At 36.3% G+C, this 72089-nt stretch overlaps 1 protein-coding gene across 1 annotated transcript; it reads left to right on the top strand.

Annotated features, from left to right (window-relative positions):
* The first annotated feature begins 20661 nt into the window (after positions 1-20661).
* Positions 20662-59309, top strand: LOC125830041 (uncharacterized). Its single transcript, XM_049509257.1, has 12 exons — positions 20662-20798; positions 21238-21411; positions 29659-29757; positions 37604-37707; positions 51388-52199; positions 52298-52420; positions 52513-52601; positions 52708-52908; positions 53591-53992; positions 55006-55089; positions 55270-55489; positions 59073-59309. The coding sequence occupies exons 2-11, from the start codon at positions 21289-21291 to the stop codon at positions 55309-55311; spliced, it is 2079 nt and encodes a 692-aa protein (XP_049365214.1). The 5' UTR covers positions 20662-20798; positions 21238-21288; the 3' UTR covers positions 55312-55489; positions 59073-59309.
* Positions 59310-72089: the final 12780 nt, after the last annotated feature.

Genomic DNA, 72089 nt, shown 5'->3' with positions numbered 1-72089 from the left:
AGAACTCAAAATCAACTTATCTCAAGAATACTCAAATCTAGGGAAGTATCCTAGATTACCCTTTTTCTGATCTGAAAGTAGATATAGGGCGTGAGGACGAACTAGTCCAACACTATGGTAGCCTTACATACCTAGAAGAACAAGATTCTTGAAGAATCTTTAAGAATCTTGAAGAAGAACTTGATTAGAAGCCTTGAAACCCTAGCTTGAAGGTAAACAATCAAGAAAACCTTTTTTTTGAGATTCTTTTCTTGAAATCTCTATGGCCAAGAATTATGATTTTCATTAGTGAAGATGAAAATCTAATTGTTTTTAGCCTTTTATTAGTCAAGAAATTCGTTTATGGTTTTCTTGGAGGTAAAAGGCAAAAACGACTCTTTTTAATATTTTCCCGTCGGCTAATTCGTAACAGCACTGTATAGGTTACTAAAATAGTCACAACTTTTTACTCAGAAATCGGATTGACTTGAAATTGGTGGGGTTGGAAAGTAGATTCAATTACCTTTAATTGGATAGGTTATGGCTGACGTAAATCTTAATATTGTAAGAGATATGATCGTTTAAAGTTGACCCAAGTAGAATCTTACATTAAAACTTAATGAAACTTCAAGAACACTTATTAAGAACTCATCAAAAACTCTAATCTTTAAATTTCAAGAACGAAATTACGCTGAATAAATCATGATTGGCATGTGGGTGAAAGAACCCAACACTAAGGAAGCTTACATACCTCTTAGGGATCAAACCCATGGCGAAAATCCGCTACAACACGCAAGAATCTCGACGAACGCTTGATCCTCTCCTCTTTTCTCCTCTTCTCTTTTCTTTTCTCTTCTTGAACTCTCAACTAAAACCCTAGGCTAATTTTAGGATTATAAAAATGTACCCAATAGGATTAGACCCTTAAAATATTACTAAAATCGAATTAAATCTGATTGGGTAAGGAAAAGACCTAAATACCCCTCTCTATTTTCGGCTAACCTTCCTTAACTGGGCAGCCTATCTTCAAAAGGTCATATCTCACTCATCCGACCTCCAAACATAGCAAACTCCACGGCGTTGGAAAGATAATTCAAAGATCTTCGCTACGGTATCTAGTAGCACACCTAATTCATCTTTAGCTAGGAGTTATGGTTATTTGAAGTCGACCCAAAACTCATACTTAAGCATAACTTGCAAAATTTCAGATTTTGCTATTTCTAATTTAATTCTTTTTGAAACTCAAGGTGCTACATCTAGTTACCTTAACACTTAAGAAATTTTAAACTCCTTGGTAAAATCTCACTCACTACGAAGAACGGTTCGAGTCTTAGTTCAAAAAATTTCTGGGGTGTTACAATAAACTTGTTCAAATTCTTCCCCCTATCGGCATGACCATGTCCTCTTCAAGTAGCTAGCATTTATTCCCCCTATCGGCATGACCATGTCTTCTTCAAGTAGCTAACATCATTGATCTCATACCTTAATAAGTTTTCCCCTTTTGACATCATAAAAAAGGGCTAAAGCAGTAAACCAAGTTGACAGAATGCAGTTCAGGCAAATTCATGGCCACTTGGGCGACTGTCACGACCCAGGGGTACCCCCTAGACGTAACATGGCATAATTGACCTTGAAGGGGTCTCATACAAGCCCTTAGCATATCAAAACATAAGATAATAGAAAAGTACGGAAAATTTAAAACTTCTTTTGAACCATACAATCAAAAACATTTTCATAAAGCAAGCGAAAGTCTTTACTACACTTTTGTCTCAAACCATTTATTAAACTCTTGAATAAAACTCTTGGGACACAACCCATATAAAAGTCTAAAACATAAAGAAAATAATGGGTTTGTCCTCGAAGCTATGAGGACTCACCAAATTTTCAACTCTTCTTGCTCCTTAGAAACCTAGCCTCCAAAGGAACTCAATCTCTGAAACTCTACATTTGATTAGAATATAGGTAAGTATGTGTTAGTACAAAATGTACCAAGTATGATAGCTAGCACACCATCATAAGGGCATCTCAAAATGGTTAGTCAACATAAGACATAAACATAAGAGATAATAACATAGTCATAGCATAATCTCCAACATAAGCATCATATAGTCATAAGTCAACATAAGACATATTTAATGAGCATAGGATATAAATCATGTTCATGGCATAGTCTTTACTTAGACCTCCATACTAACATTCTTCAACCCTTAGTCTTTCATATTATAAGAGAACTACTTCACAAGCTAGCTCAAAACATACTTGTGCAATGCATGAACGGCATCCCATAATACCATTCGAACTAAGCATATACTTGAAGTCACCATATTAATACTTACCATCTATAAGTGTCACTCTTGACCTACTTCATATAGACAAGGAACTATCAACTTGAGTCAATCATATCATGGAAGGCAACTATAGCAACAATCCAAGCAAAGCATACATCACATAAGAGAACACTTCATAAGTAGCTTCAAGTCATACTTGTACCATGTATGAATGGCATCCCACACTACCATTCACACTAAGTACTTCTTTAGGCTATCTTACTCAATGCTTACTATTTATCATTCGAGAATATCAAAGAATAACACCTACTAGGCTAGACCTAACTACCATGGTAAAACACATTATCATGCAAACCAAACTATACAAGGAAGAGTACAAGTACCCCAACCTAGCTACCATGCAATCATTCAATATAATGCATGCTACCCTTAGGGAAGTATGAATCCTCAACCCTAAGCTATCCTTAGGAGAGTATGGTGTCTCAATCTTAATCTATCCTTAGGAAAGTATAAATCATCTATCCTAAGCTACCATGACATGGTCTTGGCCTAACCAAGTCATGCTACCATGGAGGCATTCTAATAATACTAGTCCAAGCTACCCTTAGGAGAGTATAGATCCTCAATCCTAGGATACCATGCCTCTACTAATTCAAGCTACCATGAATAACACCCGACAAATGCTAATTCAAGCTAATCCTTAGGAGAGTATAATTCCTCAATCCCAAGCTATCATAAGAATTCATAACTCATGCTACTTAAGTCAAACTATTCATGAAGGGATCATATGTCTCAACTTCAAGCAATTCTATTCTAATAAGCATAATTCATTTTAGGTGATTAACCTTTCAATCTAGAACCATTCTATGTGAGAAGACCTTTCACATTCTACATACATGCATTCATATAGTTCTAGGTAGGTCATGTGGGTAAAAGCCTTCCACCACAACACTATCTATTTTGTATACCAATTTCATGCAAGCTATCTTATCATATTATACTTGCTTTATAAGCCTTAGAGATCATCATCTTTGGTTTCAAGCCCTACTCTCAAGCTTTACTCTGCAACCATCATAATTGATTAGATCATAAGACATAATAATCACAATTCACAAGCCTTATTCATAGGCAATTCTAGTCATAGTTCATCATAAAGTCCTAAATTCAATCATTACAAAACATGATCTATTATACATTCATAAATCTAGTTCAATTCATGATTTCATATTCCTATTCTTGAACAAGTTCTATACATGATAACAATTCTAGAAGATCTATCAAGAATCATCAATTTCTCTTCACAAGGCATAAACCCACATACTTTGATTTCAAGGGTTAACCATTGAATTCACATAAATTAATCATAATATAATGAATCAACACTAAATTAAGCATAAATAAGTATTATCCAACCAATTGGAATCATACCCAACTAAAACCCACACATTGGAAGAAACCCTAGCTTAGATTGGGGTTCTTCTTCACAAATTAGGGGAAACCTAGGGGACTCTATGGGTGGAAGAACCCATAGATGAATATGCTAAACATACCTTGATTCAAATCTCTACTAAGCTTGCTATTATGGAGGAATTTCGACCTAGCTTCCTCTTTTTCTTCACCTTCTTCTTCTTCTTGGGTTTCCTAGAGAGAGAAATATTTGAGAGGAAGAACTTTGGGATCTTTTGGGGTTTTGGAATTAATGAGTTTGTTAGGGTGGTTAATGACTTAAAATAGTCTATCTAGGTGTATAAAGTCCAAGCCAAACGACCCCCACATAATATCAACTAAAAAGGAATTTACTATTTTAACCCTCATTTGGCAGCCATGGTGTCAAGCACCACGACTAGACTCACGAGCCGTGGTCCTGTCCGTGGTCCCTTAAGCAGTGGCTTGCCAATGAGTCTTGGCCTCAAAAACACTAAGGCATGACCACGAGACCTCTCATAATATGTGGTCAAGACCACGATCCGTGGTGATGGTCGTGGTGTCTTAGGCAGTAGTTAGGCCTCAAGGCTTGACCTCCCACAAAACTAAGGGGTCTTCACGAGCCCCTTCACGGACCGTGGTCAACACCACTGGTCGTGAAGGTGGTCGTGGACCTTGGGCAGTACCTTGCCAAGGTGGGGGCAGCCTTAGCCTTTGGCTTAGGCTTTGCCCCTTTGCCTTGTCACTTGTCATTGCATCCTTCAACCAAAGCTTAGATGGTTTTCCAAATTACGGGGTGTAACACGTGCCTTGATGTTCAACCACTAAATCCCCCATTCTATGCACGGGAAGTCTCATCTATGACTCTAACCCTCATCATCAAACTCTAGAACCCTAGCTTGAGGCTCTAGTTTGGTCTACTAGTTTCCGGGGTATTACAGCAACACTAAGCATGAGTAAAAATGCATAAAGTAATGAGACAAGTCAATAGAAACAAGGAATTTTTTCATTCATAAATAAAAGACCAGCAATCAAAGCATTGTACATATTATTACGAATGAGAACCAAGAAATAGCCCACTGAGTTTCGATAGAAACCGAGGAGGACTGAGACGGGAGTTTAGGAAGAGATGGGATGGCTTAGGAGCAAGGGAGTGAAGGAATAGAATTAGTAGAGCATATCCCTTAGTCTCTCGTGAAGTTCATATTCTTTGCTGCCCAGGCTTCATGTTGAACCTTCTAGGCTTTTTTTTCTACCTGGCCCCTCTAATTGTGTTGTTTCAGAAGTTAAGCCTTCAGGTAAACCATTTCAATATCCCTATTAGCAAGAGTAACTGTCATAGCTTCCAACACTAGCCTGAATTTCTCATGACAAAAAGATTAGTAGAATCAAACTTACTCAAGGCCTCCGAGATGAATAGATCAAAAACTGAGGAACTATTTCATTTTTTTTCATTCTTTTTATTTCAAGGTCAGACACCCTTCTATTCAGAAAACTTTGAGTTCTCAGAATATCAACATCTTCCTTTTTTAACATCATTTTTTCCACCTTATTCTTTTTTCTTGTTGGACCTGGTCCCTCTTCATACTTAAAAACATCTTCATCAGAAAATTCTTCAGTAAGAACAAAGGGTTTAGCCATTTGAAGTGTTATCTGAGATAGGAGAAAAGAGGGTTTTAAAATTTTCTAATTTTGGATGGGGATTTGAAAAGAAATATGGAGTATAAAGGAAGTGAAAGTGTGTATTAAGTGAAAGACAGTGTCGTTTTGGTATTCAAAAGATGGGACAACATTCAAATACCTGAATGACAGACATGTGACAATTATAACGGTTCTCATGCATAATTCAAACTGCAATGTTAAGAGTGCTAACCTTCGAGAATGGACTGGTCCCTCTCTGTAGTTTGAATGTGATTGCATAGATCTGTCCTGACCTTTCTTTTCCTTCAGACCTTTTGCCATGTGTGTATACCTACAAAAGGTATGAGGCTGAATTTTCCAACATATACATAACTGAAAAATAAGGATACCTGCTCCCTTTGCATAGTCATGAGAGGGTTGATTGCATCAGGCAGAATTCATTCAATTAGGTTTCAGCATTCCCAACTTCAATTTGATTATCTCAGCCAGGTCTTCTAAGAGCTTCAAGCTGCTGCTTGATCCATAAGTGTTAAGCACATCAAGCTGCATTTGCTACATTCTCTGCCTTAGTTGTTGAAAGAGCAATTGAATCTTTCCTTTTAGTTCCCCACGAGTGAGAGATCAGCCTAAAACATAAGCCATTCATGAGGTACTCTTTTTATCAACTGGATATCCAGCATGATAATCATCACTTTGTTCCTCCAAGTCAAAAGTCGCTTGATGGATAGAATAGAACCAAGTCCCTTGTCTTCTTCAAACATCTTAGGATTCTTTTAGCAGCCTTCAAATGTGATTCTGTTGGACAATCTTGGAATCTTGCATAAATCCTAACACTTGTATCATTTACATTTGGACCAAATCCATCAACATTCATCTTCGAATTGGTCCTCATAGAAGTATCAATTGTCTTGGCATCCATAATATGAAACTTCTTCAGTAGTTTTTCTGAGCTGGAACAAGGTCCTTATTCTTGACAAACTGGTCATTGCTTAGAGCTTTGGTGAAGATGGCAGCCACTTGATCTTCCATTTTGTAAATCTTCATGATGACATTACCCCTTTTTAACATTGTCTTGACTTCAAGTATGTTAAGCCTCTTTTTGGTGAACTTTTCTTGATAAATAAGGGTACCTTTAGAGGTTTGCTAGAGCTGTAGCTCTATGAAGAATTCTCCCATCATGCTCATTTAGAAAACCCACTACCCATGAGTGCAGCAAACTCTTCACAAAACACCTCAAAGGTTGCTCCAAAGATGATACCATCAATATATACTTGAATAATCAACAAATTCTTTCCTTCTGATTTCAAAAAGAGGATTTTGTCAATTTTACCTCTTTTAAAAACCATTGTTGAAGTGAAACTTGGACAACCCACCAGCTGGTCGGGGAACTGAGTGTCATGTTTTGCTTCTTTCAAACTGAGCTTGATCAACTTCTTAATTCTCACCTTCCAAATTCACATTATCAGTTTGAACTGCATCATCTTTGTTCAGCATTGTCTACCGGACCGGGTCCCTCATTAGGTTCATTTTCTGCATCAGCTTCTTTGGGATAGCTGGATTTATGAAAAGGATGTTCTTCAGCAAGCTCACTATTTAGAACATCTCTCTGAATCTGAAGCAGCTCTTCCATCTCAGAATCTTCTTTCGATTGCAATTTCTCAATATTATTATTTTGGTCACAAAACATGTAGTATTCACCACTTCAGCCCGAAAGTTCTTTGGAAGATTAAAAGCCTGCTTATTCCATTGAAGGATGGTCTGACCTGCTTCTTTTTAACACAAGCATCACAAACTTTGTCATCTACAAATTGTATTTTGGGCAGACCGTGAACCAGGTCCCTTGACACAAGTTTGTTCAGCAGAGGAGCCCTCACATGGCTGAGTCTCCTGAGTCATTGATCAGTATTCTCACCTTGACCACTAAAGCAAGTGAGACTGTTACTACGAGCAATGTTCAGATCAGCAACATACATGCTCTTGCATCTCTTTTTCTGTCAAGATCATCACCCGAGAGAGCAAGTTTGTGACAACACATTTATCTGATAAGAACCTAGCTTCATTTTGTTCATCACAAATCTATGGAACACTTGAAGGATTGTACTTCAACCATTGACATAGTACACATCCTTAATGGTGTGTTCTACAGACTTCTCAACTGTGCCTACACTAAGAATATACCTTTTTTCGCCAAATGAGACAACTCCACCTTGAAGTGCCTTGAGAGAGAAGAAGTTTTCATTTTCCCAATCACGTGCTTTGAGCATCCGCTATTCATGTACCAACACTGACTGTTACTACTTCCTCTCACTTGCATACCATATCACTTGTTAGCCTTGGGAACCCATTTGAGATGGAGTTCCCAAAAACTATCAAGAGGTTTAATGAGAAACCTTTCAGTCTATGGTGGCAATGTATTATTACTGAACTAGTATCTAAGACCAGGTACCTTCTTTCTGTCATCTTTACAAGACATTACTTGATTTTTTTTAGTCTTTTTCAAGAATTCATAACTTCTCTTCAGGTGGCCATTTCTTACACAGTGGGTGCATAACAAGTTATCGGACACAGACACGTACTTGTTATGAGGATTATAGGGAGGTTCTATCTTTCGACACCTCAACCTTTCCCACTGTTAAATTTCTGATTTGCCAAGGTGGAAAGAATCTTAGAAGAATCAGTCAATTTCAAGGAGTGACTTAACTCTTCTTTGACTTGGCTTAGGTCCTTTACTAGTTGTGAGTTTCTCTCAAGAGTAACGACTAGTTTGGACTCAAAAAATTTTAGGCTTTCCTCTATATCAAGTTCAAAACTACTGAGTTTTCTCTTTCCATTCTCAGAGATACCAGGTCCCTCCTCAAGTTGATGATTCTCAGTTTCGAGAATACTCAGCCTAACGTTCATTTCAGAAAGCAGTGAAATAAGGGTGTTTTTTTCATCTTCACAGAGGTTCAAATTTTCACTCAAAAGCAAATTTTCAGTTGTTAACTCATCAACAGAGTCAATCAAGACAACAACAAGTTTTCTCAATCTTCTAATTGACAAGGTATCTAAATCACTTTGAAGATCGAAGAGAGTTACCTTATCATTGTCATCTTCATCATTAGATTTATCCATCAATGAGAATGTTGAGTTGAAGTCATTTTCCTCATCCTTGACAACCATCATAGACACATCTTCATGATGTTCGGACTCCTCAGAGTCTGCTGGAAGGATTTCCCCATACAGCAACGGCCTTCTTCACCACCTGATCAGCATTGGCCTTTCGCCCAGCATAGTCAGGGACCTGGTCCCTGCACTTATCTTTGTCTCCTCTGGCATAGTCTTGAAACTCGTGTTTGGGGCTTGGACAGTCTCTCATGAAATGTCCTGGCTTTCCACACTTGTGGCAAATATCATTTGCATTTGTTGTTCTGCTGGAGTTGCCCTTTCTCTGAAATCCTCTATGTTTTTTGACTAATTTTTGAAACCTTATAGTCAAATAAGCCATCTCTTCCTCATTTTCAGAAGCATCATTTTGAGATGCCTTCAGTGCAACGGATTTGTCTTTCTTCCCTTCCTTCTTGGATGAATCTTATAGTTTGTTCAACTCATAGGTTTGCAAGTTGCCTATCAGCTCACCCATTATAAGGGTCTTCAGATCTCTTGCTTGAGTGATGGCATTCACTTTGCTTTCCCATGATTTGGGAAGAACTCGAAGGATTTTTCAAACTTGCTTGCTTGAATGAATGGGTTCACCAAGACAACGAAGTTCATTTGTGTTAGACGTAAATCTGGAGTGTATCTCATGAATGTTTTCACATTCCTTCATGATAAAGTTCTCATACTGAGTTGTTAACATGTCAACCTTGGACTCTTTAACTTGAGTAGTCTCTTCATGGGTTGTCTTCAAGCAGTCCTATATTTCCTTGGCCGTTTCACAGGCTGAAATTCTATTGTATTCGTCTGCTCGTATTCCACATACCAGCAACTTCTTGGCTTTAAATTTTTTTCTCGATCTTCTTTATGTCTATTTCATCATATTCTCTTCTAGAATTAGGAACCACCCGAGTTAGATCTCCCTCATTTACGTCCTTGGTAGGAACATAAGAACCATCAAGCACCACATCCCACAGCTCACTGTCTTCCACCATGATATAATCGTGCATTCTAGTCTTCCACTAACCATAGTACTGGCCGTTGAAACGAGGAGGACGTGTAATAGATTGACCTTCTTCCAGACGTGGTGGAGCCATCATTCCTTCAGGATTCGTTCTCTAGGTGTTAACCAGAATCCATCGCTCTAATACAATTGTATGAATATATGCATCCACCAGGCAACATTGATCACAGGACCAGGTCCCCGATAAAATAAACGTGTAGAAAATAAATAGCACAACATAAAAACAGTCACAAGAGTTTTACGTGGAGACCTCCTTGCTCAAGGGAGTAAAACCACGACCTGTCACACATGATTTTCAAATTGTTTTCACTAATCTTCTCAAGCAAAAGTGAAACACAGATTACAACCACAACAATGAGATTAACACCCTAATCTTACATTGAATAATACTATTATTACTTACTGAGCCTAAGCAATGCATCCATTCCCCACTATACTAACCCTCACTGATTAATATAGACTTTTGATTGTAAGACACAAAGTTACCCTTAACGATGTTCTTACAATAACTCGCACAAAGTTTTGAAATGTTTCTAACAAGAGTGAAACGAATCCTACAAGTTAAGCACAAAAGACACAAAGCTCGAAATACAACAAAGACTCTTTAGCACTCTATCATGTCCATTTATTGAGTTGAGCAGTGTTCTTCCTTGAAGATGGCCTTCTCTTTGTAAGCTTAAGAATTCTTGACCTCATTGGCTGAGAGTCTGCTTCCCTAAAAGGACGTGCACCTACCACATCAGAAGTGGCATCTTTCTGACAGTTGTCTTGCCTTCATTTTCACATTCGCAGTCTTGTAGGGACCAGTTCCCCTGCAATGTTCTTTGTGAGTTCTTGAGAAGATTTGCTAACTCTCTTTCTCTTTTAAATGAATGAATCTTCTGGTTGTTTGTCATTTTGATTATATCAATAAAAAAGAATTATTGTCCATTGGACAAACAACCTCGTCCGTTTCTATTGGTGAAGTACGTTGACGACTTCACCAACCCACTGACAGGACATTTTTACAGTTGTACACCATTATGAATTTGGACGAGAAAACTTGCCAGGGACCGGGTCCCTGCATTTGTGAGCCACTAAAACAGACAGTCTCATCCACTCTTCTTATTGGTGCAGTACACTGCACTTTTCACCTACCACCTGACATGATAGCTTTACAGTTGCACCCCATTTGAATCTGGACGAGAGCACTCTGCCAGGGACCAGGTCCCTACATTTGTGAGGATCATCAAAACACCTAGAATATAACATTTCCCCCTTTTTTGATGATGACACACAAATATTCCTCACACTGAGTTTATTCATTTGTTTCATTGTCGTCAGTCCCAATAAGAAGGATTTGGTTCCTTCTTAGATCTCTAAGTTTGTTAAATCATCAAAACTTAACATCAGCTCCAAAATAACAGTCACTATAGAAAATCTTTTTAAATATTTATATGTTTGATACATTGTATTTGCACTATCCTTCAATGTTTGCACATATTTAGTTGTGCCACAACATCACCATGGATAACTAAGGTTTGTAAATTTGTTGCTAAATTGAATATAAGGTAAGTTTTCTATTGAAGCATATAGATTTCCTTACAAATATTTATGTAGGTTGGGATATTATTGAAAGCATAAGAACAAATCCTCCATGAGAATATATGTGCTTGTTGGGACATAAAAAGAGCATGTCTAAGGTATGGAGAAACTCTTGCAAGATTATGTTACATCAATATGAATGTTGGATGTCTAAGGTCCTGCATTTCTTTTCTGTTTCTTCTGTCTTTAGAGTTCTCCCAGAAAAACATCTCAACTAGGAAAAGATTTTAGTGTCATCACTTCCCTTTCATCTTTCAAACATGTTCTCAAGCCAAGGGTATATCAGAAACAACCTCTTTAATTAAGTTGTATGTTGCTTCTTTGAATTGACAACATAACAAAGAAAAGGGAAAAAAGTCTGAAAAATACTTCAGCTTTGGCCGAAATTGTTGTTATGATACCAAACTTTATGTAGAATCTTTTACCCTCTGCACTATTTAAATGTGTATTTTAAAGGTATAAAGAAAATACACTATTAAATAGTGCAGGGTAAAAGGTCCTCCATAAAGTTTGGTATCGTAACAACAATTTCGGCCAAAGTTGGAGTACTTTTCGGACCTTTTTTCCCAAGAAAAATCCATCTCTTATTAATTCTTCTAGTTTTAACTGATTCATAAAAGTTGTTGTCGTCTTACTTACTATGCTTTGTTGCAATTTATTGTACTTCTAGATAAGTTCTGAAGTGAAAAGTTTTGGAGATCACTTGTATTGTTAATCTTCTTTTCTAAACATGTCTGCTTTACTCTTTGGATAACCTGCCAGTTCTTTTAAACAATTTCTCCTTACTTGTTTATTAGCTCGTTTCAGTTCATTGATCCATTATCACTTTTCGGTATCACTTGGAAGAGCATGAATTCTTGGAAAAATGAAATCTCTATTTCACAATGAGGTAACTTTGCCTTTTCCTTGTAAGAAGACTAAATCAAGCTCAGAATCAAAAGAATTGAAGGAAGATTTTCAAACACATTTGTGTTTTCATTAAGTAGCATTGTTCGTTGATCTTCGACGTTTTAACATGCCATTTGTTAGTCCATTAAAATCATTACATTTCATTACTTGTCTAGGGAATCATTCATGTATATATATATATAAAAAGAGAGATCGTGTGTGCACTAGTCTGTAATTGCAATACGTCAATTGACGACCAAGAGTCATAAAATTTCTTTTTAATTACTTTCAGTAAAAAGGTTGTGATTTTCAAGTCGAACGGCCGCCTACTTTGGCTTCTTTGAGATGAAGCATGACTAGATGAAAATGGAACATACCCGCTAATGGAACCCAAAGGTACATGAAAAAAAAGTTATTTGCTGTAACACACAAAAGAATTAATCACACCATTGGAAAAATATCCACCACCACTAACTTAATGATCAAGCAATTGTTTAAATAGAAAATTGAAAACCGTCTTAGGACAATACCATTACCTTAAAATCGTAGGCTAAAACCACCGATTAATAAAATATTTGTGTATTTAAATCTTATTCATATTTAAATGTATTTCTAGACTGTGCTAAAAACACCAAATGAATATTAACAAAATGTAACAAATAAAATGAATATTAATAAATGTAAAAATAAATTACATGTAAAAATGCAATTTAACAAAAAATGATAATTTAATCACAACATATTCAACTAATTGTGATAAAAATCCTAATATTTTGAGAAATAAGAATAATTATCAACAAATTGCATTTAAATTGCAAAACATGTATTTTGAACTATTTAACAAATAAAATACTTACAAGTATTAACTTTAAAATATCATACCAAAATATGGTGTCAACAACTTGCCCCTTTGTTTGATTAGGATCGATGAAAGAGATCTTGGTCAAACAAAGTTGACGAACATAAATTTGGTTTGATAAACTTTGAACAAAACAATATAAGACATTAGTAGAGATTTCGAATAATACTCTACATCCGCCAACGGGGCTGAAAATAATAAACAAAAGGCAAGGATTGATTGTAAATTGAAAACATTCACATATCGATGGGGCTGAAAATAATAAACAAAAGGCAAAGACTGATTGTAAATTGAAAACATTTACATACCTTCGATGCTACTTCCAAAATTGCACAGCGAAAGTAGTGTACCTCTTTGAGAGGAAGACGATGTGAATAACATGTCACTTTGAACGAGGTGACAACTTAACTTGTCTTTGGAAAGGCAGGCGATGACCCAACTTGAACTTAACGTGCCACTTAGAGGGAGGTGACAACCCAACGTGTTTATTGAAAGGCAGACGACCCAATTTTGAACTTAACGTGCCACTTAAAGGGAAGTGACAACCCAATATGTTTCTTTAAAGGCGGACGACCCAACTTGAACTTAACATGCCACTTAGAGGGAGGTAACAATCCAATATGTCTCTTTAAAGGCAAACGACCCAACTTGAACTTAACATGCCACTTAGAGGAAAGTGACAACCCAACGTGTCTCTTTAAAAGCGGACGACTCAACTTGAATATAATATGTCACTTTGAGGGAGACAACAACTCAATGTGTCTATTTAAAGGTGGACGATCCAATCTTGAACTTAACATGTCACTTTGAACGAGGTGACAGCCCAACGTGTCTCTTTAAAGGTGGATGAACCAACTTGAACTTAACATGTCACTTTGAGGGAGGTGACAACCCAACATGTCTCTTTAAAGGCGGACGACCCAATATTAAACTTAACATGTCACTTTGAACGAGGTGACAACCCAACATGTCTCTTTGAAGGCAGACGAATCAACTTGAACTTGACATGTCACTTAGAGGGAGGCAAAAACTCAACGTGTCTCCTTAAAGGCGGACGACCCAATTTGAAGGTAATATGTCACTTTGAACGAGGTGACAATCCAACGTGTCTCTTGAAAGGCAGACGACCCAATTTTGAATCTAATATGTCACTTGAAGGAATGTGACAACCCAACATGTCTCTTTGAAAGGCAGACGACCCAATTTGAATTTAACATGTCATTTGAAGAGAGATGACAACCCAATATTAAACTTAATATGTCACTTGAAGGGATGTGACAACCCAATTTGAACTTAAGATGTCATTTGAAGGGATGTGACAACCCAACGTGTCTCTTTGAACGGTGGATGACCCAACTTGAATATAACACAATCTAAAAACACAATTGTTAGTAACAAATGTAACATAAATGCAACATAAATTATGCAAACATGGCCTGGTATGAACAATGAACAAGGTGATGAACCAATGCAACATTTTGAAATAATAACATCCTGAAAAGAAAAGAAAAGAAATTTGAATGGAATAACAAATTAAACAGTGTCATTTTGAACGGTATGACAATTTAACTTACAAAAGAGAATCATTTTGAATGGACTGATAAACCATTTTTTTAAAAAGAAAAATATCTAAAATAACAAATCAACTTTAAAATGTGTCATTTTGAAGGGTATGCCTACCCAATTTAAAAGGATAATTTTATTTGAGATAACCAATTAATTTTTAAAAGATATCATTTTGAAAGGTATGACACCTAAATTTAAAATGATGTCATTCTGAAAGGTATGACGACCTAAATTTAAAATGATGTCATTTTGAAAGGTATGACGACATAAATTTAAAATTATGTCATTTTGAAAGGTATGACTTCCCAAAAAAAATACAATTTTAACAATGAAACGGTCCACAAAGCTACCTTGGACAAGTATCAACAATGAAACGGTCCTCAAAGTTGATTTGGACAAATATGGATAAGGGTCTGAAAAATACCCCAACTTTGGTTGAATTTGTTGTTGCAATACTAAACTTTCATGAGGACCTATTACCTCCCTAGACTATTTAATACCATATTTTAAACATATATATTTGCCCACATGGACATAAAAATAATGCAAAATTATAAATAGTAATGTGTCCACGTGGGCACATATATACCTTTAAAATACACTATTAAATAGTTCAGGGGGTAAAAAATACGATATTAAATAGTCTAGGGAGGTAATAGGTCCTTATGAAAGTGTAGTATCGCAATAGCAAATTCGACTCAAGTTGGGATATTTTTCAGACCCTTATCTCGACAAATATAGAAAAGTGAGTGTCAACCCATTTTTATTTTATGAACAATGAAACATATTTTAACTTGGTTAGCGCCAACAATAGTATTGTACAAAAATTTCTTACAATTCTTTCTCTTTCAATTGAGAGTGACTTCAAGGTAATTTCTATGGATTCAAGTGGTACATCAAATATACTTAAGTAACGACAAGATTTGTTCATCTTGCTACAAACAAAGGTTTTGAACTAGACCTAACATCATGCTTCAAGTTTCATCACCATAAAGAAAGTCTCAATTTGCACACATTTAAAGTATTTTGGTTTGAGGACATTTAGCGAATTCCACTCACACTTAGAAAAATATTCAACGCATGCAATTGTGATGCATAAGTTTGACCTTCATGTAAATCTCCACTAATGTGAGAACATTTGAACTGAAATCATGTAAGGCTTGTTATTGACTTGTAATATAGGCTTAGGAACAGGTAGGATATTCATTTGGGAAAAAAGTAACTTAATCACTTCTTGAGCATAGCACTAAAGCTGTGCTTTCAACATTTGCTGCACTTTTAGTGTTTGACCCTCTTTGTTGTCCCTTGATTTTTGCCCTTTTTGACTTATTTTGAAGTTTTACTTGTTTGAGCTTTTCTCCTTCTCATAATCTTTTGAAGTTTCTCCTGTTTGTTTGGAGTGTTCTTCTTTTGTTGAAAGTTTGCTTGCTTGAACTTTGTGGGGAATTTTGAACTTTTTCTTCTTTCTTTGAAGTCATTTTTGTATCTTTGACTTTCAGGGACTTTGTAACCTTTGGTTTTGACAAATTTAAACTTTGAATCTTCTTTTGTAACTTGAACTTCTTCCGCGCATTCAAGAAAGTCAGGCCAAAAAAGGGATAGTGCGTATAAGCAGTGAGAAAGGGTATAAGCTAAAATGTGGTTGTCCAACGAAAAGGTTTAAAGCTCAAAGTGGGGACATACTAAGGATTAATTTCATTTTGTAGGCTATGAAAAGACCAGTGGCTTATACACATAACAACCAAATTTGGTGTATTAATAGAAATAATAAGTTTTGTGCTTTTATCTTTGTTCTTGCTTTATCTTTCCGCATTTCTTTTGTTGTTGTTGGGTTGAGGCTGACTTGACTTGGTTGGAATAGACAAGTGTCATCACGTCCATTTTTGGATTGTGACAATATATAAGTAGAGTTGTCAAAGGGGGGGGGGGGGGGGTAGACTGAATCTTGGCGGGTCATTTAGGCTGAGTGAATAAATGGACGGGTTATTGACTTGCCCAAAAGCTACTTGGGCTGAAACGAGCTAAAATGTCTGTCATAATTTAATCCGCCAATTCTTATTAAGGTTTAATTGTTTTATTTGTTCTTTTATAATATATAAGAAAAATTACACGGGAAAATTACACTAGGTAACAATCCATAACATTTGTTTACCAGTTTTCTGGTCCAACTTTACAAACTTACCCAATTCGGATAAAAGAGCCATATTTAATGTAATTAATATAGCACGGTTTATCACTATTTAGCCACGATTTAACCATGGCTAAATAACGCTATGAAAAACAAAAACTTTTTTGTTGCACTTTTTATTTTGTAATCATTTCACTTTTTTGTGGAAAAATAGATATGTATATCGTTTTATTATTTTTTGTTTATTTTATTTATTAAGGCGAGAATGGATGATAGTCACATAAATATTAATACATTATTAATCGTTTATATAATTCGATACACGATTATACCGACTTTTTTTATCACTTCCGGTACTGGCAGGGGCAATTACCATGTATACAATATCGATATTACATATACACTACATAATTATTTGTACATTATATATACATGTTTATATACCATTTATACGATATTAATACATATTTATATACAATTTATACAATATAGATACATAGCATATACACTACATAACTATTTATACAATAACGATACATTACATATGAATACATAACTATTTATACAATATCATACATTATATATATATATATATATATATATATATATATATATAATACATAATTATTTATACATCATATATACATATTCATTCACCATTATACAATATCCATACATACAACATTGATATATTACACATACACTACTTAACTGTTATATTAAAAGAATAAAAAGAGTTAGTTATTTAGCCACGATGTAGCTAATAAAAATTAAAAGTAAACCGTGACTAAATAGAGAATTTGACTATGTTTCATCTTATTATTTTCGTGGCTATACTTTTTTGTAAACTAATAAATTTTTGGTACATATTTGAAGTCATCCATTTTTAACACCTAACAATTTATTATTTATTTATGACTATATATGATATATCAAATTTTAAAAAAAGGAAAATTACGCGGATAAACAAACTTATACTACTAATTGCTCATCATAGCTATAGTTTGCTATAATTACTACTCGCGACTAACATTAACCATTAATTATGTGGGCTGACTTCGAGTTTGTATAATTAGTCACATTTGTATAATTCGCCACATTTGTATAATTCACAACTAACAATTCTTCGTTTGATTTGTATTTGTATATGATAGTTTGTATTTGTATATGACGACGATTTCCTTTGATTTTCTGGTTTTGTCATCATATACGTTAATCTTTTTGTGTATAACTTCTTAAAGTTTGTATAAACGTGTTTTCGGATTTTGTGTAATATAATTTATATAATGTAATTTGTATAATATATTTTGTACAAGTGTTTAAAGTTCATATGTATTTTTACATTACTCAATTATACAAAAATACGCGAATTATATAAATGTACCTGCAAATTATACAAACGAGATGCGAATTATACAAATTATTGCCCTCTCTCGCTCGCTTCTCTCCTCCCTCTCCCAATCTCGCTCACCTCTCTCCTCCCTCTCCCAATCTCGCTCGCCAGAATATACAAATACATATGTATATATATAATTATCTAACCATATACATATATAATTCACCTCTCTCCCACTCTCTGCCCTATCTCGCTCGCCTCTCTCCTCCCTCTCCTAATCTCGCTCGCCACTCTCCTCCCTATAACATGTAGCTACGAATCGTAATTCGCAAACTATAGCTATAGAGTGTAATAATTAGGCCATTTTTGAGTGACTATTGTTGGAAAACTATATACACAGCGGAAGCATACCAAAATCACACAACTTACATGAATAATAGACAACACATTGTTTATACTAGAACAAGTACAATCATGTTAGGGAAATATAAACTTTCTGAATTTAATTTCAGAATTACCTCTTGAAGCGTGAGCCGATACCTTCAAGTGAATCCACAAGCTAGTCGACAAGCTAGAAACTTCAAGAAAATTCATAAGCTAGTCCACAAACTAGACCATAGTTCTATGGTCTTCTACAGTGATCCCAAGTTTACTTCCGAACCCTCTCAATACTTGGGTGGACAAGTATTTTATGGAAAAAATTATCTTTTTCAAGGGTTAGAAGAATCCCTATTTATAGAGATTTCTTCTTAGTCCAAGGAAAAGGAATACCATGTCTTTCCTTAAAATAGAAAGACATGTACATCTCCATTTCCTTAGAAAAGAAAAAGTCATGTCCTTCTTCCTTTCCTTAGAATAGAAAAAGTGATATACTTCTCCCTTGCCTTAGAACATAGAAAGATACATACTTCTCCCTTTCCTTAGAATAGAGAAAGACACATACTTCTCCTTTTTTCCTTTACAATAAATTTTGAGTTCTAGATAAATATGGGCACGGTAGGGACCACAAAATTAATTACCGAGGCTTCCTATTATGAAAATAATTCCAAATAATTAATTTCAATTATTTTTACCATAATAAATTACAAATCATTCCACTAGAAATTCGTAATTGCACTCCTTTATTTATATTTCGAAATTTCCCATTAGACACATATGTAATTCCCCATGTTAAGATTACAGATATTAATCAATAAATTAAATTATTGTCGAACTTAATTCAATGATCAATTTCCTTTAGAGCATTGCTTAACTTATTTCATGTGTCGGATTCTTAAATCCACTTGCAAGGTTTGACACGATGAAAACTTTTAAGCTTCTCAAAAAGGCATATCATCAATCTCTATATCGAGACATGGATTCCATCAACTAACTTGTTATTTCACCAATATATATTATCATCATCCAATCTACCAATAATATTGACCCATCTTAGAATCTCACCTTTTAATAAATCAAAACGATGATTAACATATACAGATCATAATAGTTATATCAGGATTAAGAATATAAGTACATTTAATAGTTTAGAGAATTGCTTTAGTCAGTCAGTCTAAAGCAACTATCTCTACTCGATCCCGTTCAATACATACAAAATGCACTAGCACAAGAAGTTGGAACTATATCATTCCCATAATCAAGATAAACTACATATAATCTTGTACCAATGACATGTCCTATTTCCATCTTAGATTGTGAACAAAAAAACTTTATACTTATAAGAACCGATGATTTAATCCTCTGTGTATAAGCTTAAACTCTATACACTAAATCATCTACTATATAAGTAAACAAGCACCATAAACGAATATATAATCTATTAAAATAAATAAATAATTATTCTATAATAAATACTATATCTAAACACGTGGTTAATAGTATATATCCCAACAACTATATGCGAAAGTTCCTCTAAAAAAATATCTTTTAAGAAAATATTTTGACAAAATATCTCATGAGTCAATTTTGGCTACATATCAATTCACATTCTTAATGGACTGAGATGGATTAAACCAAACTGAAGTGAATTGAGCTAACAAATGACCCGCCTAAACTTGAACGAATTAGGTGGTTGGACTTGATTTTGATATCGCTAGACGCAATGTATACAACTTATAAGTAGAGGTGACAATTGAGCTAGTTGGGTTAAATTTAGACAAGTGATAGTGGGTTAAGACAACAATCGGATCAAGACCCAACCCAATCCAAATTTGCTTGAGTCAAAACACCTTTGGTCAAAATGGGTTAGGCAATAGGTTATATTGCCGGTTAAGACCCAACCCAACTAAGCTTAATTATTTTATTTGTTCTTTTAAACTATTTTTTTTTTGTATTTGGTAACATAGTTCTTTTAAACAATTTTAGTACTTACTGAAATTATTTGTTTCTTTATTATGGCTATATGCAATATATTAAATTTGAAAACAAATATTTTAAAAAAAATATTTGACAAGATTTTTCGTGAGCCAATTCGAGTTATATATCAATCCAATTTTTAGTGAGTTGAATTGAAATGAGTTGAACTGGAACTAACCGTGGTGGACCCGCCTTGAAACAGCGGGACCCGATGGGTACAGCTAGTCGGGTTCGCAAAGCGACGCCCGGAAACCACGGTAAAAAAAAAAAAAAAAAAAAAAGTTGAACTGAATTGAACTAATGAATCAATAACCCGCCTAAACTTAAATGAATTAGACGGGTTGGACTAATTGAATTTGATTTTGTCACCCCTTACTTATTTATATTTTATTATTAAGTATTATATTATATAATAAAATATAATATAAAATACAACCCCAAAATTTGGTTCAAAGAAAAGGAAAAACAAAAACAAATGGCGAACGATAAGAGTACACACCAGAATAGGCATCTCTTTGTTAATGGCCAATCTGTTGTTTCACCGATCTCCATTCTTCAGTGCTCTCTATTTTTGTTCATTCTTTACTAAGGTAATCGCTCTCATTTTCTATATGTTTATCTTTTTGTTACTTAAATTATTGTTATGTATCTTGATATTAATCATTTAATATTTATTACTTCTTATTGAATTCGGTATTTGGGGAAGGTGGTGTCTGGATTTTTGATCGGAGAACGGTTTTTTTTTTTTTTTTTGAATTTGTGAACTAATCTTTTGGTAAATTGATGGCTGTTGGGAGTTATAATATTTAAATCTGAAATTAGATCTCTCTTGGGTACTTGAAATAAATTGGGGCTTACTGAAAGTTATAATATGCATTTTGGAGATATCTGCGTTGCAGTATTAAAATTAAAGAAGAAACTGTGTTAAGCTTCTTGATTTAATAAATTATTATTTGTAGATGCACCAAGTTATTTTCTGTACTGTAAGGGTTAAAGTTGTGAATTAAGTTATGCTAGTTGGTTTATCAGAGAAGTTAGAAGTTGTAAAGCTTGGTTAGAGAGAGTGAAAACGCACACGTGATGTCTTTTGACGGAGCTGAAAGGCCATGGAAATGTGGGAAAGGGGGTACTGTGAATTTACAGAAAGTGACTTCCATTGTTCGGGACATTGGGGAACCTTGTCTTCATCAGTCATCAATAAAGGTAATGGCTTTTAAGATATGTTATTCTCAATTATGGTGTTTTGAGGGATGTCATAGTTTGTATCTCTGAACTCTAGTGCTAGCCTGATCAGTTCTCAATTAGTTTTGCAAGGAAATTATGTGATCCTGTTGTGTATTGCCTATTGAGTGTTTCTTATTTGATCTCGCACTGAACTGGTTTCTTTCACTATTCTACCTTTACTCTGTTTTTTACTTTACTTTGTCAATTTGTAAAGAATCTGGATTCTAGAAAATTTGAATGTGTATGGTTGCATATCTTGATTCTTCTTCCGTGAAAAAATATTTAATCTTCAGCTAAAAACATAATGGGATGAAGAAGATGTTAAGGGGCCGTTCAGTAGGACTTATTGCCACTTATTATACACAGTATATAACTAAACATTCCCTATTCCCCATTTGATCCCCACTTTGTAAGCCCCCCCCCCCCTTTAAAAGAAAAAATAAACATAGCAATCCCCACATTATTGACAGTCTGTTTGAATTAACTGAATTTAAGTAGCTTTTAAACACTAGAAAAACACTTTTAAAGTGCTGGAGCTGGTTTTCTGATAAGCAGTTACATGCATTAAATAACAGTGCTGAAACTGAATATAAGTTGTCGTGCTTGGTAAAAAAGTGCTTATCAACACTTCTTCTGCTAAAATGTCACACTGAAAATCACCTAAGCCATGCTGGCACCTACTCTCAATCTAGTTGGCAAACCAATTTCAGTTTTAGCCAATTCCCTTTATTAAAAGACAAAATGTAAACAATTGAAAACGATTGCAAGTCATATATATGTCTCATATAACATAAGCACAAAACTAATACAGACAACCCCAAAATCTAGCCATATTAGTCGAAAGCTCTACATCATTGGAAATACATAAGACTCCAGTATCAAGTACACTGTCTGAATTGGAAAGATAAAAAAAGTAAAGACAGGAAGGTGGTCTAGTGTTGCGGATCAGCCAAGAAGTTCACGCTGACTCTCTGAGTGCAAGCTCTCTAGACATGATCCCTAACTCTACTAGTACCAATATTAGGAAGTGCACAAAAAGTGCAGCAAGTGTTGTGTGAGTACATAATATGTGTACTCAACAAGTATTATTGACCGACACCAACAAAGTAATGGTGATGGCAGGCCTTAAAAATACCTGCTTTAGCCTGTGCAGTTCATATAATCTCAACCGATAAGGAAATAACTGCTAAAAGGGAAATCCATCCGAACAACATTATAAAATGCACATAACAATGTATAAATGATATGTACAAATAAGAGTCACGCTGAAATGCATGTGATGTTAACCCTACCAATCTCAAATTGTGCCCCTAACACTTTGTAAATGCACTGCCTCACTGGGGTGTCTAGGAGCAGTGATCCACAGGGGACAACCGCGTTGTCCATGCGTCTGCAGGGAACAGGATCACATTGTGTCAATAATCATGTCAGTCTGCCTAAAATAAAATCCCATTGGGCCATAATGACATCACTTCACCCTGGACAAGATCCCATCGGGCCATAATCATAACACTCCGCCCGACACATTATTTCATTTGTCCCAAAGTATCCTGAATGCATGTCATGGAAAAACATGAATCACATATGCAATCACATGACATGTAAACGGTGCATAAAAATGAATCTATGCAATATGGGTATCATTTAACACATGAATTATCTGCAAGGGAACGCCTAGTATGTTGCTGCAAGTATAAGAAAGAAGTAAAAATAACCTACAATGGAAGCTTATTGCCTTTGGTGAATACGGAGGAGCATCCAAGAAGTTGAACCTAACAAAAGAAGGAATCCATGAAAAGAGAAAAAAATATTCTGGAATTAATTATGTCGAGTATTTCGACACTAGGAGATAAGTAATCCACCATCTTTGGGAAGTTTTAACTCTTTGAGAAAGGATTCGGTCAAAAGAGGGTGTAAATACTCAGAAGCCTAATGATCTGGTACAGTACAACACAGTCTAGGAGTCCTAATTGAATATAAAGGATGAAAATAGATGTGCTCTCTGTTATGTCCACATCCAAGGAATTCCGCTTCATTCATATTAGTGGTATCACTTACACCACATTAGCAAGCATCATTTCACTAAGCTGACTATTTTCCATCTTGTAACCATTTAGATTACTTCCCCTTAGTTCTTGTTGATTTTAATGACATTTCAGATTGCTAACTCCTCAAATTTCCATATTTTGAGAGGAACAAAGACAAGTGTGGTTGTATAGCAATTAACAGTCCTAATAGGAATTACTAAGGATTTTCTTTTAATTACTATGAAGTGTTTTTACATATTTGTACCTTACTATTAAAAATGATAATATTATTTTTAAAGGCTAAAAAGGTTGTTCAACTTTAGCTTTTTTAGTCTATCAACATTTTCTACTCAAGAGTTTTTCCACTTTCATAATAACTAGTTTCTCTGCATGTTTATTTTATTACATAACTTGTATATAGTTTGTGATGCAAAATGTTGAATTTTAACCATACACATATGTCAAGAAGTCTTGTTTGAGTTGTAAAGGCATTTCGACATACGCTATTTGCAAATCAACCTTTGTTGCAGTTTCAAAAAAAAAATCAATCTTTGTTGTATAACTTTATCGACTATTTCAACTTCAGCAATAAATAGATAAGTTATATCTAACAAAATTATTTTTAGAGCTTCTCGAATGAAGTAATATTTTACTTATAAAAATCCAACTTGTATCCATGTGAAATTATATCAAACACAATGTCAACACATTTTCAACTTTTACTTCAAATACTGTTTTTTTCAAACTTTAACAAAATTGTCCAAAATTAGCAATTTAAAATAGATAAGTAATCAATATTTATACTTAATTTAATTTTCTTCACTTGAGCTGAGGGTCATTTGGAAACAACCTCACTACCTCCAAAACGTAGTGGTAAGGCCTGCATATACTCTACCCTCCCCAAATACCACTTTGTTGAATTTCACCAAGTATGTTGTTATAATAGTAGAATATTTTTTTTTGCTTATATGTATGTATATCATTCAAATGTTAACATTAATGTGTGAAATTTCAAACTAGTATGATTACTATTATTTATGAAAGAAAAGGCTAGATGTGAAAAAGAAGGAAACTGGTTTAATGATGAGACCAACGGTATAGCTCCAAATTCTCCTTCATTTTGCATTTGTTTTCTTTTTTCTTTTTTCTCAATCATTCTTTCTTTTCTTTATTTTATGAATTTTCACAATTATGAGTTAAATATTACTCTATCTGGTCAATTACCAACTTTGGAGAAGAAATAAGAAATAACTTTTGTTTTATGGTATGTAATTTTCGTTATCCTACAATAACAAAAAATGGAACTCATAAGATTATGTGTAAAGATTGTCAAGAAATGAATTTTTCAAAATTTTTGTGCCTAAGAAAAACTAAATTTTGAAAGACTTGGGGCCAGTTTGGCCATATGAGATGAAAAATCATGATATGAAATCATATGAGATGAAGTTGTGGTTTGTTTGGACATGCAATTTGAATTTTAAGTTGTATGCTTTGCTCATAAACATAAAACCCCCATAAGTTGTGAAAACTATCAAAATTGCCTCAATTCTTTATATTATCTTTATCCATAAAGCAAAATTTCATAACAAAAGTATAATACACTATCACAAAGTTATTCTAAAAAAAACACAATATATTTGATCAAATTTTAGTTCAATAAAAAAGTAAAATTGAACTTGAGTTATAGTAAACTACTCTTTAATAAATTGGTCATCAAAATACTACTCTTTAAAAGAATTGAACATGGTCAATTCTATATCATCATGTTCATATTCCGAGAATATTTCATCATTCCTTTGGTATTCTCGCAAAAAATTAAATAGATATAAAATGTTCTTTTCTACAAAATATAAACTTGTGGGTCAGTTTTCGTATTTGAAAAATATGAAATCATGAGATGAAGTTCTCAGATCATGCTTTTTGGAGAATTTGGGATTTCATCTCATGATTTCAAATCACTAGATGAAATAGCATGTCCAAACGCCTACTTATATACTGTCAATATAAAATTATAACTATCACTCTCACCTTACAAATAAAAAATTGTTAGGACTCTTCAAGAGACTTGTAAAGCTTGGGTAGAGCCTTCCACGAAGGGAGGTGACGTGAATAAGGTAGGAGACAGGTCCCGTGAGGCTATTACTTCATTTGACGAACTGGGTCCTTGGAAAGGTGACACTGATCAACTTGTTTTTGATGATTTTTCCACTAATGAGGTTTGGAATCACCCCAAAACAATTTGGTGACTGTGATTTCAGTGGATAAGGGAAAATGGACTGCTGGAGATCCAGTTTTAGCTGCTGGCTAGTGCGCTACTCCGGTGGGGTCAGTCGAAGGCTCTTGTTTTAAAGTTGATAGGCCTGGAACACCCCTCCCTAATTCTGATTTGTCAGTGAGTCCTCCAAGGCCCATGGGAATTCGGAGAGGAACTTTTCTATCTCTCATCAGTTAGATAAGGACGTTATGGGGTGGGGGTGGGGAGGGGGGGGGGTACAACCGGTGGCACAAGGAATAGGTTTTTTCACAACAATGTGTTGTGCAGGGGAATTCCTTAGGGGAGTTTTGCTCTTTCTCTTGTAATTCAATTGTGGGTGGCGTGGGGAATACTTGTGGGGTAACTACAAAATTTGTGTGTGTGTTTGGGGGTGGGGGTGGGGGTATTTCCAATTGGGCGGTAGAGAAGTACATTAATTTTGTGAAGTTTTTAGGGGTGTCTTTTGATGGTATGGAGGGGAAAGTTATTGATCTCTTGAATTCTACTGACCAAGAGGCTAGATGTGTTGTACAGTTGAAAGAATTAGAATTGATGGATGAGAACAATTCTAATTTGGGTGTTCATAAAGGAGGGTGCAAACTTTTGGTGTATGAGAGGAGAAATAGGGAGCCACATCGAGGGAACGAGGGGGTAGGGGGTTGGAAAATATTATTTGTTGATGGATTATAAAATTATCAGTTAAAATTGTGAGGGGATGAATGATCCCATTGAAAGGGCTATTTTAAAAGTAGGGTTTAGAGAATTGGGGCCGGACTTGCTATGTATTTAGGAGAAGAAATGGAGAAGTGTAGGGGGTGGTAAATGGGTGAAGTATGATTACAATCAGGCTCGTGGCAATGCAGGTGGTATTCTTATTCTTTAGGTTGATAGGAAGATGGCATGTATTGAGGTTTAGGAAATGAAGTTTATGATTGGTATGAAGTTTGGAAATGTTTGTAATGGGATTGAAAGGGGTTTTGGGGGAGTGTATGGACTGGGGGGGGGGGGGAGGCTCAAAGGAGGTGTTCTGGGAGGAGGTTGGGGCAGGTTTGGGGAGATGGGACATTCCTTGTGGGGAAGGGAGATTTTAATATCATAAGATTCCTAGAGGAAAAGGTACAGTGTAGGGTGATATCTAGGGCCATAAGAGTTTGTGGAGTTCATTGATAACCGTTATCTTATTGATTTACCTTTAACATGAGCCTATTTCACATCATCTAGAGGACACTTCCAAATCTAAAATGTCAGATTCTTTATGCTTACTTCTTGGAGTTGGCACCTGGTGCTTGCAAGTCCCTTTATCAAGATTGGTCTCAAACCATTCACCTATCCAATGCCCATTTTATTGGATTGTTAGTAGAGGAAGAAGGTCGAGATCTCCGTTCAGATATGAGAATGTGGTTGAAAGCGACAAATTTTGGGGAGAAGGTGAATGGGTGTTGGAGTAGCTACGTTGTGGAGGGGAGACCTTATCCGCTTGCTATAAAGATGAAGATGCTTAAAATAGATTTAAGGGTGTGGAACAAAAAAGTATTTGGGAGGTCTCCCCTCATGTGGTTTTTTGAAGCTCCTATCAGTGTTACACGAAAATTGGAAAGGCCTCCAGAGGAACTTCCTTTGGGATTTAGTGGAAGGGGCAAAGAAGTATCATTTGGTTCGATGTGAGACCGTGACGACTCCTAAATGTTGTGGGGTTGGGGATGGGGGTGGGAGTCAAAGAGTTGAGGGTCTTTAACAAAGCTTTGTTCGGGACATGGTTGTGGAGATTCAGGGTGGAGCTCAATCCTTATGAAGAAGGGTGATAGTTGATAAGTATGGGGTAATGAAAGGGGGTCGGAAAACTAATGTTACCACTTTGGCGTTTGGTTGTGAACTTTGGAGGAGCATCATGAATGGAAGAGCAGATTCCTATGATAATCTCTTATAGGGTAGTAGGGAAGGGAGTAGAGTTAGTTTTTGGGAAAACGAACGGAATGGAGACATGTTGCTAAAAGATGAGTTTCTGAGTATTTATAGGGTGTCGTGTCAAAGGGAGGCAGTAGTCCAGCACATGAGGGGGACTCAAGGGGAAGAAATGTTTGGGATTTGAGGCTTAGGAAGGATTTTCAAGATTTTGGAAATGGATGAGTTTCAAAGGTTACTAGCTCTGCTCCATCTTCATTGTGCGCAGGTGAGCAGATCCGATAGACTGAGATGGAAGTTGGGGAACAATTGCGTATGTTTAGTCAAGTCGTTTTTTATGAGAAGGTTTTTGCAAGGGAGTAGGAGGTGTTGCTTATAAAGTCGGTTTTGATTCCTAAGGTTTCGAGGAAACTGTAGTTTTTCACATGGTTAGCTGCTGCTAGAAGGGTGATCTTGACGGCGGAAAACTTTAGAAAAAGAAAGGTTGTGTATCAACTGGTGTTATTTATGCAAGGACGTTGAGGATGTAAATCATCTTCTACTACATTGTAGCTTGGCTACACAACTGTGGTGGGATATGTTCTGCTGGTTTGATATGTCCTGAATGATGCCCAGATCTGTAAAGGAACTTTTGTTTTGCTGCAAAGCTATAAGAAATGGGAGGAAGTGCACGGCATGGAGTGTGGTTCCTCTGGCTTTGATGTGGATTGTTTGGAGAGAGAGAGAGAGAACTAGGGAGGGCCTTTGAAGGAGTAGAAACCGTTCCCTTATTTATTTTTGGTGCACCCATGTAGAGAACCATGCCGTTTTGTAGGTTCTTTACGTTTTGGTATACTTCTTGTATACAGCCAATTTTGGCATGTTGATTAATATAGTTTGCTGACTTGATAAAAATAAACACTCTAGGAAAAGGATAGAGGGTGGTGCTAGGACAAAATTTCATCTTGCTCATCATCAAGTTAAGCAAATAAGGTCTATCATCGTATGCACAACCTTTTAATCTCAGGAGCTTTATCCTCATCATAATATTGAATCAGAAGTTTTAGCTTTATTTGTGGAGGGTGTTTGAAACGGAAGAGACATACCTCTTATCCATATGATATCACATCTCTGCTTGGAGCCCATCATATTCTGCTCTTGATTTGTTTATCAACTGGCAGAGATTTATCATCCAGACACTAAAAGGATTTAGTTGGAGAAGCTACCAACCTTCAAGTGCTATTATTTTTTTTTTAGTTTAAATAAAACAGAATATCAAGTGCTAATATAGAAGTTGTAAATACCCATAAATTTTTTATCAGCGGGATAATTTCCTGAATTTGGCAGTTCAGCCACTTGCAACACTAATTTGTTTGCTTGCTATCAAAAAAGAAAAAAAGAAGTAATTGGCCATCATTAAAGGGCCCTTTGAATATATCTGAATAAAGCTTGTCTCTAGTGGTTCACCCATTTAATGTAATGAAGTAACATTTAGAAGAATTCAAGAAACACTTTTGCTCGAGTCTTTTACTTGAATTGGAGAATTCATGTTTATTCTTGCTTGCTAATATTAGTTGTTCAGAAAATATTACTCTCTCTATCCCAATTTATACGACACACTTTCCGTTTCAATCAATCTAAAAAAGAATGACACATTTCTTATTTCATAAATATTTAATGACACTATCGACATTTTACCCATGTTGGGTCCACTTATTTGGCAAAAAATCCACAAAAGTGTACTTTTCTATTTAAAAATTCATTTATTTGAAGGGTAATTTTGGAATATTGCAAAGTCTTCCCATATTTCTTGAACTCTATGTCCAGTCAAATTACATCACGTAAATTGGGAAGGAGGGAGTATGATTTCTTTAGAGGAAGTATCATAGAATACAGTACTTATTCATAGGTCTGCTACTTTCTTCTTTTTTTTTGATTAATAACAACATAGGAATTTTTGCTTCGTAAACTCAACTTCTACACTGTTGACTTTTTCTTTGTGCTATTTATGGTAAACTCAACATTCATGCTGGGAATATTTTTCTTGTGTTTTTGATGATACAGATGAGCAAAATGCTTAAGCCTGACAGGTGGCAGACAATCTTTGAAAAGGATGGGAAGGTACATGGTTTTAGGAAAGTGCTGAAATTGATCATATTAGGGGTAAGGCTTCTATTGTTGTAAGTTACTATTTTTGTTAAAGCCCTTTGTGCTTAATTTTGCTTGTGGGAGAGGTGGATCAGTCGAGGCTCTTGTATTGGGAGTATATAACACCATTATCCAAAAAAGAGAAGACAACTAAGACAAATAGAGAGAGAGTGAAAGACAAATGCAATCGAGAAAAAGAGGTTTAGACCGAAAGAAATAGCTAGAATAGAGAGAGATTTTAATATCAAATCAATTCAGTTAAGTCTCATAATTATTGGAGAAGAAGAACAATATACCAAGTTTAATCCCACAAGGTAGTGTGTAAGGCTACCTACCTAGGAAGGTAGAGAGACTGTTTCCAATACTCTCGGCTCAAGGAAAAACATTTCAAAAAAAGAAAATAACGGGAGTGAAGAAACCACGGTAAAATACTAAAGAAACCATGACTAAATATTCTTAAAAGTAAGAATAAATACAACAAAAATAAGACAATAATAGAGGTGCAAAAAAACAATAAATAGTAACAATAAGCGAATAACAAGAAACTACAATAATACTACGAGATAAGTGTTAAAAAAACATCTAAATTATCTCATTTTTTTGAGTTTCATACCTAAACTATTGAGAGAGTGAGTTTCATACCTAAACTATAAGTTGGAGAAACACATCTCTCTTCTATCACTCTCTTGATGGTATGGTAATACACTCTCTTTTATTTTAAAATGATTGACACATTGACACTTCACATGGACAAAATATTCCATTTTGAAAAAAATTAGATAAATTATTAGTATTAGTTAAAAATTAAAGATTAAAGTACTTTAATCTAAAAAAAAGCAAATTAATATATTTTTTAAGATTTTTTTTTTCTTTTTCACTTTCCTCATTTTGTTTTAGATATATACCATATGTTTTAAGGAAAAATATTTTCTATTTTCCGTACGATTTTTCTAAAAATAAAATTTTCATTTTTGTTATATTCAATATGCAAGTAAAAAAAATACTTTCCTAAAACATATGTATATATCTAACACAAAACGAGAAAAATGTAAAAATAAAATAAAATTGAGAGCAAAGGGGTAAATGAGGTGGGGTAGATTTTTTTTTCTTAAAGATATTTGGAAAGGAGTAGGTTGTTTGGGGAGGGGGGGGGGGTTGAAGTAAGGTTTTTTTTTTTTAAAAAAATTTATATAAGAAATTTTTAAAAAACACCGGGGGGGGGGGGGGATACGGGGTGGAGTGGGGTAAGAAATATTTTAAATTTTATGGTTTTTTGAAAAATAATTCCTTTTTTTTGGAGATAGTGATATTTTTATCTTTAACTTCTAACTAATACTAGTAGTTTATTTAATTTTTGTCAAGGTGGAATGTTTTGTCCATGTGGAATGCCAAGTGACAAGGTTTTTTTTGAATAAAAGAGATTACACACACCAAGGAGATGTGTTTCTCAAACTAATGAGTGATAGTTTATATGTGAAACTCACACTTCCAATAGTTTAGGTATGAAACTAAATAAATGGGATAGTTTAGGTGTATTTTGGACACTTCACTCATAATACTACAACTAATAATATGAAAGGATAAGCGAAATAATACTCAATTAACTACCTACTTACCTTCTACCGTGTCTTCCATAACATTTTATCCTTTTATCTAAGGTCACGTCCTTGGTAAGTTGCCACTGAACTATGTCTTGACTCTTGTCTAATCATTTCTCCCCGAAACTTCTTCGGCCTACCTATACCTCTCAGAAACCATCAATAGCCAATCTCTCACACCTCCGCATTGGGGCATCCGTGCATCTTCTCTTCACATGTTCGATCTATCTCAGTCACACTTCTCGCATCTTGTCTACTATCGAGGACACTCCCACCTTGGCTCGGGTATCATCATTTATAATCTTATCTCTTTTAGTATTGCCAAACATCAACTCAACATCTTCATTTTTGCAACTTTCATCTTCTAAATATGAGAGTTCTTAACTAACGAGTACTTCGCTCCATGTAACAAAATCGATGTGTAAAATTGTCTTTAAATTTTGGTGGTACCTTCTTAACAAACTGGGCTCCGGATAAGAGCTTTCATTTCATCGACTCTGCACCAATATGATAAGTGATTTTCTCGTCAATCTCTACATTTCCTTGGATAATATTCCCAAGACACTTGAAACTTTCTTTCTTTTGGATGACTTGGGTATCATGCCTCACTTTGACCTCATGTGTTTGTTACTGAATTTGCAGTCCAAGTATTTTGTTTTGGCCTTGCTCAACTTGAACCCTTTAGACTCCAAGGTTTGTCTCCAAACCTCCAGCTTCGCGTTAAATCGGCCGTGAGTCTCGTCTATCAGGCTTATGTCATTTGCAAATAGCATACACCAAGGATCTCATCTTTGATTCGCTATGTCAATTTATCCATCATTAAGGCAAATAAAAAAGGCTTAGAGTTGATCCTTGGTGCAATCTCATCGCCACTGGGAAATGCTTAGAGTCTACTCTCACCTCTTTTGGTACTTACCTAATGTTATTAACAATCCTATCCCACATACTATTGAAGTCTTCCTAAAAAATTGTTCATAACCTAGGTAGATGATGTTTTGAACAAGTTAGAACTCTTAAATTACTAGTCGAGCTGTGTGAAAACTGGCCCAGACACCACATTCATTAAAAAAAGAAAAAAAAAACTCTTAAAGTACTAGAAGTCCGTCTGAAAATACAGGAGTAGGTTAAACCCTTAAAAAAGATTATCTCTATACGGGTGAAAACCATTTTGCCCTGCTCAACTTTGCTTTTAAAAATGAAATACTTCCCCTGACTTTGACTAATTCATTTCCTCTCCTCTTATCTCAATTGAACATTTTAAATATCTATTTTACCCTCTAAATTATCAACATTTGTGCTGTTTTTACTTGTTAAATATTATGATACTTTCCTTTTTTTTTTTTAATATATGACTTACCTATAACACTAATAAATCTTATTTATGGATTAAAACATGAAAAATAATTTTCAAGGATATAAGATGTTTGAATAACAAAATAATTGAGCTAATTAGAACAATATGTTCGTATCAATATTGATGATAATAATAACCAAAACTCAATTTTAATTACACAATTGAGAATGAGAGAGAATAATTTATTTATAACAAACTCTTAATGATCCTCTATTTTTTTTTTGAGAATGGTAAAGTAACTCTTAATGATCCTCTATTATACTTTAAATGAATTTCAAATTATGATTCAATTAAAAATGTTACATTAATGGATGACAAAACTCTAAAATATTAATACGCATCCAAAAATATTTATATATATAAAATCACTTTTTTTTTGTGTGAGAAAAGGAAATGCATGGGTGCTCCAGAGCAGAGGTGTGCGAGGTTGACTATGGATGGTTTCAGGAGAGGTAGAGGTAGGATGAAGAAGTACTAGGGATAGATAATTAGACAGCAAATGGCGTTGTTTTAGTTTACCAACGACATGACCTTAGATAGGATATTGTGGAGGGACACCAATTAGGGTGGAAGGTTAGCAGTAGGGATAGAGTGTTGTCTTGCTCACTTTCCTACACTAATAATAGTATTTTTCTGGCAATTTCTTGTTTTTTGATGCTTGTTATTACTCGTTTTTTTTCTTGCATTGTAGTATTTTGTTGTAGTTACATTTTTTTTCCCAGAATGCTTTGACATATTCTCTATAATATTTTGCCATGACTTCACTCTTGTTAATTCTTTTTCCTGACCTGCTATGACTTTTTCCTTGATCCAAGGGTTTATTGGAAACAATCTCTCTACCTCTCAAGTTAGGGGTAAGGTCTTGTGTAATTTACCTCTCCAGACCCCACTTGTGGAATTACACGGGGTATATTGTTGTTATATTTCATTCACTTAATAATAAAATAACAACGTAGTGGTAGATTTTTACAAATTGTTTTTGATAAAATTAATAGATTATTCTACTTGTACTTTACAAGAGTTTAAATTACATTTTATAATAGGGTAAAGACATAGATTCCTCCTTGAATTTACCTTGAAAAGTCAAAATACATGCTTAAACTGTCCTAGCGGCCTATTACACACCTTTACTATTTAAAAGTGAATTTATTTAGCCTTAAAATTGACGTAACCAAAAAAAAAATGCGCGTCAGTTAGAAACTCAAGTAAAAACAAATTTAGAATCCTCCTTCTACCCTCACCCCCACCCCCACACCTCTTCTTTTTTACACCCCACCCACTGTCCTCTTCTTCTTCATTCTCTATTTTTCATCAATATTTTCTACAACTTAATTTCTTCATAAATGCTATTTTTATTCTTACTCCATTGTTGATACAAAAATCAACATTCAAAATCTTCGCTTTCTTCATTACAGATCTTTGCAACTTTACCAAAATGTAGTGCAGAAGAAAGCTCCAAAATCACCATTGAATTCTCTATACTAAATGAAACATCAATGATGAAGAAGAACCATCGCATTTCTATTAATTTCACTATTACTATAAAAAATCACAACATTATCACCAGATTTCACCACCTCCACCATACCCAATTTCTCTCTTCCTTCACTCTAAATAAGGGTTGTCTCACCTCGCCAAAAACTCAATGAAGAAAGTGATAGAAGAGAAGTTGTAGAAATTGATGGTGATGGCAGCGTTGTTGGTGGCTGGTAAAGTTGATTGTTGGGTTTAAAAAATAAAATATAGTGGTGGGTTTGTTGGTGGTGGATGGTGGTTGGCAAAGAAGAGAGAATTGAAGGTGGTTAAGAGGAAGAAATCGATATTGATATAGTGATGGTGATATTTGGTGGTGGGTGAAGAAGAAGAATAGAAGGTGATTTGGTGGTGGTGAAGAGCAAAAAATTGATGGTGAAGGTGGCTGGACATGATTTTTCTGGTGTGATGGGAGATGGAGTTGGTGGGGTTTAGTGATGAAGAAGATATAATTATTAGAGTATTTTAATAATTAATTAGAGATTAATTAGTTATAAATATAGTTAATGAAAGAAAAGTTAATGAATAAAGAAAATTAAACAAAAAATATTTTAAAAACTATAAATTCTAACATGGCGCTGACGTAGTGCTGACCTGGCGGCGAGTGTAATACACCACATACTGTGAGTGTCGTTAGACGTCTCAGGTTGGTATTGAATTCACTTTTAAGTAGTAAAGGTATGAAATAGGTTGCCATGATAGTTTAAACATGTATTGACTTTTCGGGACAAGTTCAGAAGGGTATCTATGCCTTTTCCCTTTATAATAAAATATAACCTAACTTAAATCATATAAAGAAAACAAAAAAGTTTTTAAAAATTATAAATTCTGACATGACGCTGACGTAGTGCTGACCTGGCATCGAGTGTAATACACCACATACTGTGAGAGTGTTGTTACTAGTCTCAGGTTGGTATTGAATTCACTTTTAAGTAGTAAAGGTGTAGAATAGGTCGCCATGATAGTTTAAGCATGTATTTGACTTTTCGGGACAAGTTCAGAAGGGAATCTATGCCTTTTCCCTTTATAATAAGATATAACCTAACTTAAATTATATTCAAAGGAGATAGGTGAAAAATTGAATATTTTCTTTTTTTGGTTTCCCACCCGGTGTCCGGAGCCCACATTGGAGCTCCGACTAAATTCGGATCACGCACTGCAGGGCCCATTCAGGGGTGGCGTTCCCAACATGATTTTTTTCATACCCAGGGTTCGAACCCGAGACCGAAAAATTGAATATTACCACAACATACCCATTGAAATCCCACAAATGGGGTCTGAGGAGGATAGATTGTACGTAGACCCTACCATTACCTCGTGGAGGTAGAGATACTATTTTCGAAAGACCCTCGGCTCGAGTGTAGCAAATCCAAGTACAAAGTAGAAGAATACAATGTAGAAAATATAGCAACTAATATGGAACAAAATTAAATATTACATATAATATAAAATATATATGGTATATGTAATTAGTTCAAAATTTACTGAAATGTAAAATAGTAAATAAGATTGATAATGACAAGGGCAAAATAGAGTGAACAAAGAAGTGTATATGACTAGTTTGTGCTTATAAATAGAATATGTATAATACTTATACACTTAGAAAGTCACTTTTGGCATCTGGTAAAAGGCATGTTTTCCACAAATTTATGCAATAATAGCATGCTGCAGTTTGAATTTTTCCTTTAAAAAGAAATAAGATGTGGAAGAAATTAGTAAAAGAATTATTATGCCAACCGAAAAGTTCAACACATGGAAAATTGCTGCAAAATAGATAAGATTGAAACAAAAAGCATTTAAGGTACCAGAGAAACTGGAGGTGGCAATGGCAATGTCAGTTGTAAAGAGGAAGCAACAGATGAATCCATGTAATGTATATCTGGGATAACATATAGATAGACACTCAAACTTGTCCTGGAAAGCAAGCACTCCAACTTTGAGTATGCATATCTAGACAACTCAACTCGTGTACATTGTGTCAGTTGAACGCTCCAACTTACAAAGTGATCATCTGGATACCTCTGAAATTTATGTGCCCATGTCAGCATCGGGTGTCCACAAGGCACAGTGAGGGCATGATGGAGTGTTTAGTTGCTAGTTGATACCAAGTCGAGGTATCTAGATGTGCATTCTCAAAATTAGAGTGCTTATTTGCCAGTTGAGGCCGACTTTAAGTGTCTGCCTATGTATTATGTCTATGGACTATTGTTGTTCTTTTTCAAAGTGGCAATGGAAGCATTCAGAGAAACAACATCAAGACTTGTTTCCCTCAGAATTCCTACCTCTTAAAGTAAGGGGAAAAAAAAAAAAAACCCAGCATAACTTTGTCAGAACATTACTATGTTACAAGCGAAGATCTCTTAAAAACTTACCCCGGGGGGGGGGTTAGGTTGGGTAGGAGAGACATACCAGGGATGGTAAATCCAATTATGTTGTCTACCAGAGGATGACCTAGTGTTGGAGGCATGAGAGCAACAACCTAGAGATCCAGATTCGAATCCCAACTACAACACCTGGTCTGAGTGAATCTGTTCCAGTTATGGTGACCGGGTTACCTTGGAAGCATATGTTTATGCACTGTACAGGCTGCATGGTAGATTAGTCGAGGTTCGGAGAAATCGATCTGGACACCAACGATATAGATGTGTAATGTCCCATCACAAATTTGAGACACGAAAGTTCCATTCAAATATTTCCCTTTCTTGAGAATAATGTGCAATTCAGGGACAAACCTATTAAGAAAAGAAGAAAGGAGATTGAACATGAACTTTTTTTTCCCTTTTTTTCCAATAAATGTTTTCAGAACATTGTTTAGTAACACATTAGAATGATTTTTTGCTAGTTTTTGAGGATGAGTTTTTTCAAGTTGACCAGCTTTTCAAGTGAATTTTTTTTTTCTACTCACAAAACTTCAACCTTTTTTAAAGTGAAATGCATGTTCCAAACACAATTTCTACTTTCAAATCTATTTTTCAACTTCAACTTCAAATACTACTTGTTTTCAAATATCACTCTATTCATGTCCAAATGTCTACTTGAACTCTGTATTGATACTAAACAGGAGAGGCATAAACCATATCACCATCCTCCCGAAAAACATAGCTGAAATATCCTCTTGGGTAACTTTTGGAATACTTGGAGAAGTAGTGAGATGATGAAAGAATTTGAGAGAGTACAACATACGTTGGCATTGAGTTTAACTTGCAAAACACACTTTTCTCAACTTCTGCACCAAGGTTCTTTAAGGTGGTTGCTTTAAAAGAGTTTAATTTGTTAAAAGAGAAGTATGTAATATTTATAATTTAGTGTGCGTGAAACTTCTGAGTTATGAGTGTATCTCCGCTATAACAATTAGTTTTTTTTTCTTGCATGGTAGGGTGTGGATCCAGCTATAAGACCAGAAGTTTGGGAATTTCTCTTGGGCTGTTATGCTTTGGGAAGCTCCGCTGAGTACCGAAAGCAGTTGAGGACTGCTAGAAGGTATTCGCTTTCCAGTTACTGCTATAATATATTGAAAATGTTCTACTCAATTTGGTCAATATGAGGAAGCTTCATGTTTTCAGTCTTATTATCCATTTTGGTTAAACATCTTGTTTATGCAAAAGTCTGGGTCTATGTTGAAGTCGCCTTTTCTGTTTTCCCCCCTTTTTTGGTTTATTTGTTTTTTGTTGTTGATTTTAGGTAGTATAAACATAGGAATGCTGAAACGTGTAAGCATGCAAGGCAATTGACAAGCAAATTACTTTGATGAAATTGCCTATTTAGTATTTACTGATGTAGTTGGGAACTCTATACTTACAAGAATCAAGATCCATACAACATTATGAAATTTTGCTGAAAAAAATTTGATTCTCTAGAAAGAGAATCAAGGCTTCGGGATGCCATATATGCTCTTAAAATATACAACTATTATTATTGCTTTTGTGTTGAATTGTTTCATTAATAATCCTACAGGAGGTGTCTTCTGCCTTTTTAAGCTGCTCTTCTTTTCCTTTCTTTCCTTATTGTTCACATAAGTGCCAAAGACACTGCATCCTATGTTATTTTCATCTCCTAAAATATCACCCTAGTAACTCGTTTGACTTTAAACATATTCCACATCATGCACCATAGCCTATATTCTCTCATGGTTTATGAATAATCAATTTGACTTGACACATATTTCAAATTATGCACCGTATTATGTGTTGTGTCAGAACCTGACCTCAATTCAACAATTATCGAACTGAGATTTAATAAAACAGTAGAGTTTTTTGGGACAATTTTCTATTAATCAACTGAATTGAAGGAATTACAACTTAGAACAATGGAAAATGAATCTGAAGTTTGGAAGTTTCCATAGACGAGTCCTTAATCTGCAGAAGAAGAATGAGTGGGATTAGGAAAAGGAAGAAGAAGAAAGGAGAGATGTGAGAGAAAAGGTGAGAAAGATGCCAATTATCCATTCAGCTTCTCTTTCCTCTGCAGAGTTGGTTAAATCAACGTGACTTGTGCTGGTTTGGCACTGTGATGACGTGGCTGCATCTCCACTCTCTAATCTCATTAATCTACATCTAATATGGGCCATTGCTTCTATCCAGTAGTTATAACTACTTATTGGATGCCCAAGGTCATGATAATTCTCTCCCTGCAAAGCATCCTTGCGTCAAGGATTAATAACAAAATCAGGAAACGTGGCCTTGATGAAATGATAATCTTCCCATGTAGCATCTTCAGGAGGTAGATTCGACCACTGTATGAGCAATTTCACATTGGCTCGATTGTTCAGCTTGACTATCTGCCGCTGAAGAATAGCCACTGGTCTAACCAAAAACTGACCATCCTCCCCAGTAACTGGTAGAATAGATTGCACCACTATTTTTTTTTTGATGACAAGGGAAACCCGCAGCCGCTACCCTTTGGGTGTGCATAGGGTAAAACCCTCGCTCCTATGCAATAGCTTGCAAACCACGTAGGAGTTAACCCGCACTAAGCAAGCCTGGTGCGACAAGCTCGACGTAGAAGGCAAACCCCTTGCTTTCACTAGCAAGGGGTTTCGAACTTGAGACCTCCAACATGGAAGTCTCAAGCCCAAACCACTGGCCCCCATCTTCTTTTTGAGAAGACATGGAACACTGGATGTACTTTAGAAGCAGGTGGAAGATCTAGCTTATAGGCTACAAGTCCAACCCTTGCTAGAATCTTGTATGGGCCATAGTATTTGGAGTTGAGCTTCAAATTTCTTCGTAGAGCAATTGAGGACTGTCTGAGGTTGAAGCTTGAGGTATACTATCTCACCAGGTTGAAACTCCTTTTCTGACCTATGTAGATCAGCATAGTACTTCATTCTTTTATTGAGCTTTCAACAAATTGTTCTTAAAAATTTGTTGCATTTGTTGCCTCTTCATGATCAAATCTTCAGCAGCAGGCACCACAGTTTGGTCCCATAGATAGTTGAGGAGGCGAATACCCATAGAGCTTCAAAAGGGTGCATTGCAAGCTTGTGTGGTAGTTGATGTTGTACCACCACTCAGCTAGGTGCAACCACTGCTTCACTGATGAGGTCTGTGACTAGTCATGCACCTCAAGCAATTTTCTATACACCGATTAACCCTCTCAGTTTGCCCATCTGTTTGAGGATGATAGGTAGAACAATATAGGAGAGTTGAGTGCCACTTAATTTGAAGAGAGCAGAAGTTACTCAAATATTTTATCTCTATCAGAGATAATGGACTCAACTCAGGTGCACCATGAAGAGTGTGTACTCTCTTCCAGAATTTAGTTGCGACTTGTAGAGCTGTGAAAGGGTGGGATAGAGCTATAAAATAAGCACCTTTAGTGAGCCTATCAACACTACAAAATAACATCCTTGCCTGAGGATTTAGGCAAACCTTCAACAAAATCCAAACTTATCTGTCTCCATGATTGATCAGGAATGGGCACAGGTTGCAGCAAACCTAGATATGGAGCATTCTCATCCTTGTTCCTATGACAAACCTCACATTCAGATACAAACTGCACCACCATTTGTTTCATTGTTGGGCAATAGAATAGTAGAGACAACCTTTTGAAAGTTCCAAGTTGGCCAGAGCGCCCTCCTAAGTTAGAAGCATGGAAGGTCTGGATCAACTGATGCATACGAGGTCCATTTGAGCCCACATAAATCTTCCCCTTCCTTCTCAATACTCCCGAGTAAAACTGCCACAAGTTAGGACTATTAGTATCCACTGTCAACTGTGTAATGAGCTCCACAGCCATAGGATCACCTTCATAGCTGGTTGCAACCTCTTGGACCCACAATGGAACTGCTACACTGATGGCATGCAACTGGCCTTCTTCGCTCAAGTGGTTCTCCTCTTGTTGGTTCGAAATTGTATCAGCTTCACTCAAGCTAACCCCTTCATGCTGCTTTGAGAGTGCATCGGCCCCTCTATTCTCTGCCCCTTTCTTATACTGCACCTCATAATCTAACCCCAACAATTTGGTCAGACCTCTTTGTTGCACTGCTATAGTAACCTTCTGTTCAAGCAAATATTTGAGGCTATGGTGGTCAGTCTTGACCACAAAATGCTTGTATTGAGGGTAATGTCCCCACTTGTCAACAACACTCAATAGAGCTAAATATTCTTTCTCCTAAATGGATTTATCTCTATGCTTCATAGCCAATACCTTACTAAAATAGGCTATTGGCCTTCACCTTTGTATTAGCACAACTCCAATTCCTGAATGGCATGCATCAGTCTCTACTACCAATTCTTCATCATAATTTGGCAAGGCACTGGTGTGGTAGACTTGGCCCTCTTAAGTGCCGCAAAAGCTTGATCAGCTTCTTCAGTCCACACAAAAGCATCCTTCTTCAACAAGTCAAATAGTGGTTTGCTTATGCTTCCATAATTAGCTACATACTTTCTATAATATCCCGTTAAGCCCAGAAATCCCCTCAAAGCTTTCACAGTTATAGGGGTAGGCCATTCTTCCATAGCTTTCACCTTGGCAGGATCAGTTGACACACCCCTTCTGCATTAATAACATGTCATAAGTACTCTACTTTGGATTGACCAAAAGAGCACTTGGACCTTTTTGCATACAATGAATGGAATAATAAGGTGTTGAACACCAACAGTAAATGATCTACATGCTCTGGCAATGATTTACTATAAATGAGGATATCATAAAAAACACCAAAACAAACTTCCTGAGGACTGAGGTACAATTGAAAGACCCGATTCATTAGGGCCTAAAAGGTGGCAGGGGCATTGGTAAGCCCAAAAGGCAATAACCTTAAACTTATAATGTCCAATGTGAGTCCTGAATGTTGTTTTGTACACATCTTCAACCTTAATTCTGATTTGATGATAACCTGCCCTAAGACCACTGCTCCATGTAACTCATCTAAAAGGTCATCAACAATGGGAATTGGGTACTTATCCTTCACTGTGATCTCATTCAACCCTCTATAGTCTACACAAAACCTCCAGGTGCCATCCTTTTTCTTAACCAATAGAGCTGGTGAGGAAAAGGGAGATCGGCTGTGCTAATAATCCCATTAGTAAGCATCTCCGAAACTTGCTTTTCTAATTCCTCCTTTTGGTAGTGATTGTATCTTTAAGGTCTTAGACTAACTGGTGAGGCTCCAGGCTTTAAGTTAATAGCATGGTCCAGTTGTCTCACTGGTGGTAAAGACTTTGGCTCAGCAAACACAGACTGGTACTTGTCCAGCACTTCTTGTATAGTGGCATCCACATGCTCCTGCTCATTGTAGGACTCTACTCCCAGCATGAGTAGATGAGCCATCAATGTTTGACCTTCCTGATAAGCCTACCTATGGCACTACCACTGATCATACTCAAACTACCCTCACCTGGAATAACATGTAAAATGGTTTCATTTCCCTTTCTACCAATTGTCACACACTTTTTCTCATGATCGAACTTGGTAGGATTATTCTTCTTCATCCAATCATTTCCTAACACTAGATCACATCCTGTAAGTTGATTATTCTCAGATGCTCCTTCAAGGCTTTTCCTTCCATTTTCTAACTAAAACCAGACAACTAGTATGACATATCACATAATTCCCATCAACAATAGTGACCCTCATAGGAGGGCTATACTCAGCCACACAACCAGCGTCATCAACGGCTTGTTCGTCTATGAAGCTGTGAGTGCTACCAGAATCAATCAACACCGCCGGTGTCCTATTCCTGACAAATCCTTTTACCAATATAACATTTACTCCCAGGCTACTGCCAGTCAAGGCACTCAAACATATGGCCTCCATAACCTCCTGTTGTATCTCTCCTTCAATGATAAGATCTGGTGGTTCAGGTACCTATATTTCATCTGGCTGTATGGCCTCTTCTTCACCGCTCATGCAATTCAATTGCTTAGCCTTACAGTTGTGTCCTGGGTAGTACTTCTCTCCACACTTGAAACATAACTTGTTGCTCTTTAGGTGTGTTACACCTCTGGGGTTAACCTAAAAGTGTTTGGCTGAGGGTTGTTCACAGCAGCAGGTTTGGAGTAATTTGAACCACTAGCAACAGTAGGAACTGGATTACTTCCCATAACCTTCTTTGTAGAGCTAGACCCTCCCACCTGATAGGAAGTTTTAGCCGTCATCATGTTCTTCTTTTGAGTTGCTTCTATTGCTTTCTCCTGTAGTCTAGCCTGCTCTATAACTGCTCTTACTGTTACTGGCTAATACGTTTTAACCCCAAACTTAATTTCTTCCTTCAAAGCCCTAATAATACTTGACAGGAAATGAGCCTCATTCAAGGCTGGATTCCTTATTATCATCTAGGCTTTCAAGTCTTCAAACTTGCCAAGGAATTCATCTGTAGTTCCTATTTGAGATAACTTATTAAATTCCTCAACGGTATCTTCAACCACTGTCTCCCCAAATCTCACACAAAGTTCCTCCTTATATTCAGCCAAAGTAACTACTCCTCTATCCAAAAGAATGAATTATACCATGTTTCATCAAGTCCATTCAAATAGAGTGCAGCTCCCTTTACCTTTTGATTATCAACCGTTCTGTATAGGTTAAAGTACTTTTCACACTTACGCAACCATACCTTAGGTTCGTTCCCTTCGAAGCTTGGTAGTCCCATTTAGGAGGTTGAATTTGGCAATCTGGCCCTACCTTCCTGTATGGGATTTGGTAGCAACCCATCTCTAACTGGAAAAACACCTTAAGGAGCTCTGACTGGTGTTCTTTCTAGAGCTGTCAAACAATCCAAAATAAGCTCCAAGGTTCCCCTGATTCCTGTTTGAGTTTCCTGTAAGTCTTAGTGAGATCTCCCAAAATTTTGTCATGACTCAACAACTTATTGTCTAATAGCTTCATCTAGGTCCCTTCAGCCATTTTCACCTTCACAAGTTGCGTGAAACCTGGCTTTGATACCAATTGTTAGAACCTGACCTTGATTCAACAATTATCGAACTGAGATTTAATAAAAAAAGTTGAGTTTTTTGGACAATTTTCTATTAATCAACTGAATTGAAGGAATTACAACTTAAAACAATAAAAAACAAATCTTAAGTTTGGAAGTTTCCATAGATGAGTCCTTAATCTGCAAAAGAAGAATGAGTGGGATTAGGAAGGAAGAAGAAGAAAGGAGATCTCTGAGAGAAAAGAGAAGAGGTGAGAAAGATACCAATTATCCGTTCAGCTTCTCTTTCCTCTGCAGAGTTGGTTAAATCAACGTGACTTGTGCTAGTTTGGCATTGTGATGACGTGGCTGCATCTCCTCCCTCTAATCTCATTAATCTATATCTAATCTAGGCCGTTGCTTCTACCCGATAGTTATAACTACTTATTGGAAGCTCAAGGTCATGACATGTTATTGGACAAGAAAGTGATTAATAATTGGTATCCCTCCCTCCTTTCTTGCATGAAAAGCATCATGAGATGTAAATTTGTGTTCACATTCTCCACTATTAGGACGACTCCCATGCTGTTGTCTGGGCAAAGGACAGTTTTCTCATATTTTAGTGATCCGTATTGATGCTAGCGAAATGCTCTTGATCTTCCCTCCATATCAATCATAACTATGGTTATACTGCTCTTCTACGGTTCTCGATTTTTAGGAATGAGATATTTTTTGCTTGTATCTTTTGTTGGGATTGAAATAACATGGAGTCATGCAAAACTTAACAATTGCAAACCTTAAGCGATGATAAATCAGAAACAAAAGCAAAGTATATTAAAATAGTGCTTAATGCTTAATATGATTTGACCAATTGACCTACTTATGAGAAAACTAATAATATAAAAGAAAGCATTGAAACTATCAAGAGAAAAATCTCTCCCTAAACAAGACTCTTTAACTCTAAGGGGTCGTTTGGTTTGAATTCAAGTTATGATGGGATAAATTATGATGGGATTAGTTATGATGGGATAAGTTATGATAAGATTATTTTTTATTGAGTGTTTGGTTTGTTGTATTCAAAATAATAAATTTAAAGAACAATTTACTCTTTTACAAAAATGCCCTTCATGAATGTAAAAAGTGATGTCTAAAAAGGGTTGAAAGAGACATTTTTGTCATTTACTTATTTTATCCTGGGATAAGATTACTATACCACCCAAGGGGAAGGATAACTTATCCCGGTACTAATTATTAATCCCGGGATAAGTTATCCCGGACTTGCCAACCAAACAACAAATTAAGTGGTACTATAATTTAATCCCATGACTATTTGGTATTATACTTCACACCAAACGACCCCTAAAGGATTACATTGAGGATGCTATTGTGTTCTTGTGAAGGATCTTCAATTTATAGAAATCCAAAGCCTTTTCTTCTGTGAAAGAGGTTACCGAAATATCAAAGCTATTTATATTTTCTCTTGGGAAAAGTAAAGATTAATCATGGTGAACTCTATTCCCTTCCTTCAATAAAAGGTAAATCCAAATATGGTAAGAAAATTAGGGCAAGCCCTAACAATTCTTCTCTTTGGCCTTGATATTCTTGACAACAATCGTGATTCCTCCAACGAAGACTAAATAGCCTATAGTAGATCTTCTATTAATTTTGGATTCAGTTTAATCAACATCTACAAAACACTCAACACAAGTATGTTCGTGATTGTTATACAATATAACAAGTCTAGTAGTGCCTTTTAAGTAAAATAGAATTTGTTTCAAAGCTGGCCAATGTTTAACCGTAGGTGCGGACATGAGTTGTCTAACAACACATACAACAAAGACAATGTTTGAATGAGTCATAGTGAGGTAGTTTAACTTCCTAACTTACCTCCTTTATCTCTTTGGATCATTCAAGGAGATCACCATCATCTTTTATAAGATGCACATCGGGAATCATTAGAGTACTGCAGGGTTTGGCTTGCAATTTTCCATTTTTTGCAAGTAGGTCAAGAATATACTTTCTCTGAGGTAGATGAATTCCATTCTTGCTTCGATTGACTTCTACAAAAGCATTTCAATTGGACCACTCGTATGCAGGAAAGACTTAAAGGGAAAAGATTCATGCATAATCGTTTTCTATGATGACAATGTCATCAACATATACAACAAGGAGGATAGTGCAAGTTGTTGATTGTTGATAGTAGATTGAATGATCACATTTGCTCATTTTCAGGCCAAATCTGAACCATCTCACTAAATTGCCAAATCAAGCTCGAGGGCTCTGTTCAAGCCATACAAGGATTTCCTTAAATGTCAGACACTTCCCCTCGAGCAACAAAATTGGGTGGTTGCTCCGTATACAATTTCTCTTGAAAATAACCATGAAGGAATAATGTAAAGGCCAGTTCTATGAAGCAGCTAGAGAATGAAGAAGCAGGCAAAATTGAGTTTGGCAATCAGGGAGAAGATGGCGAAATAATCCATCCCATAAGTCTGAGCATACCCTTTAGCATGATACGATAACCAAAATTAGAATAACTAAGAAAAAGACATCCTGATGTAAGTCAGTTATTCCTTTTATTATAGGTGTTGTTGTGTCTTGAGATCATTTCCATGGTTTCGTTGCATCACAAGGAGCAATTTTGAGGAATAGTCACTAGTCTTGCCAAAAATCCATTTCAGTCAACTTTAACCGTAAAAGACTGACTTACATATCACTGGTTTCATCCCTTTGGGTAGATCCACCAAATCCCACAAGTGGTTTTCCTCGAAGGCATGTATTTCCTCAAGCATTGCATTAGACCATCTATAATGACTCAAAGCCTCTTTCACTGCTTTAGGTACAATGATGGAGTCTATAGAAGCAATCAAAGATCTAGATGTGGAGGGTAAGCGGTTATAGGAAACAAAATTAGTAATTGAATATGTGGATTTGCAAGTATGTACCTTTACGAAAAGTAATTGGAAGGTCAATGTTTTCTAAAGTATCAGGCGGAGGAAAATCTGATGACAAAGGAACTAGTGCAAGACATATCATTGATATCTCTTCTCTTTGAGTAAACTTGAACAATTGGCACTTTTGCTGGCGCAAAAAGAATAACTGTTGAAGGCACAATAGTGGATTAGTGCTCAATAGAAGTACTAAGAAACGGAAGAACAACTTTATCTAATTTTCCTGTCAGGAAACGAGTAACTTGATAGACTAACCATTCATCTTCCTTTTCTTGACTCGTAGAAATGGGAGGTGCATAGAAGAATGGTGTAATTTCTAAAATACCACACAAGTTGATGCCATATATTTTCCAAGTTCAGTAGAATAATGCTTATACCTTCCTAAAGGCAAGAATATCTCGAGAAAACTCACTTCAATACGTTGGAATCCAACTTGGTAACGAATGATCGAACATCTCGAACAAAACATGTACTTCCAAACACCTTAGGTTCCACTGGAAATAGTGACTTGTTTGGAAAAAGAACATGATAAGGCATGTCACCACTAAGTACAGATGGCATGCGATTAATATGAAAACAAGTCTTGAGACCGCATTGGCGTAAACTATTTAGGAACCTTCATTTGGAATAAGAATGCCCAAGCTGTCTCAAGTAGATGTTTGCTCTTCCGCTCAGCAACTCCATTTTGAGAGGGTGTATCAACACATGGAGATCGATGGAGAATACTATGTTGTCTCACGTAGGACCAAATCAACTGTGACATGTATTCTTTAGCATTATCATTCCTTAGAATACACATGGAAGCATTGAATTGAGTTTTAATTTCAGCATAAAAGGCACTGAATAAATTAAATCCAGGTCATCCGAGAGAAATCATCCGCGTAAGTGACAAAATACTTGTGCCCAATTTTGAAAATGACATGACATGGTCCCAAGACCCTAGAATTAACTAACTCAGCCCACATATTAACTCTTGGACCTACTCAGTTATGTATTTTGCAAACCGACATGATTCACATTCCAATGAAGAAATATTTTGGAACTGAGGACAGGGCTTCTGTAGCAGAGGTAGAGAAGGTTGTCCCAATTGACAATGTGTTTCAAATGCATCCACGATACTAGATCAGGCAACTGACCAAGACTCTCATTCATCAAGGATGTAGAGTTCAATGTATACATATCCTTTACCAATAACCTGATTCGTGGTAAGATCACAAAACAAACAATGATCAGGAAAGAATGAGATATAACAATTAAGTTCTTTGGTAACTTTGCTAACAAAAATCAAATTAAAGGCAACTTTGGTAGACTAAATACAAATAACGGGGCAATCGATGAGGTTGGTTGAACAATCCCAAATCTACCACTGTTACAAGTTGATCCATTATCTAACTGGAGAGGGTGCTTTGTGTGATCAAACGCTAGACAAAAATATTAGGATTACATGTCATGTGATTTGTGGCACCTAAATCAATCACCCATTTATTTGAAGAGGTGATAAGACATGTTTTATCTGGCTCAAGAAAGACATTAATTGAAGTGTGTATCCTTTAATGATTTTTGATATTGAGAGAATTTAGCAAACTCCTATCCGAAACCAAAACCATTTTATCTGATAATGGACTAGAAGCAGTCATTTTCCCAACTAATATATTCATAGTATCAAAATAAGTTCATTGAGAATCCTCCAAAGCTAAACTATACCCAAACTAAGTCTTTTCTAGACACAAATAAAACTCCAATCAAGTAAACCACGTGAAACAGACTAGGGAACTAACACAAAATCAACTATTAATGTCAAGGCAACCTGGAGAAGCATGGACCGAGATTTGTTCCTTCTTTTTCAATCAAGAATTTCCACCAAAAAGAGAGAATAATCGAACTTCACAAAATAGAAGCCCTAGCCATAAATATCTGCCAGCAAATAAGAGGCACAAGATGAAAACCAAAGAATTAATCCAACACCATTTGAACAAGTTCAAACAAAATAGAGGACAAATTTTCTCAAATAAAGCAGAGGACTTGATCAGGTTCTTCTCAAACAAATAGAGGACTAATATGATCCCTCAACTAAAGTTCCACTCACCCAAATAAAAATAGTAGAACCTGGAAAAGAAATAGCCACTTAAAGATTAGATTAGACAAACGAGTAGAACCTGGAAAAGAAATAGCCACCTATAGATTAGATTAGAGAAATGATCTAGAGAAATGAAGCAAAAAAATGGATCTCACTAGATCCAACTGAGAGGACCACAAAATATATAGTCTGGAAAAGGCAGGGCGATGTCAGAGAGGAGAAGGAAGTTGGACTGAAATTGAGTTCGGTGTTAAGGCAATAAGCCTAACTACGGCGAAGCCAAAGATCTGGCTCTTATACCATGTAACTAGTATATGAAATGGAAGAACTTATATTTCATTATTTCGGAAATACATGTATATATACAATTACTAGTGGTTCTATCAAATGCAAGTAAATATCCTACACTAATGAACTAGTGGTTTGTGTATATGGATTTGAGCAATCCATTCTTCTTGAGCTAACTTTTGGAGTTGAGTTAAGCTAATGTGTCATATCTTTACATGGTATTAGAGCCAGAATCATCCCTATTTGGGCTCTTAGTCCACACTCTAGTTGGGTGTGGATGTGAAGGTGGTGTTAGAGTGGGTTAGAGTCCCACATCGATTGGGGAATGAACGGGTGGTCTGTTTGTATAGACTTGTACAATTCTCCCCTCATGAGCTAGCTCTTGGAGTTGAGTTAGACCTAGGTGCCATATCTGTATAGATTGAATGTCGGAGCCCATGCAATAGAAGTAAACATGGATTGAACATTGGAACCCAAGTGTTGAAAGTAAGCAACAGTTGAAAGTTGAAGTTCATGTGTTAAAAGTAAGCATGAGCTGAAAATTAGAGCCCATGCATTAAAAGTAAGCATGGCTTAAAAATACTTTTTGTTTTTAAAGATGTAGCAACATGATTGTTGAAAATTATCTCCATATGTAGTACTTCAAACTTTTTTTTGACAATTTGTTTATCGTCAAATTGGTTACAACTTGAGCTGAACTTACTTTGAACCAGTCTTCGACCTCATTGAACCATTTACTCTAATATCGAAATAACAAGGTGTTATGCAGAAACTAACAACTGCAAACCTTAAATGAGGATAGATCAGAAACAAAAGAGAAGTAGAATAAAAGAGTGCATAATACTTAATATGATTTGTTCAATGACCTACTTATGAGAAAACTAATAATATTAAAGAAAGTGTAGAAACTATTAAGAGAATAATTTCTCCCTAAACAAGCCTCTTTAATTCTAAAGGACTACGTTGTGGATGTTGTATATTGCATATCATGGTAAATGGTACCGTTTGATGTGTGCTCAAAGTAACTTGGTGTGGGGCTTCATTCCTGGAGCATGTTAACCTACAACCTCAACAAAAACTGAAAGCTATCCATAAAATTGACACAACTGAAAGGAAGCCCAACATCATGCATCCATCGTGCAAACATTGCAACTGCACAATCCGTCAAAATCTTCTTGGCAATTCTATGGGATGTTCACCTCTTTTCTTGCCTAACCACATCCTTCAGATACTTCGTGAAATAAACTTCTGTAGGACCTACCACCAGTAAATCTACAAGTTGAAGAGAATATTACTTTTTTAATTTTTTAATTATTTTTGAGAGAAGGGGTATTGACAAATCATGACCCTCATGTTCGTTCATATTTTTTCTCAACATACTTTTCTAAATTTTCCTTAACATGTTCCTCATATTTTGGACGGGATATGACATTGCTATTACCATCTCTACGATGTGTGTGACAATCAATTCAAACTTTGGTAACTATTGAGAATATAATTAAGTAAATAAAAGTGTACTCTCTCTAACAGCTTATAAGATGGTGACACACTTCAATATTGTATTAGAGTAGACAGAGGTCCTAGGATGGAATCCGACCAACTCCCATTATCAAAATGAACTTCTATGTGCTTGGCCCATGAAAAATTTGTAGGCTCGTACATGGAGGGGGCATGTTGAGAATATAATTAAGTAAATAAAAGTGTGCTCTTTCTAACAATTTAAGATTTTTGTGAGATGGTTACACGCTTCATCAGTAACCTTGTTACGAAATACGTTGGGTTGAAAGTTGGGTCTCTCCTTTCATCAGATGATTCCATTTAAATTGCTGTTATTAGAAAAATAAATTCACTGAAATAGAATAATAAAATAAAGAGACAGAGACAAAGAATTCACAAATAAAAAAGGACTGCAACAGAGAGAGGAAGAAATAGAATAATTTTGAAACAGACTGCTATCTCGTCTAAAATCTTCGCTTTATTTATTGAATTATATCTTCAACATCTTCAGTGTCTTAGAGAATGACTCACATCCCACTTTTTCCTCGGGAATCTATTGTATCTCGCTCCCAACATTTTAATGGCTCAACTGTCTGCTTGTGAAAACCCCTCACATCCCCACTCAATTGTTCTGTCCTCACTTTTAGCATTTGCATATCCATTGTAGTAATTTATTCCTGAAAGATGCGAATAAAGTCGTCCATTGCCTTGTAGTGGAGTCAGACTCATGCTTGTTTTATCAGACACACCAAATTATCTTATCTTTATTTTCCAATATCCATTGCCATTGTGCGAGGGACTTCTTAGTTCTGAAAAAGATTCTGATTCCTTGATTTGTTATTTCTTTTTGGTGTTTTAAAAGAGGGGGTAATTTATTTGTTATAGAAAGTGTACCACCTGCGTAAGAAAAAAGAGGACCTAAGAGAGATGTCTTCACTTTTCCAAATAACAAATTTTGGCATATGAACTTCTGTATATCCGTAATATCTCCTCAGGGAACGCTACAGAGACCTCATAAAGCAGTGCCAATCAATGCATTCCAGTGTAGGAACTGGTTCCCTTGCTTATGTTGTTGGGTCCAAGGTCATGGACATGAGAACAAGTTCCAAAGATGACTGCCGAAGAGAAGCTGATGTCAAGAGCAGTCAAGCTTCTGATGTAAATACTGACAATTTATACGGTAACAGTGATGTTGATAATAATTGTATAGACACACAACATACACATCAAAGGGAAAGCTCTACTGATTCCGGTGACCTTATAAGTGCAAGGGGAAGCACAGATGAGGCAGCATTGGACTCTTTCTTTTCTGTGCCTACTTTGGGTCCATACGGCTGCCGATCCACCGAACATGCGGGTGAAGCATGTCAATCAGCATCTGTAAATGAGAACTATTTTGATTTTCCTGCTTTACCTGTTACTGACTTATTTGGAAAGAGTATCAAAAATAAGAAAGGTCATAGGTCATATGGTAAGAGAAATTTAGCAAGGCGTAAATTGAAATATGGAGAAGACAAGATGCACAGTTTCAGAATAAATAATAATGCAGATCTAGTCGTAGAAGCAAATGTTTCCTCATCAAATGACGTGTCTCATTCCCTGAACTCTGAAATTGAGAGGGTTCATCCTACTGGGCCGGATTCAGTGTCATGGTCTGGAAAATTCCAGGAACGTGAAACAGAGATTTTTACCAAACTCAGAATATCTGACGCACCCGACACTCCAAGTATGAATGCGAGAACACCTCCAAGAGGTGGTTTCAGTGATGAAAGAGTGTCGGAATGGCTCTGGACATTACATCAGATAGGTAAGTTCAGCATTAGTGATCACCTCTTTTTTCCTACAGAAAATTTATTTACCTGAATGTTAATGGTATTGAAATAGAATTCCTTTTTTGGCTTTTAGTTGTTGATGTAGTCAGAACAGATAGCCATCTTGAATTCTATGAGGATAGAAAAAATTTGGCTAGAATGTCAGATATCCTGGCTGTTTATGCATGGGTTGATCCGGCAACGGGATATTGCCAAGGTTGTTCCTTGTCTTCTGACAAAGTTCTTTTTGCTGTATCAATTCAAAGCTCTTGAAGCGATTCCTTTATTTTCTTCTCTTATTTTTTCTAGGAATGAGTGATCTCTTGTCTCCTTTTGTTGTTCTGTTTGAGGATAATGCTGATGCATTCTGGTGCTTTGAGATGCTTCTACGGAGAATGGTCTGTACATGAACAACAATTCATGCATTATTTCCGTCTTTAGTTCTTCATTGTTATTCCTTTCTTTTGGTGCTTGTGACTTTATTTAGTGTTTCCTTCTCTTCAGCGTGAGAACTTTCAGATGGAAGGGCCAACTGGAGTCATGAAGCAATTGCAAGCTCTATGGCATATTGTGGAACTTACAGATCGAGAAATGTTTTCTCATTTGTCAAGCATAGGTGCTGAAAGCCTTCACTTCGCCTTCCGGATGCTTTTGGTGCTCTTCCGCCGAGAATTATCTTTTAATGAGGTTCTTTGTATGTGGGAGGTTTGTGTTTCTGTTTTTATCGAGAATCAGAATGTTAGTTGCAAGGTGAAAGGACATGCCCTAATGAGAAAGCACCAATCCTTTAGCAGGACAAGTACTATAGCATCAGAAGTTCTCTTGTAATTTGATGGATTTGTTTACCTGGACCCTTTTCTTAATGAGTTCTAATTTCTGGGTTACTTCTCTTTTTATTTTCCTAAGAATAGACAAAGAGATGATTGAAAATGACAGTGCTGTGTCTATTAATAATATACATCTTAAATTCAGCTCTATCTACTATTTAGCTTTATAGCATCTTTTGGGAGTAGCCATATAATCAGCTAAGTTAGTCTTGTTTAACATTTCAGGGATATGACTGTATCACCATTCAAGCTCTCTACCATTTTTCACCACAGACTTATCCTAAATGTAGTATCCCCCATACACTTATAAAAACATACAATTGCGAGCATTTGTAGTAAGGAGAAGGAAAAGAATTATCAAGGAGCGTGGAGCGACAATAAAGTTCAGAGATCTCATATGACTAAGATTTCGTTCATCAACACGATTGTCATGCAATATTATTGATATTTAATATGGATAGTTTTTGTTCCGTTTAGTCACAAGCATGTCTTCTTTCTCTTCAATATCATTAGGTGTTTTCTGTTGTTATTCATCTGCTTAACTTATTTGGACTTTGCAGATGATGTGGGCTGCAGATTTTGATGAATCGGTTGCTTATCATCTAGAGGAGAACTGCCCTGAAATATTGGTCATTCAGATTCCAAAGGAATCTGAGGCAGAATCAGGAGAAGAAATTATTGAGAATAACAATAGTGATTCAAAGGATGACTCGCCCTCTAAACATGGAAGTGGAGAGCATACTGTCTCTGCAAACAACGGGATGAAGCTTTCCTTAGCTCATCCATTTTGTGGCCTTACAAGGAATTTTTGGTCCAAAAGTAGTGGCATGCACAGTGTTAATATGGTCTCATCAACAAGGAGTACTGTCGATGAATTACCAGTTTTTTGTGTAGCAGCTATTCTTGTCATGAACCACCAGAAGATCATTAAACAAACTCACTCAATTGATGATCTTATAAAGGCAGGTTTATTTAAATTAACATCGACTGTGCTACACTGATCGTTGAGTGGATGCTTTCAACTGTGTGATTATGTCATTGTTAATTACTTTGGTTTATGTGTCATTCTGATTTTGAAAGGTAATGTGAAGTAATCAGTTCAGCAACTCTATGTGGTGGTGCTTATTTTTCTGTTTGTTTAATCTCATCTTTTTAGTTTTGGACTCCACAAGAATTTGCCTATATTTCCTGTTAAATCTTCTTATCACTAGTCACTATACTACTACAGACAAAAACATATGTTGCATTGAAGATTTCTCTTTATTTATTTCTTTATTTGTTTCTCATTTTACATGACCCTGATGGTTTAGCTACTAATATCGTTAATTGCTTCCTGGATCGTGTTTCCAAAACATTAGCTAGTTATTATGCTAAAATATCAGGTTTTGGCATTACAGCTGAAAACCTCCTAAGTTGTGTAACTTTTGAACATGCTGTGATGTACGTAAACTCGTGATCAACCATTACTTCCCTAAAAATTGCTTTGTGTATTTAGGTCCAAGTGTAGTCAACAGGAACTTAATGCATCTCTATTTTGCTGCTGAAGGGTTAAAAATAAATTTTGAAGATTCAGATTATTTTTATGTTTATCATGCTTGTTATATTTTAAAGTGTGTTTGTCCTTCCGTTGATATATCAATTTACTATATTAACATGCTGATGGACCTTGGACTGCACCTCACTTCATGAACATGGCGTTATTATCTTCTTTAGGGGCGGTGATTGATTATTCTGTCATTTTGGCTGGTTTTTCAGATGCCTCCTCATTTTTACCTTGGTGCTATCTGATGTGGATGTTGGTCTTGAATTATTTTCTGGCACCTCTCTCTCTCTCTCTCTGTATTTGCCTGTCTTATGAATTATGAATTTGTTTGGAGTTTACACACGTGCACATTGCATGAAAATTATGAATTTGTTGGAGTTACATTGTTAGTATTTACTATTTACTGATAATTATATGTTGAACATGCATCAGATATTCAACGACAATATGTTAAAGATTCGGGTCAAGAGGTGTGTACGGACTGCCATCAAACTGCGGAGGAAGTACTTCTACAAGGTTGTATCTTCTAACCTGGCGTTGGGATTTTGATACTTTTTCCTGTTCAATGGGATCCTTCAAGTTTTCATACGAGATGGCACCATTTACTAGTTCCTATTTTTAAAATTTTATCTGGACAAGTTGGTCTTGCTAATAAAAACCTACTGTTTTTAAATGTCTCTTTCCTATTTGAAGCAGCTGATTAAAGGTAGAAATCCAGCAGCCCAAAATGGTGACTGAGTGTTTGGACTCTTCCATTTGCTTATATGGCAAGTCAGATCTCTCATGTGGAGTTATTAACTGTAATATGATCTTAACGTTGGAGTGCGGAACAATTATCAGATATAGTTTTCTTTGGAGTTTATACAGCAATGTGGTTGGCATTTGAGTATACGCCCATGCACTACCTTCACGCAAGGTACTTTGCAATTTTTTGTTTCTCATCTGAACCCAATACAGCAGTCTTGTGTGTTTCCCGAAATTCTTGTTTTTGATAATTTATGAGACCTGACTTCTGATGGACCATGCAAATTTCCTCTCTTTTTTATTCATGCCTCGGGTTTATTTTTAGTGACTGTTGGACGACAATTCGACCACATGAGAATTCGGCTGGAGAAGCATAAAGGATTTTAGGTTTAAATTAGTCAAGAGAAATATGATTTCTTGAAGTGATGGAACAACTCAAGAAATATCCTCTCAAAATGGAGTTGTTAAGAGGAAGAATAGGCATCTTCTTAAGACAGCTGGGGTACTTTTGTTCCAAATGAAGGTTCCTAAACAACTTTGGGTTGTGTAATCTCTATTGTTCGTTTTCTAATAAATCGTGTGTCATCGAATGTGCTTGTTGGTAATGTGCCTAACAGTGTTCTTTTTCCATATAAGTCACTAATTTCGATGGAACCTGGGGTATTTGGAAGCTCATGTTATGTTCGAGATGTTCAACCACCTATTACCTAGTTGTATCCAAATGCATTGAAGTGTGTTTTCTTGGGATATTTTCGCCTTCAAAAGGGTATCGGTGTGATCACTGAGTTCTCTACGGACAATCAACAGTTGGTATCACTCTTTTCGTTGTTTATGTTGACAATATTGTTATTACATGAGATAATTTTGCAGGAATTTCTCCTTTCAAGAAGTTTTTACGTGCCAAGTTTCATACCAAACACTTGAGGTAGTTGAAATACTTCTTGGGCATCGAAGTAGCAAAAAACAAGAAAGAGGATTTTCTTGTCCAAAGAAAGTATGTAGTGCCCTACTTGCATAAACTGGAAAATTGGGAGCCAAACGGTGTCGTACACCAATAGTTCCTAATGTACTTTTTACTAAGGATGATGGTGACCCTTTTGATGATCCGGAAAGATACAAAAGGTTAGTTGTGAAATTGAACTAACTCATAGTGATCCGTCCAGATATTGCATATGCATTAGTATCATTGGTCAATTCATGTCTGGATTGACAGTCAAACATTAAGTAGCCTTGGATCAGATCTTGTGCTACTTAAAAGGAGCTCCTACCTTGACATACTCTATAATGATCACAGACATACTTTTATTGAGTGTTTTCATATGTTGATTGGGCTGGCTCAAGAATTGATAGAAGATCTACTGCTGGTACTGCGTCTTTGTTGGTGGAAATCTATTATCTTGGAGGAGTAAGAAACAAAATGTTGTATCTCGATATAGTGCAAAATCTGAGTATAGAGCTATGTCTCGATTGGCATGTGAAATACCATGGATTCATCACCTTTTAGTTGAAGTCGGTATGAATCCTTTGTCTCCAGCAAAACTTTGGTGTGAAAATCAGGTTGCTCTACACATTGCCGCAAATCCAGTGTACCATGATCGAATGAAACACATTGAAGTTGATTATCACTTTTGTTCGTGCGAAGATTAAAGAAAACATGATTTCTACTGGCTATGTGAAGATAGGAGAGCAATTAAGTGATATATTCATGAAGACTTGAATGGAACTAGGGTGGAATATTTTTGTAACAAGTTGGACATGATTAATATCTATCTACAACTTGAGAGGGGGAGTGTAATAGAATATACATAGACACCGAATGAACATAGACAGATCTTCATATAGAATACATAGCACAATCATAGGTTGAGATATTTAGTGATTTTGTTTTCCTTTGATAGATAACTTATACACCTACAATATCTCTCCTTTTGGATTAATACAATGTTAAAATTGCTTCATTCTCTATGTATTTGACAGTTTTATAACAGTCATCTTAATAGGAAGATTATGGTAAATGATTATTTAAGGCAATAAATAAGGTGAAGAAGAAACCGTGCACTTGGTGTTGCTCTGGAAAATAATGAGATTGTTGGATGATAGGGTGGATTTCCAAAAGGCCTAAGATACTATTATTGATCAATGTTCGGCTCTGCAGAACATACGCCAAGTGGTTTTGCAATACCAAAAGTAGCATTATGAGCTTGTAGAAAGAAGTGTAGAATGGAAACAAATGTGTTTACGGAAAGAGAAACTCCTCTCTAGAAGCAAAGACGCAAATAATAAACCTACAAAGAAGCTGTAATATTAGACCTAAAAGAAACTCTGGCCAGTCCACAGAAAAGTGGGGGATGCTTGTGGGGGCTTTCTGGATGTTGATTTTAACTTGTTTGATGTAGGATGGGGAACAAATTCAGGTTCTAGTTTATGTTAGAGAGTTAGCCTTGAAGTCTTAAAAAATGGAGAGGAAATATAGAGGAAATGAGGTGGGAGGAAAGGGAAAGAGGGTTTGTCTAAGAAGGGGAAGGAAGCGAGAGGAGACATATGATGAAGGAGAGGATGGAAACGACTATGGAGAGGGGATTGATTAAAGGAAATTTTGAGAGTAAGGGAATCGTTCTGAAGCAGAAAGTGAGAGTCAGTTCACTTATTTCCATCAGCCAACTCGAACGAAAATTCTTGAATTTAAATTTTATAACTAATTGATTGTGTTTATTTATAGTTGTATCTGCAGATAAACAGCAGTAACATTTATGATGGGAAGCCCTGCATACATAAGGTGTGCACAAAAGTAGACTAACTTACAAAATAACATAGTTTTGCACGAAGACTTTAAACGTCACTGATGTTTATATACTAACATGATTCTCTACAAAGAGTTACGTCCCACTCTTAAAAGCACGCTGATATGAATCTCCTTCCATATGGTACACATGAGCACTAAAGGAGTTACGTCCCATGCTCTTTCTGAGTTTCCACCCTAGTACCACTATTTTACAGTCTCTAGCATATCGCCCAGTAGACTCCTGACATTGCTACACATCATGCTTTGCAGCATGTACGCAATAGGGAAACCGAGTATTAGATGGTTCACATTCTCTCATGCTTGCTCGTGCATGAAGCTCAAGTTAATGTAGATTGTCCTCTGCAGGTTCTTTGCTGTTAGGGTGGCTCCCCATGCATCAGTGTACACAGCACAAACGAAGGAATACTTTCCTCATTGCTCTTGAGATCCATATTAAAGAGCAAACATTTCTTATTCTCCTTCAACTATCTATTGTAGAATGACTTGACTTGCATTAATTGAAAAGGAGTTCCATTGCCTTGGATGAATTGATTTGCATTTGGCTGCAGAATTGATAATTTGCCTAAACCATTATTTTTCGAGTCTTCTCTATGGATATTGGAAGTACTTGGTGAAAGAGCTAAAATTTAGTCTTCAGGTGACACGAGTAATTTTGAAATTTTCTTGATTCTATCGGAGAATGCTATGTAAAGTTTACCTTAGTGTAATTCTTATTATGCCTGATAATTTGTCTCTTGATTTGATGTTACCAATAGTAGAAGTACTGTAATCTGGAATTGGAGCCGAACACATATTTTGTACCTGTAATGGTTATACATTCTGATACATTTGGTATATTTCATATTATAGCAAGTGTCTCAGTATGCTTGCTATTTCTGCTTTCAAATTTCAAATATATCATGTTAATTGAAGTGGAGAACTAAGATGCACCTTTTTGTATTTTTTTCTGCAGGACTGTTAAATTGCATGTTTCATTTACTTTGGTTGGTGAATACAATCAAGTGGTTAGGGAACACAAACTTTGCTGTCATAAAGTTAGTGGTAAGGATTATGTATCAGCAATTTTGATAAACTTGTCAGCATTGAGATGTCTCAGGGGAGAGTTTAAAGAGTTGATGAGAATTAGGAGTGCCATTCAGATAATATTTCTGGAGAAAGAAAAAAATGAAGATTTTTTCATATCTTTGTTACCCGACTTGTCTTCAATCATTACCAGCGTAGAAACAGTAATAAAGTATTTATTTATCCTTACAAGCGTAGAAACAGTAAAAAAATGTGTTGTGCGGTACTTTATATGGGACTGTTCATGCTCGTTGACATGCAATCTCAGTGTAGTTGATAGACCTCCCATCTCGTTCAACCGCAAAGGGACTGAATGCTCTTCAGAGTTGGCTGCATACAAAAACAGATTCATGAAAGACCTTCTATTATAACTTTGTTGGTGAATTAGTATATTCTTGTCCTTTTTCTGGTGTGAATTTTGTTTTAGGTGAACACTTAATGAGACTTGATTTGTCATGCCGGCCTAGCTGTTTTTTTCTGAGTAGAGTTGTCAATGTGCTTTGTCCATTGCATGGAACAAGATGATCAATTATTGAAATTGTAGATGGAAAAATGAAAAACATCAACTTTGTTTTGTTTTGTTTGCCTTTGGTTATCATTTCGTCAAGACACTTTTCCTAAAAGGCTATTTCCTTGTAAGAAAGATAAAAATCTTAACAAGAATTTTTCCTTGCAATCATGAGGGAATGAACTCGAGCAAGTGATGGTTCTTCGGGCGAAGTGGGAGAATTATGAGAAATTATGCAAAAATGATTTTAGAAATTGGTATCCCTACCGCTGAAGTATCAACAGGGATGGCAATGAGGCGGAGTGGATGGGGGCGGGGTGAGTTTAAGGCTATGTGGGGCCGGGCGGGGCGGGTTGAAGTGGGTTTTTTAAAAATTAATGCGGTGCGGGTTGCGGGTATATGTGATTTTATGTGGGTTCAAATTTAATTTTAACTTTTTGTATGTTATAAGAGTGATAGAGTATTAATTATCAAGACAATTTCTATAAATCTACTAAAATATTCGAGATAGTATATGAAAATGGTTCAATAAAAATTAATACAATTTCTTACATGTTTTCCAATTGACCCCTAAAAAATAAAGTTTTAAGTCGTTATCCTATTAAATCAATACAACTTAATGAAAAAAATAATTTATTGTTATGAATTTTATTTTTAGTATCAAACTTAACTGGAAAAAAAATATTAAAAAAGTTATGCGGGGCAAGTTCATGCGGGGTGGGTTTATGTGGGGCGGGGTAGGGCGGGTTGAAAATGAAAAAAAGTTGTTATGCGGGGCGAGGCGGGGCGGATTAAAAAATTTGCGTGTTAAGCTCACCCCGCCCCACCCTGCACCGCCCCATTGCCATCCCTAAGTATCAAATTTGAAAAAAGAATTAGGTGGTATTTGAAAGGGAAAATAACACTTATATCTCAAGAAATAAAATATTTACACTTAAATGTCTCATTATTTTTATACCTCTTTTTATTTTAAAGGAAAAATTACCTATCTACACACCTTTATTTACTATATTTTATATTATTCTCTACCATTTCAAAATATTTTAAAAATCCATCTTTTCCATTCAAAAGCCCAAACGTTCGAATACATTACTCTCCACTCCAAACCCACCTTTCACCACTCCTACTTTCACTCCTTCAATTTCTCATTATTTTCACTCCCATAATCTAATCAGTTATCCCCTTAATTCCAATTTGAATTTCAAAAGCTTTCTTTCTAGTCAATCAATTTCAAATCTATCAGTAGGTATTTATCGTCTTCTCCATGTTGATGTTCTTCGAAAAAAGTTTTCATCAATTTTCTTATATATATATGGAAGATGCTCTTTTTTTTCAGTATTGTGATTACCCGATTAGATACATCTAACACTGATCGAATTTATGATTCTAATGATCCTAAATGCACTGAAAACAAATCTAAAAGCTTATTGATCCATTGACTATGATGAATCAAAGTTCTAAGAAGGCAATGTCGATGAAGAATGTACCTTCACCTTCCAAAGCAAAAGGGGAAAAGCACCCAAGAAAAGGGGTAGAAAAGTTGTCGGTGCAATTTCTCGACCTACATTATCTATGTAACACCCCATATATGAAAACATACCAGAGTTGCAGATTTTAGAAGCTACAGGTGCCACCGACGGGCACCACCTACGGATCGTAGGGTGACCCATGATCCGTGCTGGTGGTCCGTGGATGGTCACTACATCCCTCCCCCAGAAGTAGCCAAAAATCTAGCTAAGGGTCCTCCCACGCCAGGACCTACGAACCATAGGTCAGGCCATGGTCTGTGGTCAGGGGCGTGGGTCAACCCCCAGCTTTCAGCTCCCAATCGTCGACTGACGGTTGACCAGCACGGTCCGTCAGTCGATCGATGGTCCATCCGTCCCGTCAGTCGGTGACCCCGACAACTTTTAAGTCAGGGGTCTTTTGGTCTTTTCCTTATGCGTTGGACCCCTAAACTACGTCGTTTAAACCCTAAACTACGTGGTTTTGATAAGTTTTAGCCTAGAAACATAACTGAAACTTACCTAAGTCAAATTATTCATCAAAACTTAGAAAAATTAGAGAGTAAAAGGAGAAAGAGGTCAAGAACCCTAGTTCAAGAACGCAACAATGTTCCATCAGTTCCAGCCCCGAAATCGAAAGATTTCTCTGTTGAATTTGTCACCAGGTATGTGGGATTTCATTAGTGGGTTCCTTTCACCCATTAGGTCTCTAGATTTCTGTCAGAATACCTTAATGTTATCTAGACCTAGGGTTTCTTGAATGTTAGAATTGTTGGGTTTTCAACTGTTAGAATTATCCAAATTAAATTATCATGTTATTACTCAATTTCTCATATGATATCCAGAACCCTAGTTGTATATATTCGTTAGTTCATGAATTATGCATGTTAGGCCAGATTATTCAGTTATTCCAGATATACACATGCTTCAGTTTACAAATGTCACATTATCAATCATAATTGTTACTTTCTCAGAGTTTGCATGTCAGTATTTGAGCTATCCAGTATTACAGAACTTCAGTCATAAAAATGGTAAATTACTTAATCAATTGGGAAGCTTAATATCGAGTGGACTAGGGTCAGTCACCCTCAAGTCCTAGAACTACGTGCCCCGTAGGTTGTAAGTCCCCTTTGTGGGCATCATTTTAGTGATCATGCCAGCATGCCTCTATACCTCTGGCAAGGTATATTGGGTCCTCTCGATGGGGAGTATACATCAGACTCCACATTTAGCTCATATGGTTTTATGTCGATTATTAGTAGCTTCCTTACAGTTCAGTCAGACTTTATTGCATTGGCCATGTTATTAGTGTAGTTCAGTATTCAGTCTCAGCCTGTTATAAATTGGTCATTGCATTCAGTATTTCATGTTCAGTATTCTCAGTTGTATCTTGCTTATCTCATGTCAGATATATTTTCAGTTATGTTATTATTCAGCTTTGCTCTATCCTGCATGCTCAATAACTCTAAAGTACTGATGCATACTCTATGCTACATCTTCTCGTGACGTAGGTTCAGGTCCTCAACAATCAGATCACACATAGATCGGTTCCCGATCTTCAGTTCAGTAGCATCAGTGGTGAGTCCTCATTCTTCAAGGACTAGTGACATGGCTTATTGCTTTTAGCTTTGGTTTCAGTTTTTGCTAGATCTAGTTGGGTCATGTCCTAGTATTTCTAGTCAGTAGAGCTTTATTTCAGACATAGTTAGATTCAACTATAGTGTTAGAGTTTGACCTTTCATTTGTACTCAACTCACAGTTTTCATATATCTAGACAATATATGGGTATTTCCCATTATTTCAGACTTTCATATGATTTATCTTCCGCACAACTTTATTACTCAGTTTATCTTTAGTATGCTCATGATTATGCCAACAGGGTTAGCTTGGGGTCACTCGTGATCCTAGGTCCCGTGTCCGCATCCGGGGTAGCCTCGGGGCGTGACAAACTTGGTATCAGAGCACTAGGTTTAAGAGTCCTAGGATGTCTAAAAAGTCGCACTAAGTAGAGTCCTTTTCATGGGTGTGAAGTGCACCACATCTAATTAGAGGGAGGCTATGAAGTGTTTTAGGAAAACTTCAATTTCTTTGTTACTCTTATCGTGCGTAAGGTATGATCTAATTCCTCATTCCGACTCATCGTTTTGCATTTCCGATCATGCCTCCTCGTATAGCTTATGGAAGGAATGTGAATACCAGGAATGCAAACGCAGCTCCTTAAGTCCCAAATTAGGAAGTTTTGAATGCGGAGTTTTGAAACGCTATCATGTTATTGGCTCAGAGCGTGACCAACCAGAACAATCAGCAGGCTCCAGTTCCGGCAAATGCTAATGTTGGGTCAACTAGTTGACGGTAGAGTTCGTGATTTCATGAGGATGAATCCGCCTAAATTCTTAGGATCACAGACTGGTGAGGATCCCCAAAACTTCATTGATGAGGTCAAGAAGATCTTTGGAGTGATGCATGTAACTGGAAATGATAGGGTTGAGTTGGCATCTTACCAGCTTAAGGATGTAGCTCATATCTGGTATACTCAGTGGAAAGAGAACACGGGTACAAATGCAACTCCTATTACTTGGGAATGCTTTAGTGAGACTTTTCTGGACAAGTTCTTCCCAGGAGAGTTGAGGGAGGCAAAAGCTCAGGAGTTTATGAATTTGAGGTAGGGTTCTATGACGGTCCAAGAGTATGGACTCAAGTTCACCCAACTCTCCAAGTATGCTCCTCATATGGTTGCTGACTCCAGGGCTCAAATGAACAAGTTCATGTATGGGGTATCCGATCTAGTGAAGACAAAGTGTAGGAAGGCTATATTGCTTGAAGATATGAACATCTCTAGGCTCATGAATCATGCTCAACAGGTTGAGGGTGATAAGCTTAGGGAACATGCCAAGGAAAATAAGAAAGCAAGGAAATGCAATTATGACAATTCTCAACAGAAATCGGTGGTGGAAATCACTCGTAGTATCAGCAGAAGTCTTCAACTCCAGCACCTTCATCAGCTAGTGTTCCATCCTCCAAGATCTGTAATGATAAAAAAGGTTGGGCATCAGGCTCTAAGACTTAAGGTAGTGTTTCAGGCACCAGAACCTACCCAACTCGTCCAAAATGTGGTAAGAACCATCCGGGAGAGTGTTTTGCAGGAAATGAAGGATGCTTTGGGTGTGGTTAGTTTGGTCACAGGTTGAAGGATTGTCCTTCTAAACAGGGTCAATGAGGAAACAATGGTAGAGCTCAGTCTACAAATTTAGCAGCATCAGTAGGTCGCCGAACTCAGCAGGGTAACTCAAGTACAGGTGGCGGTCAGCGCCAAAACATGTTGTATGCCCTCCAAGCTCGCTAGGATTAGGAAGATTCTCCTGATGTAGTCATTGGTACGTTACGAGTCTTTGACCTTGATGTTTATGCTTTGTTAGATCCAGGGGCTACTCTCTCATTTGTAACTCTTTTTATAGCAGTCAAATTTGATGTTAGTCCAGAAACTCTCTCAGAACCCTTCTCAGTCTCTACTCCAGTCGGTGACCCAGTTATAGCTAAACGGGTATACAAAAATTGCCCTGTCATAGTCTCCCAAAAGTCACCTCAGCAAATCTTGTAGAGTTAGAAATGGTAGACTTCAATATCATTCTAGGCATGGATTTGTTACATTCATGTTATGCCTCAGTCGATTGTAGAACTAGGATTGTTCGTTTTCAGTTTCCAGATGAACCAATCTTAGAATGGAAGGGTAGTAGCTTATCGCCTATGGGTCGATTCATTTCTTACCTTAAGGCCAGAAAGATGATCTCTAAGGGTTATCTCTATCATCTAGTTCAGGTTAAGGATTCAAGCTCCGAAACCCCAACTCTTGAGTCAGTTCCAGTAGTTAATGAGTTTCCAGAAGATCTTCCTGGAGTTCCTCCCAAAAGGGAAATCGACTTTGGAATTGATCTCTTTCCAGATACCCAGCCTATCTCTATTTCTCCTAACAGAATGGCTCTAGCTAAGCTTAAGGAATTAAAAGAGCAGTTGAAAGACCTTCTAGATAAGGGCTTCATCATACCTAGTATTTCGCCATGGGGCTCGTCAATATTGTTTGTGAAGAAGAAAGATGGTTCTCTCAGAATGTGCATTCACTATCGACAATTGAACAAAGTCACAATCAAGAATAAGTATCCCATCCCCAGGATTGATGACTTGTTTGACCAACTTTAGGGTGCTAGTCATTTCTCAAAGATAGACCTCAGATCGGTTTATCATCAGCTCAAAGTCAGAGATAGTGACATTCTAAAGACAACCTTCAGAACTCGGTATGGTCATTATGAATTTGTAGTTATGTCATTTGGACTAACCAATGCTCCTACAACTTTCATGGATTTGATGAACAGAGTGTTCAAGCAGTATTTGGACTTGTTCGTTATCGTCTTCATTGATGATATCCTCATTTACTCTAGGAATGAGGAAGAACATGCAAATCATTTGAGGGTGGTTCTACAAACTGTCAAAGATCGCCAGTTATTCACTAAGTTTAGCAAATGTGACTTTTGGTTGCAAGCAGTTGCTTTCCTTGGGCATCTTGTGTCTAGCGAAGGGATCTGAGTTGATTCTCAAAAGATAGAAGCAGTGAAACTATGGCCCAGACCTACCTCTCCTACATATATCAGAAGTTTCTTGGGTCTAGCGGGTTATTACAGAAGGTTCGTGGAAGGGTTTTCATCCATAGCCTCTCCGTTGACTAAGTTGACTCTGAAAAAGGTCAAGTTCCAGTGGTTAGATGATTGTGAGAAAAGCTTCACAGAATTGAAAACTAGGTTGACTACAACTTCTGTTTTGACTCTACCAAATGGTTCAAACGATTATGTGATCTATTGTGATGCATCCAGATTTAGCCTAGGTTGTGTGTTGATGCAACGATGTAAGGTTAAAACTTATGCTTCCAGACAACTTAAGGTGCATGAGAAGAACTATCCAACTCATGACCTCGAGCTGGTAGCAGTGGTGTTTGCACTTAAGATTTGGAGACACTACTTGTTTGGTGTTCATGTTGATATATACACAGACCATAAGAGTCTTCGGTATGTGTTCACCCAGAAAGAGTTGAATCTTCTCTAGAGAAGATGGCTTGAGTTCCTCAAGGATTATGATATAAGTGTGCATTGCCATCCTGGTAAGGCCAATGTAGTAGCAGATGCTCTTAGCAGACTATTTGTGGGTAGTGTAGCACATGTTGAAGAAGAAAGAAAAGAGCTAGCAAGGGATGTTCACAGACTTGCTCGCTTAGGAGTTCGTCTTATGAGCATATCAGATGGTGGTGTAATAGTTCAGAATGGGTCAAAATATTCTTTGGTAGTGGAGGTGAAGGAAAAGAAAGACAGTGATCCGGTACTACTTCAACTAAAGGATGCAATCCACTAGTAGAGGGCTTAGGTTTTCTCCCAAGGGGGAGATGGTGTACTTTGCTATCAGGGTTGATTATGTGTTCCTAAGGTGGGTGAGTTGAGACAACAGATTCTCGAAGAAGCCCATAACTCCAGATATTCTATTCATCCAGGCGCCACTAAGATGTACCACGATCTGCGGGAAGTCTTTTGGTGGAATGGTATGAAAAGGGATATAGTGGATTTTATGGCTAAGTGCCCCAATTGTCAGCAAGTGAAAGTAGAACATCAGAAACCAGGAGGTATGACTGAAGAGATTGATATTCCTACTTGGAAGTGGGAAGTGATCAACATGGACTTTATCACAGGCTTACCTCGTACTCGCAGACAACATGACTTCATTTGGGTGATAGTTGATAGAGTTACTAAGTCTTCACGCTTTTTGGTGGTCAAGACTACAGATTCGGTGGAGGACGACGCCAAGCTTTACATTAATGAGATAGTTTGGTTGCATGGGATTCCTTTGTCTATCATTTCAGATAGAGGTCCTCAGTTTACCTCTCATTTTTGGAAGTCATTTCAGAAAGGTCTTGGTACTCAGGTTAACCTTAGCACTGCCATTCACTTGCAGACGGATGGTCAGGCAGAGCGTACCATTCAGACCTTAGATGACATGTTGAGAGCTTGTGTGATCAATTTCAAGGGTAGTTGGGATGATCACCTTCCTCTTATAGAGTTCACTTACAATAATAATTACCATTCCAGCATTCAAATGGCCCCTTATGAGGCATTGTATGGGCGTAAATGTAGATCTCCAGTTGGTTGGTTTGAAGTGGGTGAAGCACCCTTGATAGGGACAAATTTAGTTCATGATGCTATGGAGAAAGTGCAACTCATTAGGGACAGACTCAAGACAACCCAGAGTCGCCATAAGTCCTATGCAGATGTAAGGATAAGGGAACTAGAGTTCCAAGTTAATAATTGGGTTTTCTTGAAGGTGTCGCCTATGAAAGGGGTGATGAGATTTGGCAAGAAAGGGAAGCTCAGTCCCAGATATGTAGGCCTTTACAAGATCTTGAAAATGGTTGGTAAGGTGGCGTATGAGTTAGAGTTGCCAATGGAACTAGCAGTAGTGCATCCGATTTTTCATATTTCATTTTTAAAGAAATGTGTGGGTGACCCAACATCTATTGTACCTTTAGAAAGCGTGGCTGTGAAGAATAGTCTCACTTCTGAAGAGGTACCAGTTGAAATCCTTGATCGTTAGGTTTGAAGGTTGAGAAACAAAGAAGTCGCTTCAGTCAAGGTTTTGTGGAGGAGTCGGTCCGTAGAAGGAGCTACTTGGGAAGCCGAAGCAGCCATGAAGGCCAAATAACCTCACCTCTTTCCTTCCGATTCCAATCCAGCTTGAGGTAATAGTTCCTCTTCAGTTTTTCAGTCATTCATATGCAGTTTCAGTCTTAGCATCTTGTTCCTTCAGTTTGTACTTGCATTTTCAGCGTATTTGCATGTTCTTGGAACTTAGTTTAGTCAGAAATTAGTTTCCAATGTTTAGTGGTAGGGGTTGCAACTCTCTCCCTCCATTTCAGCTAGTTTAGTCTTCATTCGAGGACGAATGTTCCGAAGGGGGAGATAATGTAACACCCCGTATCCGAAAACATACAAGATTTGTAGATTTTAGAAGCGACAGGCGCCACCGACGGGCACCACCTATAGACCGTAGGGTGAACCACGATCTGTGTTGGTGGTCCGTGGATGGTCACTGCAGCCCTCCCCCAGAAGTAGCCAAAAATCCAACTAAGGGTCCTCCCACGCCAGGACTTACAAACCGTTGGTCAGGCCACGGTCTGTGGGTCAACCCCCAACTTTCAGCTCCCAGTCGTCGACTGGCGGTTGACCAGCACGGATCAACGGTTCATCGTTGACCGCGACAACTTTTAAGTCAGGGAAGTTTTGGTCATTTCCTTATGCGTTGGACCCCTAAACTACGTCGTTTAAACCCTAAACTACGTGGTTTTAATCATTTTTAGCCTAGAAACATAACTAGAACTTACCTAAGTCAAGTTATTCATCAAAACTTAGAAAAATTAGAGCGTAAGAGGAGAAAGAGGTCAAGAACCCTAGTTCAAGAGCGCAACAAGGTTACATCAGTTCCAGCCCCGAAATTGAAAGATTTCTCCGTAGAATTCGTCACCAGTGGGTTCCTTACACCCATTAAGTCCCTAGATTTCAATCAGATTCTTGATTCCCTTAATGTTATCTAGACTTAGGGTTTCTTGAATGTTAGAATTGTTGGGTTTTCAACTGTTAGAATGATCCAAATCAGATTATTATGTTAATACTCAGTTTCTCATATGATATCCAGAACCCTAATTGTATATATTCGTTAGTTCATGAATTATGCATGCTAGGTCATATTATTCAGTTTCTCCAGATATACACATGCTTCAGTTTACGAATGTCACATTATCAATTATAATTGTTACATTCTCAGAGTTTAAATGTTAGTATTTGAGCTATCCAATAATATAGAACTTCAGTCGTAAAAATGGTAAATTACTTAATCAATTGGGAAGCTTTATACCGAGTGGACTAGGGTCAGTCACCCTCAAGTCACAGAACTACGTGCCCGTAAGTTGTAAGTCCCCTCTGTGGGCATCACTTTAGTGATCACGACAACATGCCTCTATACCTCTGGCAGGGTATATTGGGTCCTCTCGATGGAGCGTATACATCAGACTTCACATTTAGCTCATGTGGTTTTATGTCGGTTATTAGTGGCTTCCATACAGTTTAGTTAGACTCTATTGCATTAGCCATGTTATTAGTGTAGTTCAGTATTCAGTTTCAGCCTGTTATAAATTGGTCATTGCATTCAGTATTTCATGTTTAGTATTCTCAGTTGTATCATACTTATCTTATGTCATTGTTCAAATATATGTTTGTTTTCAGTTATGTTATTATTCAGCTTTACTCTATCTTGCATGCTTAGTACCTCTCAAGTACTGACGCATATTCTGCGCTACATCTTCTCGTGATGTAGGTTCAGGTCCTCAACAGTCAGATCACGCATAGATCGGTTCCCGATCTTCAGATAGCAGCATCAGTGGTGAGTCCTCATTCTAATTCGATGACTAGTGACATGGCTATGTTTATCGCTTTTAGCTTTAGTTTTAGTTTTTGCTAGATCTAGTTGGGGCATGTCCCAGTATTTCTTGTCAGTAGAGGCTTTATTTTAGACATAGTTAGATTCAGCTATAGTGTTAGAGTTTGACCTTTTATTTGTACTCAACTCACATTTTTCATATATCTAAACAGTATATGGGTATTCCCTATCATATCAGACTTTCATATGATTTAGCTTCCGCACAATTTTATTGCTCAGTTTATCTTTAGGATGCTAATGATTATGCCATCAGGATTATCTTAGGGTCACTCGTGATCCTAGGTCCCGTGTCCGCGTCCAGGGGGTAGCCTCGGGTCATGATAATCTAGGGTATCTATTTCCTAACTTATACTTTTTTTATGTTTGATATCCCCCGTTGTTAGTTACTTCAAAAAAATTGATACAATATCCTTGACGAAAAAGTGAGACATAAATTATTGATACATGTATCTTGATTTAAATCTACTATGTTGATACATAAAATCCTAATTTTGTTCTCTATTTGATTTTTTGTTTTGAATGTATCAAATTATTAAGTTCAAATTGTATGATGTGTTGTAATATGCAGAAAATTGTGTCATATTTTAACATGGTTTATACCTGATACTTAATTACCACATAATGAATATATGATGTTATACTTAGTATCATATACAAAATTTTGACAGATTTTTTAGTTCATCAAGTTGTAATGAGTATCAGATACACCTTTTATTATTATGTATCGATTAAAGAGTAAGATACTTTGTAATTGCAATTATGTATCATATACTTAAATTGTTATGTTCACATTTTTGTTCCAATATGATTTCAACTAGTTCAACATGTATCATGTAAATTGTCTTAATTGATGAACATTATTTTGAAATTGCAGTCTATGAAATACGTCATATTAAACAGATTCCAGTGCGGGATATGTTAGCACAACATATGAAACACTATTATGAAAGTACAACAATTACAAGGCCAATGTGGGATATGTTAGCGATAAAGATGATCCACCAAAGCCTAAGAGTCACTTCACTCCACTACTCCAAGATGATTTGGTTCATGTAGAATAGTGATTATGTATCAATGCATAGACAACTTTTGATGTTTTAATGTTTTTAGGCTTAAGTCATATGCAGCCCCTTAAAGTTGTTCGCATATTTCACTTAGCCACTTTAATTTAGACTTGTACCTTTTGAAAACTTTAACCTTAAAAAAATTATACATATTTGACATAAAATGACAATCAATTAAATAACAAAGTTGCGTGTATTTCAATCGCATGTACTAACATATCTACCAATAAAATAATGACAAGTGGCATTGAATCTAATTTTTTTATAAGTTTTATTTAAATAATTCAAAAAGAATTTTAAGAAAATAATATTTTTTTTTTTTTTGAATTACGCCAATCCCTCTTCTTCGAGACCTATTTTCCCTTTCATCAGCGCCGATGTCGGCATCGACAAGTACACCACCACCCAAGCTTAATACCTATTTTCTTTCATTTTGATAGCACTAAAACTTTCTATTCATTGCCTTAATCTTCTTCATATAAGTAATCATTCATCATAATTACAATAGATAATTTCAAACTTTCGACCGAAAAAGTTCAGTTTATATGTTTTCCATCGGAACAAATGAAACTTCACTGAAATATTTGAGACATAGATATCTATTTATGAAAAAAAAGAAGGAAAAACCAAAAGAAGAATTAGATAGGGGTAGAGAAAGAGAGGGGTGGGGTGGGCACTGTGCGTAAAAAAAGAAGATGAAAATGGTGGATGAGAATGGTTACAGGGAGCAAAATATTGGCTGGAGAAGAAGACTTTTTAAAAAAAAAATATTTTTTTTCCTTTTTTATTAATTTAGGTATATAAGTTAGAGTGAAAAAAAGAAAAAATATTATTTTCAACAGTTTCACGCGCTTAAAGAGAGTGAAGCACACATTTTTTGCCATGTCAAGTATTTTGTGTCTAATAGGAACGTCTTTTAAACAAATAAGGTGTTCAATAGGAACAAAGATAAGTTAAAATGTTTAAGTGAAATATGCGAACAACTTTAAGGGGTTGCATATGAATTAAGCCTTATTTTTAAGATACATTAACTCAAGTTTTATATTGATTCTTTATTTATTTTAAGATACTTATACCCAAGTTTTATAGTTTTTCTCTAAAAACTTGTCGATTTTGATTTTAATTTTCAATATATTTAGTTGTTAATTCTAGTATGTATTATTTTATACATTTGTCTCTTATAATAATGATTTTTGTGATACACAATACAACACTTGATACTATTTATTTTTTTAGATACAAAAATGTCAACAAAAAAAAGTATTAGAGTCATCAATGCATATGTGCAAAATTATATTTTTTCATTA

Source organism: Solanum verrucosum, unplaced genomic scaffold, assembly GCF_900185275.1.
Source record: "Solanum verrucosum unplaced genomic scaffold, falcon-dt-bn FXZP01000151.1, whole genome shotgun sequence".
Lineage (NCBI taxonomy): Eukaryota > Viridiplantae > Streptophyta > Magnoliopsida > Solanales > Solanaceae > Solanum > Solanum verrucosum.
Note: the sequence above shows the minus strand (reverse complement) of the source record. Positions and strands in the feature narration are given on the sequence as shown.

Bases quoted from the DNA above. Each gene is read 5' to 3' on its own strand.
- LOC125830041 (XM_049509257.1), top strand. From the start codon at position 21,289: ATGTCTTTTGACGGAGCTGAAAGGCCATGGAAATGTGGGAAAGGGGGT. The intron at 52,602-52,707 runs GTCTGTACATGA...CCTTCTCTTCAG, and splicing joins AGATGCTTCTACGGAGAATG to CGTGAGAACTTTCAGATGGA. The intron at 53,993-55,005 runs GCAGGTTTATTT...AACATGCATCAG, and splicing joins CAATTGATGATCTTATAAAG to ATATTCAACGACAATATGTT.